The following is a 60,948-nucleotide window of genomic DNA, read 5'->3' as shown; positions in this document are numbered from 1 at the left end:
AAGACAAATTCTTCCTGAACGAGTTTGGGTTAGACTGGGGTGTATAAATCGTATAATGTATTCTGAGAGCCTCGCTGGAGCGATAACGTTTGATGGACGTCAACTAGGGGTTAAATCGCCTTCCGCATTTTCTTCATTGGTTATCGTCGTCATCATCATCATCACAGTCATCACATACCCAGTGGCCCCAGTTTCACATACCCAGTAACACCAGAGTCGCATAACCAATGATACATGCCCAGTAAAATGTTCATTAAGGGGGCACATACCTAGTTTCATATACGCAGCGTCATTGCACACCCACTGTCCCAGTTGCACATACCGAGGGGCACTGAAGTGATGACAATGACGCGATGCGACTGGTAAAATAACCAATATTTCGAATATTTTGACACTTTGGATGCTTTCGGCATCGACAAAAGCCTACTGTATATTTCAGGTGAGGATCTAGCTCAGCACCTGGAAATGTGAATTGATCGTCAGCAGGAAATAAACGTGATCCTATTCAGATACAAAGAGTATGACCTGGCTGTTTTTGGTGAAAGCTTAGGACTGCTAAGTAAGGATTAATCTGTAAAAATTTATTAGGTTGGGTTTTAATTAACTAACGACTGAAGAGCTTTCTGAGAGATTTTTATTAAAAAAAATTATTTCAAGGAAAAAGGATATCAAACATTTTTTCCGAAAGAAAATACAATATGAAGGGTAAAGATGAAGTCTCAGTCTTTCCGTGGAGGCGCATTCTTGTAGATAAGGTTACATGTCACTTGGAATGCTCTTTCACTGACAGTCCTTTAGAAAGGGCTGGCGGTCTCTGTCTGGTGGCAGGGCCGGCGAGGTGTCGCTTTTCTTGAAAGATCCAAACATATCCCTTCTATATTGGTTGGACGGCCTGCACAGTCCTGAAAACCATGTCGCCGTTGAAAAAATATTGCGGCAGATTCAATGCACCTTGTTGCAATCTACACAAAGCGAAGCTTTGTTTAAATATGCGCGAAGAGTACTGAAGCTTCAGTTAGTTTCTGTGTTATTGCAATGTCAGTGCAAAGCCATACCGAAGGCCCTCGCCCAAACCAACATCATCCATGTTACATGCTTTCTCATTGCGAAACGAGGCGACCATCTCAAGGAGCTAGATGGCGTCAGTACAATTTAAACATACGTGTGGTTGTGCCCTGGCGGTTAGAGGAACGGGCTGCTGTGCCGGAGGACCGAGGTTTCATCTCACCATCGGGCGCATAATTCAAATTTTTTTTATAAAGCAAGACAGCAGCTGCACTAAGCAACCATGGTCAGAAAAACCAGGCAGAGTTCGCAAAGAAACCTGCGTTTTAGTACTGTCGCGAAGGTTCGAAATACAAAAAGGAATAAAATTCTAGTTTTGTCCTTCTAACAAGGGTAATAGCACTTATCATCAGGATCGCTGCACTGTGTTTTATTTGCCGCAAACTGCTGCAAGTAGCTCGTACACACACAGTAGCATGCACTGATGTTAGAACATTCTTCAAGGAAACGACACAGTTTAAACAAAGATGTAGTTTGCGTCTCAGTGGGTGCTCGCGTACAGGTCGTACAGCTGATAGCCAAATACCTCTGCTAATTTGTTTTTTGAAGGTTCGAGGGCTGTAACCTGCCTTCTTCTTTGGAGGTCAATTCATTTATATTGTGATGAAGGTTTGCGCATCTGCACAGGGAACAGAATAGCACGTAAATAAAGCATACATAGCTCTAAATTCGTTATATTGGCGCAGTTGCGTGTTTCTTGACGACTACTGTACGTACGCACAATAGGTACGTACTATTGCGCCATAATGAAGCGTGAACGTGACAGCAGTAACTACCCTCTCGACATCGGCCAGTGGGCTCGACTTGGTGCGATTCCTTCACAAACAGTTATCGGCGAAACACCCGGCGGAACGGCGCTCGTGTGTCGCTCCGGTGTGACTATGCCGCAATAGCGGTTGTCAAATTGGTCGAAAATGACGCGGACTTTTATTGAGGCAGTTGCTAAGGCTTGAAAAAGAATGGAGGCACCCGTTGCATTTCAAGCGAACAGGAACTCTAATAATTTAGTTTGCGACTAAAAGTAGAGGGCTCAGCGATTCAAAGACAATAATCGCCCCGGATCGCCGCAAGTGCTTTTTGAAAGCGCCACAGGTAATCGCTGGGTGATCATCGGGGGTACAGGTTCAGTCACAATTAAATATCTCATCCCATACCAATGTAGTGCCCTCCTCCGGCAGCTTAAGAAGGCGCCCAAGACGAAGAGAATGAAGACGCGTAGTTCACAGCTGGCAGATAGACACACGGCTAGCGGATAGGTTTCGGTGAACAAACAATTTTGATGTCTTACCTTGGTGTGTCGTTTGTATGTACACAAGAGCTAAACCGGCCCTCTACTGGAAGGCGAACTCCCAATGATCTCCAGATAATCCGACACCCTTGTCGAGTTGCTTCCCGCCGGCACATCAGCTCGTAAACTTACAAAGCACGTTTTTTTTCCCGTCATATCAAGACGTGTCTCGCTGAAAGGTTTGTGTATAAGCTATTTGCTTTCGCGTAACAGCTGGCTGCATTGAAGTAAAGCAATGCGTCCGTGACACGAAGCTCTAGTCCTTGACGAAAACGACCGACCTAGTGACTCACCAGGACGAAGCTTCAACATTCTGCGTGGCACAATAAGGCTTGTCGAACGTGCTGTGCGGCACGTGATGTTCACGTTGGCACCTCTCAGGTGTGCCATCACGGTGTGTCTTCTGTTTCCAGTAAATTTCGCGAAATATTTAGCATACTTTCCGTCATCCGGATACACGTGAGCGTCGGCAAAATTTTCCCACAGCAACTGTTCAATATACAGAATCTTCAGCCCCATCACAACGTATACAAGATTCTGCATTGTACACAGTAAGACATTTTCTCTGGCTCGACACTATGGTTGTCTGCCAGGTGACCGACATCTAAAATTTATAATTTCGTTTCTTACTCCGTACAGATGGTCTCGCAGTCTATTATAGTCATTAAATACCACCCTATAACTGGCAACTTTATTGCTCAAGTAAAGTTGTTAGAAGGCATGACGCAAAACATTTAAATGGGTTTCACATTTTTAGGACATGAAAAGCATATCACATATATGCCACATCCTTATTTAATAATTTTCTAATAAGGTTCTCTTTTCCTAAGGGCTGAAACACGTCTATTGACGTGCCTGCTTAAATAGAGTCAACATATTTTTTTAGATGAAATCCCGCATTTGATACCGCCACGCAATGTAACCAGTGAGATCTGCGGAATTCCCCATTGCGTATTTTACACGCAGTAATACCGCGGTCGAGTACACCGTATCGTTGAAACTGCTCGTCTGCCTACGAGCCTATTTAAATATTCGAATGCCCTAGGAAGCTACTTGCTTTGTGGCATGCAGTAGGAATATCACCAAAAATTTGGAGGACACTTAAGCTTCACCTTGAAGAGTGCAACGCGACAGCATTCAAAGATACCTGACTGCTGCTCACGCTTCCCGGTAATTGCAGCTTATGTAACCGTAATGTTTTTCTGGAAGCTCTGGCGGCGAGCTTTCTGGTTCTTTCTTTTTGCTTCCCCCTACAGCGGGTGCCGCCGCTGCCACAGATGCAGAGAGGCGAGAGCCCTCTGGATGGTGTTGCAAGGAAGCGAGAGGGGCGCGCCGCTCCTACGAAGACAGGCCTCAAACAGCAGTTGGAAAGTTGGGTTGTGCTTGAATTTCCGCGTAACAGAATTGTGTTTTTTTTCTCGTATAATCAAATTGCAATCCGACGATATTATGTCTGTACGTTGTGTGTAATTCGTACTTTACGAATTTTCCGTCGCACTTTACTTTCAGAAATTCAATTAGTTCAGTAACGCCTCTGCGCCACGCGGAGGGCCTGCGTGGATCGGGATGGGTGGTTCGGGGCAATTTTTTTTTCACAAGGACATCGCCGCCGGGGCCGACGACGGATTTTCTGCGACATAAAATGCCTCAGTGGGCCTTTAGTATTCATCACTGCGGATCATTTCCGTTAGGAAATTTTGTTCCTGAAATGCGATTTTTTTTCGTCTATTCCTCGTTCTGTTGCGGAGGGGCGCGTCGGCCGCCGAGAGACTACGAGACGTGTACATGCTCCGGAATTTCGGCCATATGATCGCAGAACATTACACTGCTTCTTGCGCGATATTAGCAACGGCGGAATTGCGGAGCGCGGCCCCTCCATTCCATTGCCAGTCGATTCCAGAAAGCAGAGCTCCTCAAAATGCAGCTCACTTTACTACCTCTGAATGGCAAGAGTTGGACCATTCGCATTTTTGGAGAGGCTGTGCTGAGTCATTCTAATTCTCCAATTCTAATAAATAAAACGCTTTCTCTATAATAGTTTACTATGCTTCCGTGCCTTAATAACTAAAAAGAACACACACATTTTTGAAGTCGTAACGTTAGAAATGTTTTTGCACACGGTTTGATTTGCGTACGTGCTATTGTTCTGTCACTTTGATGACTAAACACAAAAGCGAAAGCGATTGATGTGTTCGGCAAGACTCTCTTTTTGTCGCTTCACATATACTGGCATAAAAACGGCACCTCACCTCTAACCGCCTTCTTATCGCGCCTTCGGGATGCACGACAGGCTGTGAAAAAAAAACCTGGTATGCGTTTCCAATAACAGTCGATTCAGGCAGGGTGAATCCGTTTGCCACGTTGTTTCCGGCCTCCATCTTTGTGTCGTCGGTCAAGCATAATCTTGCTGAATCGAGTCATTCTTGACAACGGGAGGTTACTGTCTTTTGATGCACTTAAATTTTGTAAGGCAGAAACGTTTCCGGGTCTTCAGAAGTGTTGAATGTGCAAAATATTGTTTTGTTTATAATTACCGCAAAAGATGGGGCTTTGATGCTACGCTAATAGGTGTGAACGCTGTGTTTTACTCTTGTGTTTGCTCTGTTTACCCTTTTCGTGATGTATATGGAGAGGTAGCAGGCCCACAGGCCCAAACTCGCACTAAAGGTTTGCGTTCACCTTTAGTGTATTACCGCTTTGCAAGGCTGTAGGCTCCCCAGATGGAAACTGGTGCTCCGGGGGCGGAATTTCGGAGTTGTGACGGCAATTCAAAAGCAAACAACACTGCTTATGAAGAGCGTAACAGAAGGGACTTCCAAAAATGCATTCCGCAATCGAAGAAGAGGTGGGACCGTGTATTTTGTGTAATGGGGAGTGATTTGAAGTTGACCACATAAATGTGTCCGAAAGTCTCATGGTGCCATTGTCCTCAGTTTTAAGCACAAAGACAATATTTGTCCAAGAGATTGAGAAAATTAGATGATCGTCCTCTGAGTGAACAGACAGTACTAGAGCCCCGTCCCCACCGATCACCGGCTCAGAAGGCAGCGAAGGCACTTCTGTGCTTTCTCAGAACGTCTGGTTCGCGCGAGCGACTTTAACTCAAGTACAGTCCATACACGTCTCTACACCTCCTCTCTCCCTTCTCTCTCTTCCCCTTCTCCCTTCCCCCAGCGTAAGGTGGCCAACCAGACTCGTGACTGGTTAACATCCCTGCCTTCCTATATTCCCCTCTTTCTTTCTTGTGATGTGTTTAGAGAACCCACGTGGGGGCATGAACATTTGGGATTAACCTAGTATTTTTGGCGTTTATAATATTACGCAAGAAATTGAATACACTGTGAACCAAGGCGCGGAGGCATACTGTGATTTGTTTTTGAATGTTTGTAGTGCCCAGTCCCTTCAAAACACGTTTTATTATATTTAGCCTTAATCTGCGTCCACATCGCCTGTTTTGATTGAAGGACTAATATAGCAATATTTGGCAACTTACAAAGGACGTTCGGTTATGTACGGCTTGTAACCGAATTCCAACGACACACTCATGCAAGTTCTGTTATTTCAAAGGGTTGAAAGTTATGCGCTATCACATGCCTTTTGTGTAAGTGCTTGAATTAACGCGCGTACTAAGTTATGGGTTCTTGCTAAATTTTGTAGCTTGCATTTTAGTTAATATATAGCAGATCAACTATTTTATGGCAATGGTAAAATGAAGTATTCCGTAGTTTGTAATATTAGAAACTTATCAAATATTTCGCGGGAGCTCTGTGGAGCGTTCGATAAGTAAAATGTTCGTTCGTTCGTCGCTCGTTCGGGCTATTCACTTACATTTACAATCATCGACTATGGTTTCTGTACGTTTTTTAATTAATTCTTTCATATTTTCTGCGTTATAGAGTTTTTATTTCCTCATGCTTGGCCAATCCCCTTTGTGTGTATAAGCCACCTTTTGAGGCCACAACACCACAAACAGGTGCTCTCGTTTTGTTCCTTTAGTGTGCGATTCTTCTGTGCCTAACCTTTCACATCTCGATACCTAAATATCGAGTGAAGTTTAAAGATGGATATACTTTTAAAGTATCGCGAGTACCATAATGTATAATAAGCGTCAATGCCTTGCTCCCACACTGAGTTTATTCATATATGGCTTCAACATATATGGCCTCAAGTGATGTGAAAGCGAAACAGAAAAGATAGACCGCTGATGGGTGTAGTACAGCCGACCACCACGTCACGCTAATGCACTGAATGTCCACTAAGAAACAGTGACAGATCGTGGGGTTGCCGCCTTGTTAGGCTCGTGATTTGTGAGCGTGGTTGTGACATCCTACCTTCCTTGATATTGATGCGCAATTATCGCCAGCAGCTTCTGGCGTGTCGTGGAAAGAACACACGTGCTGTTATCTTTGCCACACGACACAGCAGCTGATAAACAGCTTGATTTTCCATTGAAAATTATTCAACGGCGTTGTTATTTCTATCGCGCATGCGCAGTCACATGATATTTTTAATATATCGTGGGCTTTCTCTCTCTGTCGGGAAAAATAACGACGCAATGTGTACCTAGCTCAAATCACCGGGTTCTGACTTATCTTGCGGTTCTTTACAACTCCCTAATTGACATCTTCACAAATAGAATAAAAACAACTTGGCTAAGTACTTTTGCCTAATTAATTGGATGTAAGGACTGAAGTACTGGCGATTTCTCGACAGTACTAAGTTCAACATACACTGGGTCTTATTTGCGTAGACTAATTCATGCTTCTTTAAAACTTAGTGCATGATAGCTGGGACAGGCTTCGCACTCATTTTACCAACGACGACGTCCCTCCAACTTTCTTCACACAAATGCGAAGAGGCTTTCTGATGAATGGCCGAGACCCGTCGAGGCACCCTCAATCCCTGCGCAATTTGGATGGGAGTGCACCGTATTTCGTCACAGTAATAAATAATTTTGCTTTCTCCATACAACGTTGTGAGAGACGACTTTGCACGCTATGCACCACCTTTGCAGGACACTCAGCAAAGGCATGCAAGCATTACTAATTGGGGACAAAATGCTATCGCTGCCCTTAAAGCTCTGCGCGCACACACACGCACGCAGACCACGCACACACACATGCACGCCCACACACACATGCACACGCACGCATTCACGCACACATACACACACACGCACACGTGCACACATACACCCACACGCACGCATTCATGCACACACACGCACGCACACTTGAGTGCGTTACGGGACTCCGTCGTTGAAACTTCGTGTGAAAAGAATGCCGTGTCCCCGCACGTCGTGTGCCAGGCATAAAACACGTTTTCGCCTTCGCCTACGCGTCTGATAAAAACACAAGATCTGAGGATTAACGCACCGATAAACGTGCTACAGGCGACAAAATGTGCCTGATTCATGTCAGGGCAGAAACGAAGGCGTATTCGCGCACAGCTTTGTGCCTGCACAGTGATTATAGCTATGCATTGGCTTTGCCTATCCTCTATGGTTATCGTTGCATAGTATATTGTTGTAGCTATACAACGATCGCCGCAGGTGCATTATATATTGCTATAGCTGCACCACAGACAGGTCCATAGCTCCACACTTATTCGGAAAGGTTTATAGGGATACTTCCGCCGTATACGCTAGGTAAACTGCTATTGAGAAACTTCGTTACGGTACCTCAGAGACGGGCTGTTCAAGAAAGAAAGAATAGGGGCGAAACCATTGTGTGGAATCACAGCGCTTCATCACCGCTAAGTACCTCTTGTGAACTGCGCAACATATTTTATAGATTTCTATAGCTTCCCACAGTTTCAAATTTGGCAAGCGTTTAGAACCAAATTCTTGCTATAAAATATTTGAAAAAGAAAAGAAAGCACCGCTTTATGCGCGATGTGTGGCTTGGCACATCAACAGGTCAGGACATAAGCTGGTCCACGGCGTTTGAAGATTCGATATTCGCGATAGACTGACTTTCAGCACTTACCGTAGCGGGAGCTCTAGTTTCGGTTTGGAAGTCATTTCAACAACTGCAATTCGTAATAGTTAATTAGTCAATCCTGTTTTGTGCGCATAGAATTATCTATACTGGCACATTTAAAATGTGTGATAAGACCCGTGAATATGTTATATATACAAGAATATTTAGCGGTTCTTCGTCTTGTACATTTGCCTGTGCATTTACTTGAATTGGCACCCCAGCGGTTGGAACTTACGTCATTTAGACAGCTCCATTTGCCTTGGGTGTTTTGATGCCACCGCTTCAAGGGCTTGCTTAATTTTCTGGATGTTTACTGCCTCCGGAGACGGCCAAGACATTGTCACCATGGTGAAAGTAAGACAACGCAAGAAACGTTCCATGTGGCCGTTGTGTGGCTTTCTGGCAGGTGAACGCTTTCTGTTTCTTGACTTCTCTGTAGACAAAGGGTAAGTAAAATGATAGCCCTGCATTGAGTGTCAGATGTACGGAAGAAAGAAAAAAAGAAAGAAGAAAGCTTAGGAGAGGGGGCATCACATCAAGCTGTCAGCCTTCACAAGGCAAGCTTCTCTGACGCTGTTCACGCCCTGGTTTCACTCGCAAAATGCGCATCTGGCGCTTTGATTCTTGGGAACAGCTGGCCGTGCATTGTTTCCAGACAAATCACGACGCAGGTTGGTTCGTTGTAGGTTTTAGTGCCACTGGCTGCCGGAATCGCAGCCACTTTTTCTAGCCCGTGCCGATCACTTCCCTCTCGCCAATAAAAAAAAAAAAAAAAACTGAGGATAGACCCTGACGTCACTCTTGTTGACGCCACTGTGACTCCGGAAGTAGGCATTACTCTTCCATCTTGTCGGGGCAGGTTCTCCTCTCTTGTTTAGATCTTTCGTCCAAATGATACAGTCGCGGTGTACCATCACGATACCAATGTCAAAGTTATTTCGTCAGAGTATTGTGCTCTAGCGTCGAAATTAGTTCATAATGAACACTGAAAATTCGACCGCGAGGCCGGTCGTTGCTACTTTTGCCTGTTTTATGAAAATAAATGTGTGCATTCTCACGGCGATACAAAAATGTACAGGCGATGGCCGGCCGCACACTTTACGCACATACGACACATCGAACTATGGCTAGCCCATATGTGGTTTATGAGAACGAACACGTATTCTGGTCGTCGCCTTGGCAGACTTACAAAGCGACGCGGGCACTGCAGCGAGCTCTGCGAGTTCAATTATTTTTATGAACACCTAGCTCTTGCTGCTCATATGGCTAGAACTGCAAAGTGATTCAGCCGTCCGCTTGTGAATAATTTCTTGGCACATCCTGCACTGTGTCAAGGCCAGTGCAAACAGTTGCAGAAACCAGTTTGAGCATGGCCGCGTGCGTATTAAGTTCTATACTTTTCACGCACTGAAAATGGGTGCCCAGACGTTTCATCAATGTTAAATATCACGGACACAGTGTATGTTATCCTTTTCATTCAATAAAGGGGGGCAAAGAATGACGAAAAGCTCTTGAACGTGTATGTGTTTTCTATCGCGTTGCATGATGCAGGTTTCCTACAGTCAGCTTCGCCGCAATGCACTATTCCGCAATGCGCGGGTGTTGCGCGGTCAAGCAGACCAAATGTATTGCTGCGGAGCATAGAAAGAGTGGGAAGGGATCACTGTCACGGAATGTCGTGTCATGCTCGCGCGCACCCACCGTCACTTCTCCTGCCACAGTAAAAGCAAGGAGATGCCTAAAAATGCGCTGGAAGGCTTCCAGAGCTTTTTCTGGCGTGGCTGTGGCGATTTGAGCCCTTGTCTCGTCCACCTAGCTCGTCATGTGTGTAAGATCGTAAAGGGGAGTACGTACGCGTTCTTTAATTATGCATGTGCCTTAGAATCACTAGAATTTATGCCACGTAGTCAATCAGTGCTGCTGCACAGCTTTCACAAGGGCTTACGGCTAAGAAATTGCACCAGGACGCTTTTCTTTTTACTGTAACATACAGGGTACTAAATGGGATTTAACTCATCGAGGCCTTCTTATATACATCGGTATGGCGTAATAATTTACCTGTGTTGCTGTACAGCTCTTCCAACGATCTACGGCTATTAAATAACATGACGACATTTCTTACTTCCGCATACAAAGTACAAATAGTTTAATTCATAAACTGTTTGCGTTCCCGCGAATATCCCGAAGGGTGTCGTATGCTCGACTACACTACAGAACAATGCATCGGCAAGAGGTAATGCTTGGCCACTAATGTCGTCCGAGATGGCACATCAGTTCCAATCGTATCCCTCTGCGAGTATTAGATTTTAATATGCTACCGTTGCAATAAAATGCCATGAACTCACCTCAGGCTTGACTTCATCGCCGCGCAAGTCGCGCATTCTGTAGTGCAAGCTCGGCTAGGGACAAACGGAGCAAACAACGTTCTCCTCCGTAGTACCTAGGCGAAGACAGATCTCAAGGTCCAAAAGCCCCTCACATTTCTCTCTCGCAACCACTGCTCCTCATGCATGCGCAGAAAGAGCGGTTAAATTCAATTTCAATGTTCTCGTCAAGCAGGGCATTTCAGCAAGCTTGGGAACAATGGTTAGTACTTTGATTTGATTGGACTTCCTTCTACAATGGCACATACCCACTTCAGCATATTGGCCAAGATTTGAATGGTATTGGGAAGATGCTGTTGATACTAAAATTGGTAAAATTGTCAGGAGGAAAGAAATAAGAACAACGTTTGAAGAATGTGAGAGTATCACCCCGAAACAACTATGAATTCCTGCAGGGCTGAGCAAATATCCCTGCGGTAGTTTGCAAGAGAGGAGGCTCCTAGGGAAAGAATATTCAAAATAGAAACGTTTAAACCAAGTTGTATGAACGTTGATTCTACAATGTTTTTCCTTAAAGAAGAAATACGGTGGCTGAATAAGAAAAAACCGATCTATGGTCTCATCTCCTCTACAAATTGGCACAGTAGGGTGAGTGCAGACTGGCCCCATGACTACAGGAGTTTAATACTGGTGTTCGACAACGTGATCGTATAAAAAATATTTAAGTTTTGCTGGTGTGAAAAATGTTTATGCCAAGGGAATAAGAGGTGTCTATTTTCTCAAAAATAAGCTTTAGCTGAGTTTATAAGTTCTTGAGCAATTGCATGTCTCTTGAATCTAGCAGTAGCTAGGTAAGATGATGTAGGAAGTAATGATAGTACAGGGCCATTGAGGGCCGCTCTCGCGAGACTGTCACCCATTTCTCTCAGGAATAATCTGTTATGACCAGGCAACCAAGGTAACCTAATTAAATTTATGTGGGCATGCACTAGAAAATGAAATGTACGTAAAAGGTTAGTTTCTCTATTTGTTGTGAGCGATGAACATAAAAAATCAATTATTATAACTACCGTGGATAACGATGAATTTAGTTTGCGTAAGGCTAACTCTATAGCTCGAAATTCAGCCAGAAATATGGATAAGTAGTCCGGAATCCTGATTGAGAATGACCAGTCTAGAGCAGGAGCGAAAATTCCAATTCCAGATTTTTCTCCACACTGTGAGGCGTCTATCGGAATGACCGTATTTATAGCTGAACTCAGTAAATGGTCTTGTAATAGTCTATTTAATATAGTATAAGAGAGAAGTCTTGCGTTGTTTGGGTAGATGTCATCATAGCTGATTTATAGACGCTCTCACACGTCACTAATAGGTGGCACCTTACAGATATGCACAATTAAGGGATTAATCAATGTTTGTACAAAGACCACTTGTGGTGCATGAGACGGAGGCCAGTGTACTACGAAGAATAATGCAGGATGGGAAATGGATTCGCGTAAACTTGGTCCTTCTGGCTGTATATGGCATCGTGACTTTGTGAAGTGATCAGTCTTTAAGAAATGACTGCGTTATATATAGTTAAAGAAACGTTATTAAGACTGTCCGACCGCACTGTCCGAGGGTTCGAGCACAGGACCTCTCGCAGAGAACTGCGATGTTGAAACCATTACGCCACGGACGTATGGACAAACTGAACCACTGCAAGTAGCAGCGGCTACACATGCTTGAAGAGTCTTATTACCTTCTGCCTTAAAAGAAGTATTACTTGCTTTGAAGTTTAGTCTGATTTAGGCCCTGATAAAGCGTAATAAACGAAGCCACAAGAACGTCTGAAGCCCCAAACAATGAAATAAGACAAATCTATGTACTACCCATAATTCCCATGGTTGCTCTAGTAATCGTAGTAGGAAACTCCATGGCTCAGTGGTCCAATTTGGACTGGATTGGGTTGGCCCGGATTGCGGTCGGTTGCTCTCTAGCTATGGTTAACTCATAATGTTCTCCTTAGTACTGCACGTTCGCTATGCGTTGCATGTACGCGTCCGCAAAAACGTGTGCATTGAGAAGAACAGCATGACGAGCAGACGAAGTGGTTTGCCGCATGCTTACCCTCAAGGCATATCTGGTTAGTCTTGCATTCACTCCATTCATTGAAAGTTGCACAAGTTTGGCCGCCTAATGATTCTTGTTTTTGTGTCAAAGTATTACTAGTTGTTCCTTAGGTCCACGTATTTTTGTTTTCCTTTGGTGCTTGTTATAAAGACCTTTTTACCGGTCAAATAAACGTTTGTTAAACGTCAAGTACCATGTTTCTTTCTGTTCCTCATATTGTATTGTCCAATCCAAAGGGAAAAGGGACAGGGAGATTGCTGTCTAATTCACTACAACTAGAGTAGCTAGAAGTTTAAGTCATCAAAATAGACAGCTCTGAGATTGCCCGTGTGAGCGTTCCCAACGCAGTGGCGCTGTCGTCAGGGGCAGAACAGCTGACTACAAACGAGGCAACCGAGCACAAATCGCCTGGAAAGGCCAAATGTGCCCAAACTGGCTGAAATAACGGGTCCCGATATAGTCACTGTTTAGAGTACTTCCTTCGGTTTATTATATCTTCTAATTCATTTACTTCTTCACAAAAACTCCCCAAGATTCCCCGAAGCGGTAATTAAATTCTGGGGTTTCACGTGCCGAAACCAAGACATGATTATGAGGCACGCAGTAGCGAGGGCTGCGGATTAATTTTGACTATCTGGGTTTCTTTCGCATATCTTTACCCCCCCCCCCCCCCTTCCTTCCTTAGAAATCCGGGCTCCGCAGCCGCCAAAGCCATTACGCCACCACGGTGGGTGAAGTAATAATTCTTAACCAATAAACTGCGATTTTATTTAAGTTCACCGAGCAGCGAAGCAGTGATGATAGCTATCGAGATTCTTGTTTGCTCCATTTGATAAGGAAATGAAAAGACCCCTGAAAAATCGTAAATTACGTCTTGAAACTGGTGCTACAGGGAGTTGCTGAACAGATAACACAGCGCTACCAGCGGGCAATGCAATGGATTTAGAGCAATTTGCGATTATGAGCTACGATGAGGGGACGTATCTTGGCCGTCACTTTAGCACTAAAACGCAGGAATTTCGGTCTTCAATGAAGAAATAAGCAGTGAATTGCTATCAATTAAACAAAAGATCATAGATAAATGAAAACTATACAGAGTACATCAGCTATGTCGAGACAAATGATAAACAATACATGTGTGGGGTACGAGAATGCAACCAACTTAGTATTGTTCGCTCTCCTCTTGAGCAACTTAAGCTATTTTTTTACTATTAACTTAGGTAAATAAACAACTATAATAATTGGGCAACTTTTAAAGTACTAATTCAAACACAAAATCTTCAATGTAGAAGTTGTACAGTCTATTGAGGAATGTCCAAGTAAAACTTTTTTCCGTGATGATAGCTACTGTGGCTTTTTTTTTTTTGGTGAGGGGAGGGGGGCTGTAAAGAAAATGCTCCAAATTTGAAGAAAAATACTAGGTGGGGAAATACTAGCAGAGCGACTTTAGCGCCCTCAAACATGCAATGAACGAATGACTGATGCCGCATGCCGACCGAAGGCACGAACAGGCCTTGAGCAACAGAGATGGATTGAATACAATGGGTTTGACCTCTACTTTTGCAGAGATACCTTGTCGTTTAATGCGAATGGATATGCAATAACTAACGTATATCAATTCTTGAAGCTATGGCAGTGAATTTGCTACTGACAGGCGGCGCAAATCACGAAGAGATTTTTAGCAGCAGATGGCGATTTATCGGAGATGATGGGTCCGGGTTAGATTTCCCCCCAAACCAAAATTTAACGTATATTCCTTTCAAAGGAAATAATTTAATTTGTTTACAGGGACCTCTCTGAGAAATTTGACGTCAATCCGAGCATGTTTTGGACGTGTTTTTACTTTTCTGCCGTCGACCATATTTTTCCAACTATCGCTTGACCACGCCTGATTTCCTGCCTCATGTGAAATTTAATGCTTCTGCATTTAAATAGGTTGAGTTGCTCAAGAGGATAGCCAACAATATAGAGTTCGTCGCATTATCCGAACTCACATGTGGATTTTTTAATGTTTGGTCCGACATAAGTTGAAACACCCAGTAAGTGTATACTTAAGCGGACAAAAACGCCTACTCAAGCAACCACCAAGAGCACCTCATTATTGAGAGCAACAGGGCCTGGCTGTCATAAAAGATAGAGCACTCTGAGGAATTTCAACAAGAAGTATTAGGCGGAAGAGGACATATTAATTGGCGGGCTGATGCTTACGTGATGTGATAGTGCTGGACAAGGGCCCAACCATAAAGAAGACGCACTGATGCTCGTCACGGGTGCTACTAACAACTTTATTGGAAAGGAGCTAGGGACACACACAGGGTGTTTCACGTAACTTGAAGCAAGGATTTTAAATAAGCGGTTAACCGTAGCTACGTGAAACCAATGACATGTGGTTTGCCGTCATGTGGCGCTCCTTAAGATATTTTTATATTCGGTTTAATCGGTTAATTAACTGAGGTCAATTGTTCAAACCATTTAATATTCACTTTAAGACCAAGTGCGTTTCGCTACGTTGTAGAGGGGGTTCAATGTTTGTGGCAACGTACATGCTGCGAGGTAAATATTGCGGCAATTAAAGTCCTATATATATATATATATATATATATATATATATATATATATATATATATATATATATATATATATATATATATATATATATCGCAGCCAACACTATAATTTGCACGATTACAGCAATCTTTAAAAAAGGCAAGCTCCCCGTTAAATAATTTTACAGAAGTCTGATTCACGCAAGCATCACATTTTTCGTTTCTTTCATGTGAAACGGTTCCAAAAGTTCACGTGCCGTATCGTCTGTGTTATTGCCGAGGATTGCCACATAATGAAATCTCAGTTCACAAGATTAAATGTCACAGTGTTCAGAGAGAGGAGCTGAGCACGAGGTCGCGGGATCGAATCCCGGCCAAGGCGGCCGCATTTCGATGGGGGCGAAATGCGAAAACACCCGTGTACTTAGATTTAGGTGCACGTTAAAGATCCCCAGGTGGTCGAAATTTCCGGAGTCCTCCACTACGGCGTGCCTCATAATCAGAAAGTGGTTTTGGCACGCAAAACCCCATAATGTAATTTTTTTTTTCAGAGAGAGGATTCTGCAGTGAAGCCCGCATAAGACTTACCACGAGCCGCGGGTACTTCTTAAGGTGGCGTACTGCACCTACTTCTTGGCGTACTTCCTTTTGGGCCGCCTATCTTAGAGCTGCCCATGATGGGCTTGAAGGGCAACTCCGGCGTTTTTGTAACCACATTAGGATGCTGTCATATTCAAGATGGAATTGGCAGTCCTGTCACCGGTAGGGCGATTCAGTTTGCTTAGAAACTCATCAATAAGAATAAATAACCAATAAACGAGATACCGAAACCGAAACAAGCAGCTGAATCATGTGACGGCACGATGAGTCGACGACGTCAGATCCTACACTACCATAATATAAACACGCAGAACGTGCGCTAAACACGCAGTACACTTGGCACCAACACCTAAGAAGCGAAGCTGATGATGTCTCCTGACGACGCAGGGAGCTTTTAAAGAGTTTAGCGGCAGTGGTGGTGTAGTCTCTGACGTCGCAAAGAAAATGTGGCCAGTAGAAAGTCATGGGTCGGGAACGCAACCAATCTTTAAAATTCATTTGCAGGGAAACTAAATGACTTGCAGCCACATAGCTTGGTGCAGATACTCAGTATGCAAAACCGAACATATACTCAAAATTTTTTGAAGAGCAGTGGACATCAAAGAAGCGTCGGTGTCGCCCTTTAAACAGTTGGGTCGGCTTCTCTTGGGAGCGGAGAACGCAGGAGGCACTCCGTGCACATATTGGCCACTTTATTTAAATTGTGGCTCATCTTGTGCAGGTGCGGACACAACTTGCACCCTTTCGCGACTCCTATCACAGGTCGAGGGTTCAATACCAGGCAGCAGCGGCTGCATTCCGAAAAGGACGGAACGTAAGAACGCCCATGTACCGTGCATTATGTGCGCGGTAAAGAACCCCACCTGCTCAAATTTATTCCGGAGTTCAACACTACGGCGTGCTTCAAAATCATATCTTGGTTTAGGCATGCATAACACGAGGATTTATATAGTTTTTTATTCGAGCAGAGGCAGAGAGAATTTGGGTGGGAATGGCCGGGAGGTTAAATGGAAGAACTGGCTTGCTAGCGTTCTCTGGGGGAAGTGCAATGAGAAATGAAAGACGGAAAGAATAGCTTTATCTCTCCAGGAAGACATCCTCTTCCCCAGTCGTAATCAGCTACCAGCCTTCCTAATTGTCGTCGAGTACCTCGACTCGTCAGGGCTCTCGGCGAGACTCTAGGAAATTTCTTCAAAGACGAATAGCCTGACGGCTATTCACCACCACAAGAACCACTTCTCTCTTCAAGTAAAGGTGTCTGCAGTTAAAGGCAACCGAAGCGAAATTATTGCCCGCATAAGAAACCTAAATACATATAGTGGAGATACAGAACAGCCTCAGTGCTGCATTTTACGATTGAAAAGCGAGTGGCTACGTCACGAAAGGCTCGCAAAACTGGGCGCTTTTGATAGGGAAACAGAAAAGGCGCCGCCGTTAGCGCTCGCCGGAAGTGACGCATGACTTAGATTGCGCAACTCGTTGGCGTGACCTTCGAAATCAGGCTCTGCCTGCGGCTGCCCGCGGCACGCTGAAAGATCTGAGAGGCGCTGTGCTGGGACTTACGTTATGGCCGCTAACCATCAGGTACACGCGTCGCCTGGTTAGGCATTATTGAATGACTGATAATAAGAAAATTAGAAATTAACCAGCACTGCAGCTCTGACGAGGTTGCTTCGGTAGTATATATAATACTCATTTATACTAAATCTGGCCAGAGCGAAATTTTCTTGCAGTTGACCTCCCATAGAAAGAATGAGCTGGCTGTTGCTGCAACAACAGTTAATGGTCCAGTACTGGAATGCACCAAACGGAAGAAGAAAAAAAAACAGCTTACATGATATACATGACCCACTTATCGCACGAACTTTTTTTCTGTGGTGCCGTTCGTGATAATGAACTTGAGCGCTGCCTGTCTTTCTTGTTCTTCCCACAGTCGCGACACATGGCGATGGTGTGGTCCGACAGTGGGATCCTGGCGGAGGTAAGTGATGTGCAGACGAAAAACCGTATCGCCTACCTCTGCTTCGACTGCGTCAGAAGATGGTGACTCATGCTTGCGAAGCAACCAGGTTCACCTGGAAGCAATTCTGAAGGAACGGTGATCAGACAATTTTCTCACTTTTTTTTTTTTCAGTCTCGTGGAATAGGTGATGCCGAAGCAGGGCAGTCATGACGTCATCGGGCTCCGCAGTCAATTGCGGTGATTGCAACCCGCAGTGACGTAGTCTTCGAGATCTGTTTTTGTTATTCGTATTCAGAGGCAACCGTCTCTGGGTCGAGAATTTGGACACCACCCATGCCACAACTCTGGAGATCTGACATACCCTCCTCGTGCTATTTCCCGCTGTATATGAAGGTCATAGAAAGCTATTAGATTATACATGGTTGAGTAATAGACACCATACCGTCGTTACCTTTGTGCTTGAACAGTAGCTGACCACTGGGATGCCTAGTGATCTTTTGGCCTCACATGTGCCGCGTAGAGCTGCTACAGCAATCCTGAAAGCAGTAGCCCGTGTTACACATAGCCCTTTGAGGCGCTGTGTACACATGTATAATTGGAATTATCTATTTTCATTGTGCAAGAAAGCGCGAACAAACCTGTAGCCTATGGTTAGTCAGATTCTGATAAATGCAGTAGAAGAAAAGCCCCGCATCGAACAAGCACAGATGCTAACTTCCCGCGTCAATTGTATCAAATGGGCACTGAGGCCTAATAGATTCGTGTGCGCTGTTTTTGTTGGTGAGTTTGCCTTCAAGCGAGAGGCAGCACGAAGGTCAATTCACTCGCTGCGGCTGCTACCACACTTTCTCTCTCCAGCGTTTTCACAGCGAGTGTGCGCGGTCATCGAGGGAGATGTGTTCACATTTGCTTGTGCGCGCGTGACACCATTCTTGTTAATTTACTTACTAAGCGAATGTTTCGAAGTTTATACGGCCGATAAAACTACTATCCTTATTTCGTATGGCTGTCTACTCATTTGCTATCGCAGTCGACCCTTCGCATTTCGGAAGAAACTGCGACCTTTTTTTTAAGTGCGCAAGCGCCTATTTTGATACCCTCTGTGCGTTTTGACTACTTCGTAAGTGACATCCCAGGTATTGCAGCAGCTTCAGTGTTACGCCTCTGTAATAAAAGTGAGGAATGTAATTCTGTCGTATATTAACATGTTTGTGTTTCATACAGACATGTTGTGCGCTCACTGGTACTAGTTTGGAGTTTATAATAAGCCTGTTCACAGGGAATGGCATTATTGCCTGGACGTCGGATCGCGAGAAATGTTCGCACGCCAGTGTGTTTAACTTTCTGTTGCAAATATAGGAACTGTACGCCCAGAAACCGGAATGTAGAACCCATTGTTGCCTTCATGCCTGCGCTCAGCTTCTTTCTCATGACCGCTTTATTTTGCGATTACATTCGCTGACTTTCGCCAAGCAGCTCCTGATACAGTGGATTAGGCATCTTGTGTACGGGCGACTTTTTGCAATTGGGTGATCCAAACAAAATAAATTTTGTAAGCGCTTCTTTGGTTGCCCTCTGCGCATTGTGCCGATCATGAGAAATGCTGTCGGAAGTTGTTGTAGGCAGCTTATGTGAGATGTTCTACTGCACCTGCAGAAAAATAACGAGGCGAGTACATTCGCCATGTTCAGCGCTATCTGCAGGTGTTACGTGTTTGTGAGACTGTATTCTTGTGTGCAAGACAAGTTTATAAAGAAGTCACGCAAAAAATTTGTGATACTACAACACCTATGCGGAATGCGTGCAATAAGATTATCTTGCTTTAGAAGATGCGTTCATCATGCTGTAACTGGGAATGTGGTGGTTTCAAATGCATAACCCACATTACACCGCTGCTTAAATCTTAGCGCAACGTGTTCCGTTGCAGTATTGAGTCGTTGACGATCTTTCTATGCATTCTGTTTTGTCGGATTGCGTGCTCGTGTTTCTCTTGCCCGAACTGTGACGGAGCTTGTGTGGCCTCTTGTACTCTTGCAGCTGTGCTTCTTGTTGTGTATAAATGTGACCTTGTTTTCTTACTGTCATTCCCACACATATTGTGATATCAACGTTCTTTATCACCGTTTCCTCTCCCTCCCATGTAGTGCCTCAAGATGACTTTGGGCCTCTCAGAAATAATGTAAACGAGAAAAAGAACTATTAAAAACAAAAACAGACACTAAACCATAAAAGGGACACGAAGTAACGATTAATCGCATCGGAAATCTGCATGCGACAAACGAAGCATCAGGAACGGAAGAAACGCTTCCTTTACAAGAACACTGCAACTATATACAGGTTTAGACAGCGCTTACCCAGAGATACCTATAGATATTTCTAGCTTCCTTGAAAAATACAAGCAATTGATAGTTTTGGTTTGGTTTCCTGTGTTTGTATGTGGGTGCTAGCGTGCTTTTCTTTTCTTTCTTAGTTCTTTGCGCATAAATGTAAGTATACGTGCCACCACCTAGCCCGCTATCAATCCTTCGCTCCAACTCCGACCCCCACCCGGGCTCCACCGATGTGAGGCATATATTCTATACCGGCAGTGGTTGGGAGTGGCATTCAGGAAGGCGTTCACTACTTTGATTGGAATAACCGACAGTGGTGCGTGCAACGTCTGCGGCGGCGAAGAGAACTTAATATGCCAATGTCATCGATTTCAGTCAGAAAGACAAAAATTATCTATCGCATTGCGACGACTGGACGATTGTCCGTTGTCCGTTGTCCGTGCAGGCGATACTTGAATACCGTCTCCGTCGCTCGTCGACCCACAAAGCTGTAAAAGCACTGTTATCTTTCTTCAGGGCGACTGGCCTGTGAGAATGCTTTTGATTTGCCCAGGCCCTCCGCGTGCGTGCGCTACCTCACCGCGTCTTTTCTTTCACCCCCCCTTCCTCATCCTTCTCTCTATCTCATCTTTATATTCCCTCTTTCCCGTCCCCCAGAGTAAGGTAGCCAACCAGACGCATTTCTGGTTAAGGCATTTCTGCCTTCTGTCTTTCTTTCATCCTCCTCCTCCTACACTACACTATATGGTAGCCGTGAATCCACCCCTGACGCGTGACGCCCATGCCGTGTATATCTTTTTAAAGAATTAAACGAGCCAAAGGACGAAGGACAGAGGAGAGACGTGGCACACACAACGCCCGTGTACTATAATGTGGGTTATATATGCTTAAGCTTGCTTTCCATGCTGTAATACTGTGATGCCAAACAATCGGACGAGCCTTTTTTCTGTAACATTTCCGACTTCGAACTTTCGCTGACGCAGAGACAGCCACGATAACGCTAGCGAGAAAGCGGTCCCGCTTTCACGTGAACGCGTCCATCACATTCTGCTATCAGGAGGCCATCGGCCACTATCGACAGCGCTGCTATAATTGATTGATTGATTGATTGATTGATTGATTGATTGATTGATTGATTGATTGATTGATTGATTGATTGATTGATTGATTGATTGATTGATATGAGATGCACATGGAGCGCTGAGCATTGATTTCGACCACCTAGGGTTGTTTAACTTAAATCTAACCACGCGAGCGTTTTCGCATTTTGCCCCCATCGAAAAGCGGCTTCGCTGGTCGGGAATCGAACCCACCACCTAGCGCTCAGCAGCAGAACTCTACAGCATGTGCTAAACGCAAGTGGGTTGCTCGGAAAATCATAAAAGAAGAAACATGCCGATCCCACTCACGATGGGAATCTATGTAAGCGAAGCTTTCTGTGCTGTTTGCTTTGATTGACGATAATTAGCGGTGATGTGGGCAGCGAATGTGTCATTTCTTCAACGTTTAGTCCAATACGAGAGTAGTGAGTTGATGTTAAACGTTACCTTGCGCGCATCCATGCACAGAACACACAGGGAGACGTGTTTACTTGAGGCGTTGTTGTGCGCCATTGTTCAAAATTTCTGAGAGTGTTGAGCATTATCACATGGCATTATCACAACCTCACATGGCATATCGCGTCGTGGCAGAAGTATTATACTCGAATTGAATTATGGGGTTCTACGTGCCAAAACCACGATTATATTATGAGGCACGCCATAGTGGGGGACTGCATTAATTTTAACACCCTGGTGCTCTTTGACGTGCACCTAAACCTGTACGCACTAACGCTTTTCTATTTCGCTCCCGTCAGAATGCGGCTGCCATGGTCGCGATTGAACTCGTGACCTCAAGCAATGCCATAGCTGTCAAGGTACCGCGGCGGGCACAAAAGGGTTGATTTAACGTGCGACCGCTTCCGTAGTGTTGCCTAGACCCCACGGTGTTTCTAATGCGGCCTTGCATACGCCCTGCGTCAGTTGTCCGCTTGACAAATTTGCGTGGTGTTTATTTTTCCGAAATAGCAGAACCGTACCTTCAGTTTGTCCGCAACCGTTGTTTCCTTGCCTTCTCACGTCAGATTTTCCCTGTGCCGCCCTTTGCCCCGGTATGGGAACGGTGAGAGTGGCATGGCTGTTTTTCACTCGTTTCGCGACTGCGTCGATTCTATCCATTCTCTGCCTCCTCTCCCCCCCTCCTCTCTACAGCTCTACCTACGTCCCCTCTGGACTTGCGCGTTAGTAGAAAGGTAAGCGCTGCAGTTTCTGCAATGATTTTGATGGGTTTCAAGGATAATTACAGCTGTCGAGAGGCTGATGCGGCGACGCCCAGGGATCTCCAGAGGGCACTGCACACATGCCATGCGATGGAAAGGTCCAAGTGAGTTTCTCGCTTAGTATTTCCTCTCTGTTAGGCTCCTGCCATGTGTATACACGCTATGAACTACCCTCCAACGTGGCGTGCCAGACAGTAGCAGCAGCGCAAAAGTCGAGGGAAGGGGCAAAGAAAGCTTCGCTTAAAAGAAAGACAACGATTCCCCTCTGTGAAGATGGAATGGCGCGAAAGCTGACGACAGTCAAAGCTCTCAAACGAGAAGCAAGGTGCTTTCGCTGCCATTCCATCTTCACAGAGTGGAATCGTTGTCATTTTCTTGCGTTGCCAGTCTGGCGTCGTTGCTCGTTCGGAGGTGCCCGGGCTCGCGGTTGTCGTTTTCGTTGAGCATCGCGGGAACGTTCCTCGTCGCTGGTCGTTTCGCGCCGTCGCCGTTTACATTCTCGCTGCTGTTTCCTCCGGCGCCTCGTACTCATGTTGTCTTTCGGGTGTACGAACTATACGTGTCCCGCCCATCGACAACGCAGCTGTTTTTAGCGTCGATACCTCTCCTGCTTATAGACTGCGATAACCTTGACATCACGCTATTGTTGACGGCGAGCGTTCTAATCTGTTCCGCATTTTGGCATCTGCGCCACCGCACTGCACCCACATGGGTTTGTTATAAATCGCTAAGTACGTTTCTGTAGCCGGACGCCAAAAAAACTACGGCAGGTTAGTCATATACAGTTTTCGCTGTAAAAGGAAGATAGTTTGTCTGTTAACACGGAACAATGGCGCTATAGATGGCGAAATACAATGCTCAGTAAGGTATATACTGTTTCCTGCAGTGTTGGAATGAACATTCGCAAGTAGTGTGTCTGTGACGTGCACTGTGCATTATTTATTTGTCCTCATACTAACCTGGAGTACCATGCTACACATGCCACTGGGCATACATCTCCAGAATCCATTAAAGAACCCTGTTTTTTCTCTCCCAGTGACAGGTGCAAGCAAGCAATCGTTTTTCGGGAAAAAGTGCGAATCGTATTCGTTTGTGGATGCTGCGCCTCCCCGTGGTGAAGTGGAAAGACTCGGCACTATTCTTACCTGTCCGGGCTTTGCCGCTGGTCAATACTAAAGCAAACCTTTAGCGTCTTACTGCTGGCTGAATTTAGCATTTCTCAAATCTATTTTTGGGCTACTCCATTAAGATGCCTCCCGCCAATTCTCAAACAACACAAAACGGCCGCAGTGCTATCCAGTCTCGTCTATTGAGCAATATCACAAGGATGCTTGCTCAGCCATTGAAGCATTTGTAATTATTCCAAAGCAATTTAGTAGTTATATTGCGAGTACTTTACCTTGTATTTCAATCCCTTGATTCTTCCCCAAATGTTTTAGTTGTTTTCTAGGTAGTACTAAACGCCTTCCTCTAATTACACTCGAATCTTGGCCAGTCTCCCGTAGTTAGTATGAGCCGTCTACAAAGGATGGCTGGGCGAGCGAGTGGGTGGGCAAGCAAAGCGAAGTAAACGTGGTTATTACATGTAGAAGGACAAAACTTAATTTAAGATTGCTTCCTGAACTGGGAATGCGACGTGCGAGATCCCAAAGGAGGTGAGGACGCCATCTTTATCTAGTACAGAGATGTTAAGTGGATGTGGTAAGCCATGGCAGCGCTGATGGGATCGCGCTCTCTAGGAGTAGTGTTCTCCACTGCTGTAGCATCGGTAGAGCGGCTGATAATTTTTCCGGGATTGCTAGCCGGTACTGCCAAGCACACCGGGCGCGTACTGTCTCTCCTCATCGCCCCCCTCCCCCCTCCCCTGCATGAAATGTCTGTGTACCATGATACCTAGCCGAAAACGACATTGCTTACGCAGGTTTAATAAAGTGCTGCAGTTAGTCCGATTAACAAATCGTATATTCGCGATGAATATGCCCATGAAGGATTTATTTGCTAGTGTTGTGGAGTTGTCTCTCGATATGTATGACCACTTTCGTCGCATCTAGTGCCTCGGTTACCACGACGTAAATAGAATATGGCGTAGCGTCTGTGGCTAGGCGTTGCATTTACGAACTCGTATGCCTTCCTTACTGCAACGGCCAACAGCCCCACATGCGACACATGCAGCAGCGATGAGACGCTCGCACAGATTGTTTGTGTCCGCCCGCGAGATAGTTCCCAGAGACAAGTGATGTGCTGAGTGCTGGACAGGTTAAACAATCGTGCACTATCAGAACTAAATGATTTAGGTCAGTGCTCCAAAAGAGCATCCGCGCTGAAGGCCTTACTCGCGTTACTAAGGTTTCTGCGGTCTAGGGACCTTCACGATAGACATTAAGAACGCCGCCCCCTATACCGCTCTATAGTGTATGCGGTTTGTTTGTGCTCGTCTCTTTCTTTCTCCCCCTTCCGCTCTCTTTCTCCTTTTCCCCTACTCCTTCCCCCTGTGCAGGGTAGCCAACCGGAACTACCTCTGGTTAACCTCCCTGCCTTTCTGTGCATCCTTTTCTCTCTCTCTTCATCGACGGTATGATCACGGACTAGCTAGGGAACGTGTGTGGTCCTCACTACGAACCACACGCGGGAGCTCGCGGCCGGCTTGTGTATGAAAGCATTCTGCTCATTAGTTGTTGATGTGGACGGAGTTCCTGGCAAAAATTGATCTAAATGGCCAGATTTAGTCGAAAAGAGAAAAAGGAAAGAAAGATCCATGCATTTAATTGTTATTTTGGTTCTAAAATCGCCTGTTAGCTTAATTGTCTCCTGAGTTTTCTTGTCTTTCTTCTTCTTGTTTTTCTGTGTTTTCTTTCTTTTCTTTTTTGTGACACGCACCCATATAATGCATACGCGGTACGCTTGAGAACTTCAACGGACAAGCTACTTAGTAAGGCGCTTATTTTTTCTCGGTCATCGCTTATTCTGGAGGTATATGCTTATAACCGTCAGAATGCGCATGGTTTCAGAGTGGTCACAATGCAGCATTTGTAATTTATGAAGCTTGTTTAGCAGTCGAATTGGTTCCTACATATAGCATGACAATTTTCTTGTCCCTGGACTACCGTGAGTGAGTACTTTTGAGCCTGTTATTCTGAACTATATGTGAACAAGTCGTATTTTTTACCTGTAGATGTTAATACTGTTTCCAGTCAAGCTAACTCTCTCCATTTTTCATGCCCATCTCTATCATCACTCCCACTATGCATCTCTCTCGCGTTCCGGTTTCTCCAACGCACATTGAATAAAAATTTCCGTGTGGGGTCAGTCTTGCCATACTCCGCCTCACCGACTCCATACAGTTCAATCAAAGCTAAAAGCTTTTTCATTCAATCAGTAGAGTGAACATTAAACCACATGGTAAGCTTCCGGGGCATGTTCAACCGAGGCTGCGACGTCTTCTGGTGAGATCACACGACGTATACATACAGTTTCGAAGCCAGCTCGAAAGTGCACTGTTTAAAGAATGACCAGCGAGTAATTCCCTTTCTAGGGAGGGCATTCGCGTTGTATTTTCAAGTTTCACAGAATGGTTAAGTGCAACGTCACTGACAACCCTCTCTGGAGAAAACGTCACTCGGAGAACAGCGCGGCTTGACAACTCTACCGGATTGCTTCCTGAAGCCAACGTGTCAGACGAGTTTCTTCTGCTGGAGCGAGTTAATCGCCTTCACCCGCGCGACGGCCCCAGCGCTTCCGTTCCCAGTGGCGGCCATCCCACATGCCGGCGACTAAAATATTCAGCAAGACTATCTTTGTCTACCTTACCTTCGGTGCGGGGTAATTAGATCAACCATATCCCAGAACTTCCGTTTCCAGGGTGGTGAGCCAACTTACCGGAAATGCTTTCTGTGCATCTGCGACTGGCGTCATGACAATTGCTTTGCATTCCTTTTGTGCCGGACAACAGCCCCAACCGTAAGCTGAACGCGGCACTTGTGTTTTCAGTAGTGGGGAGAGAGAGAGAGAGAGAGAGAGAGAGAGAGTCAGTGTGAAGAGAAAGTGCCACACACCGAGAACGTCGCAGCGAGCTTAAGAACTCGGAGAAAATGTTTCCTCCAAGCATTGTTTTGTCTGGAATGAAGCGTCAATCACCAACCGGAGGCGAAGAATCTGGACGAAGTAGCCGGCGATCGATTATTCAAGACCCTCCCACAGGAACTCGCCCGTTTAATGGCCCCTGCCCTTCCTGGGACCGTGTTTTGGGTTCGTTTAGGCTTACCAATCAAATGGAACCCTGAAAATAAACTCCATAAACGAACAACTTGTTAATTATGGTCTAAACACATTCCTCCCCCCCCCCCCCCTTCTTTTTCTCCTCGGGTGAAGGTCGCCTTGTCCAGTCGAGGTCGCGTCAGTGGCAACCGCTTTTTACAAACCGCTTTACGTAGCGTTTGCCTGCTCATCTCGTCATAATCGTCGCCCTCTGCTTTAATGGCATGGAACGCAGCTTCACGGCTATCGAGAGTTCTGTTTTCATTTCTACAATGCGTGATGAAGCAACTACGAAGTAACTACCAGCACGAGCGAACGTGGCGCTCACTTTTGTTCGCAGGACGTGAATCTGTGCGTAGTGTACCGTATGGCTAGCCCTCCGACATATTTGTACAAATGAGATTAAGAAAAATGAGAAAAAGTAGATTAAGAAGTTTGCAGGTACGACATGGCCACAATTAGTACATAACCGGGGTAGTTGGAGAAGTATGGGAGAGGCCTTTGCCCTGCAGTGGGCGTAACCAGGCTGATTAGGCTGATTTTATATATATATATATATCCGCCCTCCCCCACAAACTATATATATATATATATATATATATCCCCCTCCCCCACAAGCTATATATATATATATATATATATATATATATATATATATATATATATAGTTTGTGGGGGAGGGGGGGACGTGCAACTCAAACACATCCAACCAACTATCGCCCTAACCTTCACCCATGTTTACTGCAAACCGGTGTGCGCGAAGCTTGGTCGTAGCCAAGTAGATGCAGTTCAGAAAATGCGAGCAGGTTTTGGAGGTGACGCTATGGACGTGACGCATACAATGGAGTGGCGCAAAGGCTTCAAGAAAGGCAGGGCATTTGTGTACGGTGAGCGATCCTTTCAAAGGCCTTAAACAAACCATAATGATCTTATTAGGAAGTGGACATCGTTGGTTAATGCCGGAGAAATTGGTGAGCTGGAGGATAGGAAAAAGTGTGCTATAGACGCCCTTATGAATAGATTAAGGGTAAACAGCGTATGTCTGTAAAGCTTGTGCCTGCCGGATTTTGACAGAGGAATTCCAAGATTTAGATCACCATAGATCACGCTGCTGTTCGTGCGACATTTTTCAGTATTTTTTACACAGCCTATTATTTCGCTGGTTTGTCAAGCTTTTAGCTCTCCGCGCATGACCTCGTGCGACTTCTGACTGCTGCGAAAAATTTAAACGCAATCAACCTAAAACGAATGCATTTTCAAACCCGACAGGGAACCGACTGCAAAGCGACGGCTGCAGAGTGGTTGCAAGACTGTTTCGTGAAGCAGAAGAACCGCGTGGCTCGCGATGCAGAAGCAGGAGGGAACTACTGACGACGCATACACCGGGCGAAGCTTTATTTTTTCCATGTGCCTGGTTGCATATTAAGGCACCAGCGCAGTAAGGATAAGAACACAGGAAACGTAAAACTGGCGCCAGCGTATTTCCAATTGCTAGTAGGTACTGCGGCGCGTGGCACTTGCGGAGATGACGGACGTTTGCGCGCATGCGCGAATAAGAGCGGGCGCGAGAGAGGAAATGTGGGGACTTTTGCTCCTTGAGTATACGACTCCGCCTAGACACTACGGAGGAGTTTGTTAGCGCGTGTTGCATGCGCTTGTCCCTAGGCGCGCCGGCAGAAGTCGCGGGGTGCGGTAGTGCTGAACCTAGCATCGCAAGCATCGCCTGCGCGTGCCAGTGGTGTATAAGACCGGCGGTCCGCTATCACGGACAGCCAATTTTTATGCGAACACCCCCTGGCACATTTCGGCCTCCGCGGCCCCAACCCATGAGCCGCGCTGCTTCCAGCTTTGAGCCCCCCGCTACCGCTTGGGTGCCCCGGAGATCCTGCGCCGCCTCCTTTATTATAACCTCAGGTGCTCTCCTGAGGCCTCAGTTTGCCGGTTACATGTGCCCTCCTGGAGCAGTGCTTGTAAAAAATACAATCTATCGTCGTGACTAACCAATGACCCGCGACTTATTCAACACCAGTCAGAACCTTGCCCTTCAGAGACAGTGATTACCACATGGGCCGTCCGTGCCCACTGCGTCACCGCGTGGGCAGTCAGCGGCGGAGCGTAAAAAAAAAACTCGACCCTCCTCCGCCATGCCGGCACGCCTAGGGACAAACGCACGTTACATGCGCAAAAAGCTTTTCCACCGTAGTGCCTAGGCAGAGTCACATATTCAAGGAGCAAAGGCCCCCAGATGTTCTCCTCGCACCCGCTCTTGCTCGCGCCTGGGCAGAAACGTCGAGCGCCGTCAAAAGCGCCATGCCCCGCTGTACCTACTAGCAATTGTAAAAACGCGGCCCCCGGCCACGCGGGCTAGATTTTGAAAGCGATCTGCGTTGTAGACAGAGTGCGCCGAGTGCTGATAGCTTCGTATGCGCTGTATTATCGCCGCTTACTTCGCGTTGAAGTGACAGGCAGCACGAAGGTCACTTAGCGCGCTGCTGCTGGCCCGCTTTCTCACTCCAGCGTTTTAACAGCGAGTGTGCGCGGTCATCGAGTGAGGTGTGTTCATGTTCACTTCTCCGCGCGTGACACCATGCTTGTTAATTTAGTTAGTAAGCGAATGTTTACAAGTCTATATGGCCGATAAAGCTACTATCCTTACTTTGTGTAGCTGTCTACTAATCTTCTATCGCAATAGATGCTTCGCCTTTCGGGCAAAATTGCGCCTTTCTCTTTCCTCTTTTCCTTTATTGAAGACCACACAGAATTTAAAAAAGATGCCTCTGGCATGTAGCACAGTTCTAGTCTTTTAGCTCGAATACTCGAAGAGGCATACACTACTTGCGCGGGAAATCGTAATCCATAATTAACTAATTATGAAGAATTTGTTAATTGCATCTTGAATTGAATACTTTACGGCGCATATTACAATATGCGAATTGTAGCCGATGATCCTGAGAATGGCACTAATTTCTAGATATTCATTGCCAAAGCGGGCGGCAACATGCACTGGTGGTCCAATTACTTTCGTGTTTCAAGACATAAAACGATGTTTTCTTTTTCTTCTTCTTAATGGGGCCCTGAACCACATCTCAGCCTTTGTAAAGAAACATAGTCCGCTTATAGCACACGCTGCTGTGAACATCTCAGCCAAATTTTCTAGTCAAATGCTCTTTTCAACAGAGGCATGAGTCTTTCATACGCAAAGACAGCCGTACTTCCTTTCACTAGACGGCAGCTGAATAATTTCCAACTTACGCTTAATGGGCAAACTTTGATGTTTGTGAAAGAGCATAAATTTCTTGGAGTTATTCTTGACCGCCAGCTAACATGGGCTTCACACATCCGCGCAATTGAAAAGCAGACCAATGCAGTAATAAACGTACTTCGGTGACTCGCAGGTACAACGTGGGGGTTATCAGTCTCTTCGCTACTACAAGTTCATGACGCACTCATAAAACAAAAAATTGCTTACTCGGCACCTATTCTCCATGGTTTATCGCAAACTTCTTAGGAACGTCTTCAACGTTTACTTGCAAGAGGGCTGCGAGTGTGTCTTGGGGTTCCGCAGGCTACCTCGAGTTCTTTAGTAATTGCCGAAGCTCGTCACCCACCATTTCCAGTCATACGAACGGTTGAAACATGCCGACACATTTATCGCATCTTAACCCAACACGAGAATCATCCGTTAAACCTCGCGCTTACCGAAAGAAACAAAAGCAAAATTCACGATGTTGTTCGAGAACATAAAGCATTATTACCAAGATTTGAATTATGCAAAGTGGATGTTTGTTACCCTCCCTGGATGTTAACATGTCCTAAAATAGAATTATAGATTGACGGGATTATATCTAAGAGAGACATGTTCATAGTAGCCGCACAACAACTGGCCCTCTTCCAAATTTACTCCTTATATCCCCAGTACATCCACATTTATACAGATGGTTCGTGTCATAAAAATTCCTCGACTTCAGCATTCGTCATTCCACATTTAGCGCTAGAGCAAACATTTAAATTATCCCGAGAGACATCTTCCACCGTGGCAGAACTGTTTTCAATCCTGTGTGCTTTGCGTTTCATAACATCAAAAGAACATTCGGAAAAATGGGTTATCTTTAGCGATTCGCAAGCCGCTCTCACATTACTACAGAGCAATAAGAAAAATTCTTTGAACACTTTGCTACTATATGAGACACTCAAAGAACTTACAAAAGCAAGCGCAATGAACCACGTAATTGCATTCCAGTGGATACCTGGGCACTGCAATATTCCTGGTAATACTGCAGCGGACGCAGCCGCGAATCGGGCGCACAATAACGCGGAGACAACCAATCTTCCTCTGTTGCGTAGTGAAGTCCGTCTGCTCCTGAGACAGATTTCTTGTCGCCTCAGCGAAACTACCTGGTTTGATCAGCAAACTAAAAACTCTGAGTTATACTTTATAAACCCATGTATAAACTTATCAATGCCGGAAAACCTAAGAGACAACAGAAAATTTGAAACATTGGTACACCGCCTGCGTCTTGGTACTGCATTCCCTAAACACTTCTTGTACAGCATAAAACGTGTCCCTAGTCCACAGTGTTCTTGTGGCCATCCAGACGAAGATGTGCATCATCTTCTCCTCGAGTGCACAAAATACGATCCACAAAGAAGGGTACTGCAAGCAAATTTGTTGATGTTAGACAGAAGACCGTTCACTCAAAAAAAAGATACTTGGCCCATGACCAACTGCGGGCCTTCAAAAAAGAGCGCTTCTTGCTCTGAAAAAGTTTTTAGAGGAGACCAACATTTTGGGAAAATATTAGGTATCAGATGATCGGAATACGCTAAATGAGTAACACAAACGTTGTTTGTGGTTCATAATTGGTTTATGTGGTGATCACAACTTTTGCCCAATATGTATAATTCTGTTCTGTACTTGCAGTGCATTACATGTGTTGTGTGTTTTGGCTGTTCGAAATATCTGACTTTATGTATGCGTGCGTGGACTGAACTAATGCACAGAACTTTGCGACTCATGTACTGTTGGACTGTACATATTTTATTCATCCAGTGTTCTACTGAGTGCCATATTTCGTGTCGCTATTCTCCCTTTTTACGCAAATTCGTTTCCTTTGCCAAGTGACAAGGAGTAGCCGGTGCCACCATAAAGGCGCCAACCTCTCCTAATAATCATTTCAATAAAAAAAAAGAAGAGGCCTGCTCTTCACTCTTTTCGGTCTGCTATATTTCGTCCTATAGCTGATTCCCATACGCAGCTGATATGGGCCAATAGGTGACATAAATCGACACGGGTGTTTGGATCAGTGCGCTTCTTCATACTGTTACTGTATATATTTATTGACGCAGTTTAATTAACAGGCTGAAGTAAGCGAAAATCTGCGTTTCGAATTTCCATAGGAATTACGTACTTCCGGAAGCCGACTATAGCCTCCTCCCTCTTGGCAGCGGCCGGCCGAGTAGACATTGAACTTTAGCCACCCTACTTATCTGTGTTGTAGCCGTTGGTTCTCGCTAATTTCGACTACTATTCAACAAGTCTCGAACCACGTGAAACGTAAGGTTAGACGACACGCACACTCACCAGTGCGTGCTCGATCCTGCTAGCTCCTTGCTAGACGCCTAGGCAGACATCGCTTCCTGTTGAGTTAGTGACAGCGCTTCAAAACGCGCAATTTGGATGTGGCTACTATTCGTCGGTCAATCTGGTGCAGGACAAAGTGGGTCCGCATTCAGCTAACCCGGCCAGACGAGTATCTGAGCGCGAACGCGAATAATAATAATAATAATAATAATAATAATAATAATAATAATAATAATAATAATAATAGTAATAATATGATTATTATGATGATGATGATGATGATCGCTATACGCCGGTCAACCTGGTGCTGGACTCAACCCCTGTCTTGCACAAAGCGAAGGCAGCGCATACGCACCACAGTTTCATCGAGTCTGCTAGGTAGCGTGTATATCGCGGCCGGCTCGGAGTTGCCCCGACGCGCACGCCCGCTGAGCCCACGGTGGCTCACTGAGGACCACTGAGTTTGGCCAAAACCCCTCTACTTGGAAAGTAGCACTACACTTGGGTATTTCCCGCCACACTATTTCTTCGTTCTCTTTCTTTCTTCGTTAACTCTTTCTTCGTTCAAATAGCGAAAGACTGGAATCACCTACCTGCTGATGTGGTGCACCACTCCAGTAATTCATCGTTCAAGGTATTCATTGAAAATATAACCTACCAGATATGCCCACCCCTCACGTAAACTCCCAAATGGGGTATTTGGGATATCAATAAATAACAAACAAAAAATGGAAATAGGGTAACCGCGCCGTTCGTACCATCACTACCGCCACTGCTTGTGGTATAATATGCCTACATTTTGCAGCCGAATCTGGCCAATATGACCGTCGTTTTATGCTCAGTGGCGCGGCCAAGTCAATCTTTGTGCTTCTCTGCCACAATATGAACGCACCACATGCGTTAGGTTTTATTTGGTGCCATAAGTTGTTGCGGTAGGACTCACAATGTATGTCACTATGTCATTGTTTCTCATTCGCAAGTGGCGTACTCCTGGGGTGAAGCTCGTGGGAGAAAATAAATTCAGTACACGTTTTGGCGCGTTCCCAATTTCGTGGGCAAGATTTGAGGAAATACTGTAGATTTTATGTTCTTGTTAATGAATTTCGACTACAGTTCAGCGCAAAAGCGCGTAAACACTACAACCAGTTGAAGCAGGCCCGTGTTAGTTGTTAGTGACCACCTGTCTCGTTCGTTCCCTCTTTTTCGTCGACGTGTGTGTTTGCCCTGAAGTATAGCATGTATATCATTAACATGCAAGAGCTCACCTACCACTGTGTTCTGAACTTACTGGCACACTTTTCTTTTACTAGCGCCACCTTTCGATCTCATTCTTACATCACATTATGGATGTGACAAAAATACTTTTAAAATTCAATTTGAGAAGGAAATGACAGTAAAGTGTCCTAGAGCTTGCAATGTGCCAGCAACACCAATAAGTGAATCGTTCCACGTCCTAAAAGTAATTATGTTATCGAAGGGGTTCCAGGCATGAATGAAACAGAGCATGGATAAACACATGAAGCATTTTAAATTTGTCCGAGTTTTGTTATAGCGCAATGGTTGAACGAATGCATTGACGTTTCGTAATTTCAATTTGCGAGAACAGACTTGTGAAAGCACTTACAGCGTTCTGGCTGCTTTCTAGAATTTTGAGGCATATTGAGAATGGTTACAACGTTCTCTGCGTTCGCTCTCTTAACAACATTCTTTACTGGCTGCTTTCCAGAACGTTGCATTTTTTGAATGCGTAAATCTAAAGATGTAAATGTAAGGATGTAAGTAAATGTAAGGATGTAAGTGCCAGACAGTATTAGCTCTATTTCTTATTTCGAAAAATTTAGCGATCACGTGCTGCTTCATTTCATAATTTCCATGGCATTATGCATACGTGCACTAACGCATAAACGTATTTTTCACTATAACCGTGCTGACTTCAATGCGATTAATCTCGGCTTGCAATGTTTTCGTGACTCATACCTTCGTACGTTTTCCCAGCGTTCCGTCAAAGCCAACTTGCTTTTGTTTAAACACTGTTTGCAGGAATTAATGCATTTTCATATACCGACACTCATTTCGTGTGAACTCGTCTAAACCATGGTTTAACCGGATGTTGCATGTAATAAAAAACAAGAAAAAGCGACTTTTCAAAGCTGCCAAACGCCTTGGCACACCTGCTTCATGGCAGAAACACACAAAACCGCCGATAAAGAATATTACAGTGCCATCCGCAAAGCTAAATTTAAACACTGTTCTCATGACCTTCAATCTTTTATGACGCACAACCCCAGTAGATTCTGGAAAGAAATATCGCCTACTCATACTACGGTTCTTATTTCCTTGTTCGGTGACACTGGAGCTGCAATTGATTTTTTGCAAAAACTTTTTGCTTCAGTGTTCGCGAAGAAAGACCATTCCGCTATTCCATCATTACCTCATATAGATTACCAATACTTGAGCCCCATAGAAATTAGTGTCACCAGAATTGAAGCACTGATTAACAATCGCTAGATATCAACTTCTGCTGATTGATGATGTCAGTTCAAAAATGCTCAAAAACACTGTTATACTTCAAGCAATATTCTCTTTCATATACTTCGTCAGTCGCTAACAACTGGAGATATTCCAGAGGACTGGAAAACTGGAAAAATAATCCCCCTCTTCAAATCAGAGGATAAAATATACCCCTGTAATTATCGCCCAATAACATTGACATCCGTCACAGGTAGGATTCTGCAACACATCATCGTATCAGGCGTTGCGAAGCATCTATATATTATTAATTTCTTTTTTTTTTTTGCTAACTAGCGTAGGTTTAGGAAAGGATTGTCGCGTGACACTCAACTACTGGAATTTACTAAGGAAATAATATAAAATATGGACAAGAACTTTCAAACAGACTGCATATTCATCCTCATCAGCCTGTTTTATGTCCACTGCAGGACGAAGGCCTCTCCATGCGGTCTCCAACTGCCCCTGTCCTGCGCCAACCGATTCCAACTAGCGCCCGCGAATGCAATCATTTCATGGCTCCACCTAGTCTTCTGCCGTCCTCGACTGCGCTTCCCTTCTCTTGGCGCCCATTCTGTAACCCTAATGGTCAGGAGCTGACGATGTCTGCCGTATGCGATCCAACCCATTTTTATTCTCCTATGAATTTCCTTCTCATGATCAGGGTTCCCTGTGATTAATTGACCTTGGTAAGCGTACTCCTTCACAGACTCTAGAGGCTGACTGGCAATCTTGAACTCTTGCTCCTTTGCCCGGCTATTCATCATTATCTTGGTCTTCAGCATATTATTCTTCAACCCCACTCTCACACTCTCTCTGTTAAGGTCCTCAATCATTTGTTGTAATTCGTCTGCATTGTTGCTGAATAGAACAATGTCATCGCCAAACCGAAGGTTGCTGAGATAGTCGCCGTCGATCCTTACTCCTAAGCCTTCCCAGTTTAATAGCTTGAACACTTCTTCCAAGCACGCAGTCAATAGCATTGGAGAGATTGTCTCCCTGTCTGACCCCTTTCTTTATAGGTATCTTGCTGATTTTCTCGCGTAGGATTAAGGTAGCTGTGGCACCTCCGTAGATATTTTCCAAGGTATTTACGTAAGCGGTCTGTGGTCCTTGATTACGTAATACCTCTATGACTGCTGGTATCCCTACTGAATCAAATGCCTTTTCGTAGTCTATGAAAGACATATACAGAGGCTTACTGTACTCTGCGGATTTCTCGACAACCTGATTCATGACACGTGGTCCATTGTAGAGTATCCCTTCCTGAAGCCAGCCTGTTCCCTTGGTTGACTAAAGTCAATCAAGGGAACAGGCTATTCATAGACTTCTCAAAAGCATTTGATCGCGTCGCGCATTCACGGTTAATAACTAAAATGACTTTCCTTAACCTTGACTCGATAACAACCTCATGAATAAGGAATATTTTGTCATCTCGCAAGCAGTTCACAGTTGTTAACGTCACTCGTCTCCACTTAGCGATGGACTCTCTGGTGTACCTCAAGGTTGCGTCCTGGGCCTGTTGCTGTTCCTCATTTACATAAATTATCTGCCATCTAACACTAAATCAACAATTCGCTTGTTCGCAGACGACTGCATTATTTACCGCAAAATACGTTTATCTGCAGATCACGCAGCACTTAAAAGTGACCTCGATGACGTAACCGCTTGGTGCACATCATGGAAAATGTCACTTAACATCGATAAATGCAACTTAATGACATTCAGTCGGAAAAAATGTAACTCTTGCTCAACAATTCTTTATTGTCTCGTGCGTGCTCATACAAATACCTTGGTGTTCATTTCACGAGTAAACTGTGCTGGTCCACTCACATACAGAAAGTAACAGCTAAAGCATCACGCACGTCTAAAACGCAATCCCCATTGAACTCCAGCCACAAGCAGTAAGCTCGCCTATGAAACATTCGCTCGTCCGCAACTCGAATACGCATCACCCATCTCGTCCCCCATCAGGCTTATCTAATTCACTTGACATGGTTCAATATCGTACAGCCCGTTTAATTTCCAGAAACTACGACCATCATTCGAGTGTATCAAACATTAAATCATCGCTCTCTTCCTACATTGCAATCACGGAAAATAATCGCACTATGGCCTGCATATTTCACAAGATAGTCTCTAATGCAAGGACTGAAGAAGGGCACAAACGACAGGATAGTCCTGGTCTTTTGTGCCTTGCCTTTACTCATTCAAGCATGAACCAACTAGCCCAAGCGAGAGCTTTACTTACTCTAATGCCAGTCATTCAACGCTGCCTTTTGTACAGCCTTAACCACTCATCACGTCGTTTAAACAACCATTTAAGCTTCCTACGAATTTCTGGTAGAACCGTAGCATATAATTCATCCGCCTTGCCGCAGGCTATCATCCACTGGAATGGTCTTCCGCAACACGTCGTCAACATTCGTGATTCTGCTCGTTTTAGGGCCGAAGTAACCGCCGTGTTTTCTAGTTACCAACGCGTCATTAACTATTGTGTCAAGATGTTCTTGCGTTTTACCGATCGATACTAACAGTCAATAAGCGTTGTATAATCATGTTACTCAAGTTCCTGACCTTGCCCCTATCTTTGTAATCCCACCCTCACACAGTGCTCCGATGCTTGTAGCCTGTGAGGTGACTTAAATAAATAAATAAATAAATAAATAAATAAATAAATAAATAAATAAATAAATAAATGAAAGTGTCAAAGCTTAGTTCACGGAAAGGACTTTGGAACTCAAAACAAAGAAAATTAGAAGCCCTCAGTGGGGACACACACCCGCGACGTAGGAGTAAGTCGGTTTCACCGAGAGCCGAGTACGGCAGAAATCAGTGAACTTATTAACACTCAGTTCCTTACAAGCTCAAAGTCTGCGAGGCTGTTCCTGATCACCGGATTGGGACATTCTAATGAGTGGAGTGGCACGATTGTGAGCTTCCCCCTTTCCTTCATTCTGCCCATTATTGTAACGATTCCGGTGTCAATTGCGTCCGTAGATGTCTTGTGACCTTGTGGCAATGAGATAAAATATATGAAAGAAGTTCCGAGGAAGAAACAAAAAAGAAAAGTTAAGGAGATGTATATAAAAATACTAGAACGAGAAACATGTACAGCATACCAAATTTAATCAAGCAGGCTAAGTGTTTATTTGTTACCACCCCGTTTTAAAGAAGATGCCAAGAAATCATCAACAGCAGCAGCAAGCGCTCCCGTGGTCCGCATACTTTGGCTCCCGCGTGCACGCGTGTATGTGTGTATTGCTGATCGCCAGGCGGGAGACCCGTACATTTTGGTGGCGAAGGCTTTGAATCTTTAAAGAAGAGGACTTCATTCGCTGGCAGTAAGCTGTGTCTCACCTCGTCGAGAGGGCGCCGTGCTTCTGTTATTGCCACACAAAAGGCCAGAGCGAAAATGCAGTCGAATCTATAAAGCCGCGGTTGGGGCTGTTTTTTTTTTCTCATTATGATTTTAATAGGAAATGCCACACTACAAACTTACAGGGCTTTAGAGGAAGCTTTAGCTCGGGTGCTCCTATCTAAATACATGTAAAAGGAGAATTCGTTTTTCTCGGCAGCCACTGCCCCAAATTTGACGAGGTTTGTTGCATTTAAAAGAAAAGCGTAAGATCTAGTGACGGTTTGTTTCGAATGTTTGAATTAGGTCGTTAATTTTTTATTAAAAATTGGCAAAAATCAAAAAATTTCAAGAGACGAAACGATCAAGTTTACAACTCTGTAACTTTGTAACTCAACAACAAAATATGATATAGCAATTCTGTGAATTGCACCTAATAGTACATCCAAAGCAGACAAAATTGATATGTCACACATGCATATAAAAAACTTTAGTAATATGTAAATACAGCTTTTGCAGAACCCTTGTAACCAACGTAACAAATTCACGTAAGATGTAAAATGACATACCGAATTTGTCCGCTTGTAATGATTGAATGGGTCCCGTTTACAGAACCGCGATATCTGTTCTTGATGCAGAGCTAGGAATTTGTAAACGTCGTGCTTCTATTTTTTTTTTTCAAGCGGTAGAATATTTAAAAATCCTTTTATCAAAATGCAAGCCCTAAATCGAAATTTCGCTTCCAACAGTCACTAGAATTTAACTTTATCTCTCAAATGCAACAAATTTCATTAAAACGGTCTAGGGGTTATCTCAGAAAAACGTTTTTGCATTTTACATGTATTTGAATAGGCCGCGTCGGAGTTGGGCCCGAGCTAAAGCTTCCTCTTAAGCTACTTTTGGATGGTGCAGCGGCACAGGTAATTAAAGGAAAACTCTAGAGCTGCAGAACCTGCCATTGGACATTTTGTCGAGAGGATACTTTAACAAAAGAAAATCGAATAGCGGGGTAAAGACAGCCAGTTACAGCAGGTAGTTGGGGAAATGTCGACAAAAATTGCCATTTAGAGATATTTGGTCACATTAAACGTTGCTGCTAAACAAATAAATTACAAACACACGAAACGATTGCGGTTGCATCGTTCTGTCTGCGTGCGAAATTCCTGAGGGTGAACGCAAACGCCAGGGAGACGCAAATGCACAAGTTACCGACGAGCCCTGCCGGGAAATGTGCATTTGCCGCAGAAGCATCTTTGTGTCCGGCATTCTAAAGGCGTCGGCATTATACCAGAACTGGCCAGGCTCAGTCACAGTAGTAACGCTATAGCGGTTTATTTGTTCTTTTATGAATTGGTTAAATCATTGTTCAGGGGGCTACAGCTGTGAATTGATGCGGGTTAAGGGAATAGACACACACTCCAACAGCCAGCCGTTTCTGCTTGACATCGTGTGACTTGAGCGTTAGATACTCGGCAGCGATGAAAAACTGTGTTCGCGACTTCTCATACGAAGTATGCGAATTCGGCACGGCAGTTTAGTCCTTTCTCGACGGAAGGCATGCTACCTCCCGAGAAGCCTCCCATGCCAAAATCCAAAAAAGTCAAAAAGTCCCCCATGCACAAAATTCTCAAGAATTCCCACCGCGGAGCAGCTCTGACGAACATTATACGGGACAATCATTGTTAAGTTTTACGCGATTAGAAAAAATGTCCCCTGCTGCAGCTAACATAATTCTAATCCTTGAGCTGGATAATTCTGTGAGTTGTACATTACTTGCGCGAGAAATTGAAGCACACATTCAAATAATTAACAAAAGTCCATTAATTAGCTTCTTTCTTACTTTATGACATATGTGACAATTTATCAGTTGTAACCAGTGAGTCTTCACTGCGTATCCACAAGAAATAAATTTCTAAAATGACGCCATTTTCGAGACATGCGCTGTCAAACTCGCTGTAAGAAGTGCTGAATTATTCGTTACTTTTTCAACAAAACGCTCTTTTGTGTATTGAAGCACAAAAGTAAATGGAGCACCCATGTATTTCGTCCAACATTTTCGGAAATAATATCTCGAAACTGGTGTGATCCTGGGAATTCATTTCAAGTGGATACATCTTGCAAACTCGCTGGCTACATTTCGTGAATTTCAATATGCACCGTAACGCAACTAAGTAAAAAAAATAGTGATTTTTCGTTAACTAGTTGAATACGTGTTTCGATTTCTCGTGATAGTAATGTCCACCTGCTTGAATAATCCAGCTCAAGGACAATAATTATGCTATTTACAACGCCTGCTTTTTTTTTTTTAATTCCGCAAAACTTAAAAGTGCATGATCACCGCGGCGCCTTGCATTCACCAGCAGGGCCTCGCGGTTTGTACAGCCGAAACCGGTGAACCCGGCATAAGGGCGCTCTTGACCAGTGCTTACCCCGCGCCGGCTTGTCAGCGCATCACGCCCACTGACAGATCGAGGAGCGAGAGCCCACGCAAAGCTTGTGCGCCCCGGTCGACCCCACGGTGGCGCTTTTTCTAACTACGAAGAGCTGCAGCCATTTGTCCATTGTTAGGTCATCTTGTGTTTCAACGAACCTCTGTAAAGCGACCGAGCTCGTTCCTGTGCCCGTGACGTCGATGAATGTCTGTTTTCATTAATTTTTGCTTGTTGTCGTGAATTGATTCTGCAAGTTTTTGTGAAGAAAGAAGGCAAACGGCGTCTCACGGACGTGGACACCAGGCGTCAGTTGTCATCTTCCTCGCATTCCAACAAAGAAACCGTCACATGGATATTTACTTTTTAGATACTTCTTGATGGATCACTTGCAGCTACCGTACCTTATGACGAAAAATACCTTAGATACATAACTTACATACAGACTGCCTTCGACGAAAGGAATAACGGAACAATCTATGAAATGCACGAACTTCGAGATGGATACTCCTCGTTTATGTCAACGGTACGTTGAGTATGCCAGGCAGCCTTTCTGTCCTGAAACGTATTTATCTATTTCAGTACTCTCAGGGCCAGAGGCATTACAGAAAACATTGTCATTCTCCAGAACATTATGCCCGTCGTTCAAGTAAGCAGATATATGCAAAGTTCTGTCTAGGCCAGTTCAACCTTTCTGCACATATTTTACTTGCGGGGCTTTAGTAGTCCTTCGTTACTTTGTTAGTTTTGGTAGCCGCCGTAGCTCATTGGTAGATCATCGCCTGCACCATGTGGAGGCTGTGATTTTGGCTCGCACTGGCGGCAAATTCGCTTTCTTTTTTTTTTTTTTGCGCCTTCAATTTTCTTTTGGATGACGTGAAACCTCTTTCAGTTGGATAAGCATACATGTACTTGCTAAAAGCACAAGTAAAGGAAATGTTAAACTCTGACTGCTTACATCTTTGCAATCGTGCGAACTACGCGCCTTACTTTAGTGTCGCTGTGTAGAGAAAAGAAGCCATACACTGGATCACGCTCGCGTTGCGAGCGCAAATGGCGCCGTGGTCGCGTCACGCAATCGTCACGCATGACGCAATCGGAATTAAATTTGACGTCGCGTGTGGTATTGAGAAAGGCGTAGCTCGGCATACGTTTTGTTGATCCGAGCAGAAGTGGTCGCGTTTGAGAAACCTAGCATGGGACCGCGGTAAGTTCAATTCTTCGAGCTCAAACCGGCGCTATCTGAGGAGTTATGAGACCTACAACTGTGCAATTTGTTGCAGAAGTTTCACGCTCGCTGGGCTATGGCGCCTCAACGTTTGACACGTGGGGTCCAGAAACGACGCGAAGAGACTCCAGGCAGCAAGTCAGAGGGATACCCAACCCCTCTGACCACGGCAGAACGTGCCCGTCTCCTATAGGGAGCGTAGACTCGGGAGCCCCAAACATTTACGAGGGCAGCGACCTCGAGCAGCGCAGAGCAACCTCGGACGCTTCCAGTAGGCGGCTCATTCTTGTCCCAGTGGCCGAACACCTCCTGCTACATAAACGGGCTCACTCCTAATAGGGCGCGAGCAATATTACAAAATTAGACCGTAAGACACCCACTAGCTCTCACGTAATTTAGGAACGTAAGATTTCTAATGCGTGAATAAATGTAACTTGCGCGTTTGGTTGCGTCATACTTATTTATTTATTTATTTAAAGATACTTTACAGGCCCCTAGATGCTTTGTGTAAGTGGGGAGAGCACACTCAAAGATTATAGAATGATTAGAATGCATATGTGAATACATGTACAAAAAATACAGTGTAACAAATGCGCTAACATACAGTAATGTGGTGTTAAAATTGTACAATGGACAAACCGAATGCTTTTGAACTCGAAAGGTCACTGAGCAAGAAACTTTCGCACAGTAAAATATAACCAAGAGATTATCTGTACCCCAGTGCCCAAACACCGTTTGTATGACGCACAAGATGTTTGATGTAACCCATTGCGGCTGCATCCCCTGATACAATTTTTTATTACTTTTCCTACATGTTAGAAGAAAAATAGTTATTTTTTACACTTCTTCTTTTTACTTTGTTGGTTGCCTTTCTATGCACCTTATTAAAAAAATTAAGCCTTGCCGTTGCCGTACTTCGTTCGCTCATTTTGCAGTTGTTTTCTAGCAGCAGCATTCCACGGACCGTCTGAGGGCTTCAAGCGGCGGGTTATCCTGCATTAATTTATTCGCTATTGGAAAAATCTAGCGTGGGCACCTCGGCGAGCAGAGGGAAGTGGAAGAGACAAAGGAAGAACACCGGTGCCGTAGTCGCCATGCCATCGCTGTGGTCGTCAACGTGCTCCATCACCATCGTCGTTGTGTTGGTGTAGTTGTCCAGTCATCATTGTCCCGTCATCGTAGGTGCTACGTCGTTGTATTCATGCCATCTTCGTATTCGTAGTCCTTTTTACAACTCCACCACACTTCTCGTGCTGTCGTCGACTTCAGTCGGCGTTGCCATCGTTCTTGCCATCGGCATTGTGTTGCCGCCGTCGATGTCATCTCTACCGTGGCTGAGTGCAATCGTTGTCATTGCTGTCATGCCACCGTCGTCTTCACGCCTCCATCGCCTTCGTGATGCTGTCTTAGTCGTGATGATTTCAGAACCGTTACGTCAAGCCGTTTTAGGCCGGATTCACACAGCCGTCAAACGCCCCGTCCCGTAGTCAAGGCACCGGCGTTCGTCATGAAACAGTGTTTTCTTGCCAATTTATCCTCAAAAATAGCACACCGCTCAGCTTGGTTGGTGCTCCTAATGTCGCCGGTGTCCTGGTTTCATGACGGACGCCGGTGCCGTGACCGTGAGGGGACGTTTGGCGGTTGTGTGAGTCCGGCCTTAGTGTTCACGTCGGTGCCGTCGTAGGGGTCATCGTCCTCGAACGCCGTCGTCCTCTTCGTGCAGTCACCGTGTCGTCGTCCCCGAAAGATGTAACCACAAGGGCGAGGCAGCTAGAAGCTCCTCACGCGTTCCGAAGCAACTAGGGCAGCGAAGCATCGACGCAAAAGAGAACGTTGTATACCATTGAAGAATGAGGCCGGTTTCGGTGTACAGGTGCGGACGGTATAGGTGACGGCGCCAGGAGAACTAAGCACATCGGGGCAGCACCATGAAGGTAAAGAGCGCGCAGGACCACCCATGCTACCACACACACCTCGCTCAAGTTGTCCTCCTGAACTTTCTTCTCCTTGCTTCTCTCTAGGACGTTCTTCCGAAAATATACTACTATATTTATTGTGATTTCCGCAGAAGAGTGCCCAATAACTGGTTCGGCGCAAGATGTTCTTGATTTGATAGTTTGTGCATTTGTCGTATGACCTTCGCTTGTTTCTTGAATTCAGTGAGGTTGAGAGAAGTGTATGAATGCTTGAAATTACGGATAAATATCGAGCTTGCACTTGGAATTCTTTCGATGGCACGAAAGACAAGAAGGTGGTAATTTTTCCCTCCAGAGGCAAGGCGGTAACCATGAGACGAAATCGTCTGTCAAGATCGAGGAATATTGCAATAGTTGAAAGTATAAAAGCGCTCAGTGCTCATTTCTCGTCACTGTTACAACGGGATGATCCCATAAACTATATCGCAGGGAAGCTAAGTTACATACAACAGGTTTACGCAGTCGAAACCATTGCTTCTTGCAAGAGTCCATGGAATTCAGTGTTTATGTAATGCGCTATTTACTTCACATATAAATTACTCGCATTTGGTTTGCGGTAAAACAATTGAAACAAAATCTTACACGCCTGCTGAGCTAAAAACAAGTTTTGCTACTTTTTGGGAATTTGCCAGCTTCCTCACCTATGCCCAATGCTGTAAAATCTTTAGTCCTAGTAAATAGACTATATTGGCACAAACTTGCCCGTGAGTAGTCCCTTATGATTAAAAAATAGAATACTGTTTTCTCTGACATTTCAAGCTTACAACGACAAATTTCACCTATTACCCTAGAAATACTATCAGAGGAAAATCCCACATAATGGAACTAACGGTATGCAAATGCTTTGAAATTAGATGCCTTGAAGTATCCCGTAATATATATATATATATATATATATATATATATATATATATATATATATATATATATATATATATATATATTGTTACAAGCATAGGGAAAAAGGGTTTATTTAGGCGTGCGAGAGCAGGAACGGCAGGCTACGAACAACAGGAATGGCCGCTGCACAGTCTTCGTTCTCCTCTTCCCTTCTCTTCTTGATCCCCACGTCCCTTTTACGCGCTTGCACGTAATGTATATATATATATATTAACGACATTCCTTTAACGGTACTTAATGATCCAAGCAATCTCGGAACAGTCTGGATTAAAACTAACTTTAATGACCGTAATTTGCTAATCGGTGGTGTGTACCGGCCTCGCAACTCCCCTGTAGAAGTACTAGAAAACTTGGATACCTTTATGAGCTTGCACATGCATCCATATTACAACATATGCCTTGCTGGCTATATTAATTTGGCTGGAATTGATTGGGCGTCGAATGATTCAGGAGGAACCGAAGTACGGAGTTGTGATCAGTCATTAAATATCGCATTTAATTATAACCTGACTCAAATTGTGTCTGGCTTCACAAGAGTGGGCGCGGAAACTTCGACGCTTTTAGATCTTGTTTTCGTTTCAAATCGCCCATGTTCTTTTATTATGAGCTGTGACATCGAGGATGGTATTTGGGACCATAAAATGACAGTGACGTCTTTAAATTTGTCTGTGCGCAAAGTCTTCCATGCATCAAAATTACCGTCCTTGAGTTTTACATTAGCCGATGACGTATCTATTTTAGATTACCTCGAAGTCTCGTTAGATAAGTTCCTAGGTCTTGTCCGCTCTGGCGGAAGCGTGGACGAGCTATGGAACTTCTTTTCAAACATGGTCGAGCACTGTGTGGAAAGCTTTGTCCCAAAACGTTTAAAAACAACTAAACGAAAAGATCCCTGAATAACCAGAGAAATAATTCATGCAAAAAGAAAGCTGAAACAAAAGCGAAAGGCGTCTTCAAAGAATGGCCGGCCAATTGACAAAAGCTGCATTTCTAGTATGAGTCGCTAATTAAAAGGGCTAATCAAAGAATCTAAAAATAGGTTCTCTAATGTCACATTGCAATCTTTTCTGAAAAACGCGCCCGGAAAATTTTGGGAGTATAGTAACCCCCCAGCTGCTTCTCGTTCGGATGAAACTGGAGATAGCGCTCTAAAGAAGGCACATGGCATTGCATGGCAAGAACTTTATTTGGGTCCAGAGAAACTAGGGCCCGAGCGCAAAAGCCCTCAGGCTACGTCGGTGGCTCCGCCCACGTAGGCACCGGTAGACCAAAGGCACATGATTTCAACTCTTTCTTCTCGTCAGTCTTCACCCGCGATAACGGCTTCCTGCCCGATTTTACAGATGAATCTGAAAGGCCGCCTTTTCAAGATATAAAAGTTGACGAACAGTGTGTATTTAACCTCTTACTCCATATGAATACTAAAAAAAGTATGGGGCCTGATGGAATTCCTAATGAATTTTTACAAAGGTACGCAGAGTGGGTTTCTAAATTTCTAACTGTAACTTTTCAGACATCTGTTAACCAATCTTCCCTTCCCAGCGCATGGAAGCGTGCTAAAGTTATCCCAATTCATAAAAGTGGCAGCAAATCAGACGTTAAAAATTATAGGCCGATCTCCCTCACTAGCACTTGTTCGAAACTACTTGAACATATAATATCTAAGCAACTATTTGTCTACCTTGACAACTACCATATCCTAAACAAATACCAACCCGGGTTCCGTCAGGGACTCTCTACAGTGACTCAACTAATAGAGATTGTTCATGATCTCACATATACAATAAATAACCGAGGCCAAACAGACATAATATTCATTCTTAGACCTGGCCAAGGCTTTTGATAAGGTGCCGCACCCAAAGTTGCTATAAAAAATTAAAATTATATTCAAGAACCCTCTCTTACCTGAATGGTTTTCGCCCTACCTAAGCCATAGAGACCAATCTGTCGCATCTGAGGGATACCGGTCTTTCGCCTGTAGAGTCTGGAGTGCCCCAGGGAAGTGTATTGGGCCCCCTGTTATTTTTATTATTTATTAGTGACATGCCGCACGACATTACAGTTCCCATCAGACTCTTCGCAGATGATTGCGTATCAGAAGGATCAGACGGATCTAAATTCAAGTTTGCAAAAGGTAAAATATTGGTGTGACGGCTGGCAAATGGTTTTGAACTCTGACAAAACGGTTTACATGTCTATCACTAGAAAACGAAGTATTACTGATTACGCGTATTCCATTGAAGGTGTTGCGTTAAAAATTGTCAACATTTAAATACTTGGGTTTAAAGCTTACCTCGTATTTGCGTTGGAATGAACACGTCGATTACGTATCTACCAAGGCCCAGAAAGCCTTGTGGTCGCTTAGAAGAAATCTGTATAATGGTACCCTTGAAGTAGAATGCCTGGCATATAAAACTTTGATTCGACCAGTTATGGAGTATGCAAAAATTGTGTGGGACCCATACACTTCATCTAATCAGTCTAAGCTGGACAAAATTCAGCGGCTTGTTGCACGGTTTATTTTTAACAAATATTGTCGTTCCCACTCTTCTACCCAGTTATGTGAACTTGCTGAACTTCCCTCTCTAGAGTCTAGAACTGAGTATGACCATTCGAAGTTTCTTTTTCTTATTATTCATGGCCATGTTAAAACTGATAAAGATGACCATTTTCACTCCTCTCCTAACAACCATTTTCGTCACCGCCGCAGTATGTATATCGCTGCTCCAACTACTTGCAATGATTGTTTTAAATACAGATTCTTTCCGAGAGCAATAAATCAATCGAATCTGTTATCAGACTTAATAGTAAGGACGACTTTCCTGAACATGTCAAAAGCACATTGTGTACGCATACCATAACTCGGCCAAATGGTTATACTGTACACCTGGGTATTGCATTACATGATGTATGTGTCATGGTGCTACTATCAGTTCATTCCCAAAAATGTACTTTATTTTCTTTATCGTGTAAATATATTTTTCCTTGAATTGCGACCTACCACTCCTGTAATTGCCCGAAGTTGGGCTGACAGTATCAAAGTTCTAGTAGAAAAACATAAATACCCAGGAAAGTGGATGGGTAAACGGCGCCGCGGTAGCTCAATTGGTAGTGCATCGCACGCGAAATGCGAAGGTTGTGGGCTCGGTCCCCACCTGCGGCATGTTGTTTTTTTCATCCACTTTAATTTCCTATAACTTATGATTTCTTTATTTCACTTATTAAGCACAAGTTTTTCCCCTATGTTGTCCTTGGTGCCAGTGTTTGTTTGCTTCTTATAAGACTAATACATATATGTATACATATATATACCTGATTGTTTATGAGGTAGTGTAATAGGTATTAGAGATTTGAGAATGATGTTACTGTGCAGTAGCGCACCTTGCGGTAAGGAAATTTTTTAGTCAGATAAAATTGCAGCAGCTGAAAAGCAGTGATCTATCCTATTACAGTACCGCTATAGCTTCGCTCCGCACGATATTGTATTTTCATGAATATACACTCCATTAACGCTTATTGATCCCTTATTCCCTGAGTAGCTAACCGTTTCCTTTTTCAGGTTCGCATAATAATATGCAAAGTTTTATAATATTTTTCACCAGCCAAGTCATTATAGGGCAGCGCAATGTTGTATCACACGTATGAATATTTTGAAGCTGGTACCTATTTTAGTGCTCGCTTAGAGAAGCCAGGTTTAAAGGAGTAAGTCACGTGAGCTTCGAAATCAATGACGGTGATTGGATATGTTGGCACTATCTCAATATTTGAACAAATTCGTGCATATCCCTAAATATTTCTCGCGCTGAAGGGGCGCACGATGAAGCGGTGCAATTGGAAATTGTTTTCCGCCGGTGTGCGCCTGTTTCTGAACGACTTTCCTGCCGCTTTCCTTTCTTTTCTTTTTTCAAATTGGCCCGTTGTCATCCCTTCCGACGTGTGCAGGGCGCCAGCGATTGTGTGCCCCGTCGCGCGCTTTTAACCCACACCGTTGTCGCTCAGCCACGCGTCCCTTAGTCTCGGCACTCGGACAAAAACGACGATAACACAATCAACTCTCTGGTTCACTGCCTGTCAGTCACACGTTTCTTTGTAGACAAAGGTGCAAACACCTTCGTCATTTTTCTTTCATATGAGGCCATCTGATGCGCTAGAAAATGTCCGCGCACCTTCAAACACGCAACGCTTTTGAGTTACACACATGCAGGGCGAAGTACTTTGCTTCCCAGAAGATTGGTGCCGGTATCAATTCAAAATATATATAGCGATTTAAATCAGCTAAATTACATAAAACTAATTTGTGCAAACAATATTTATGAAAAAGAAAATTACCTGTAACGTATTCGCCTAATGTAAACAAATTTAAACCAAATTGCTTGGATCGTAATAAATATGCTGGCTGACAAGTTAACCCCCTCATCTCTTTTCGAAATGAAGAATGAATGCACCCTATAGGCACATCGAGTGACAAATTGCGCACCTTGCTTAGGCGTAGATTGTGGCAGGTGCGAAATGAGACTCGATAGGGCAACTGTTGTTACGTCTCAGTACGGCGATAAGCATTCCTTAGACGTTTACCACGAGGCAACCCCCCCCCCCCTCTCCTCCTCCCCCATTCATTAGCGCCTATCCAGAAGTCGACACAGCGTTGACGCCGAGTGTTGACGGGTCAACAAAAGACCTCCCTACCTGAACCTGACAACCTGAACTAATTGATGAAAAGGGCCAACGTCTAATGCTACCATGGGAATGGCTTCGGCCTCGGATTCGCAGACTGCTACGCGCCTGCGCCATGTGCGGGGGCGAAGGTGGCACATAGGAGGCGGAGCTCGGCGGTGTGGTGCGATATCATGGGTAGGATATTGCGACTCATTCAACGACTGTGATTGGCAGCGACGCAGTCATCAGATTCCCTAGTGCAGTCTCCTAGGGAAGACGACGGCATTAAAAGCGGAGACCTTTGGTGCATTGAGAGATGGACTGACGTATCCTGATGTGAACTCAGACGTTTAATATGCTCCTACACGGAGTGAGTTTATGTATCCGGAGCAAGTTAAAATGATCTAAATTAGCCCTTTTTCCTTCGTTCCTACAAATGGACGAATTCGTCAATGGGCTTTGTGGATTCCTGGCCTAAACGCCACCTCGAGCCGCAACGCAGTGTTTATTTACCACGCTGTCCACTCGACAAAGTCATTGTGCTTCTGTCAACCGTCCGGGTCAATACTTCGAGTCAATATCTTGTTCCTCTGGCTAACACATACCAGTTCCTTTATTTTAGTTGGAGAATTTTACTAACAAATGTGGCATATAACAAATTTGGTCCATTCGGCCTGCTTACCCCAAAGGACTGACATTACTTTCCCGACAAATCGCGATCTCCAGTTGAGAAGATTTGCTCATTACCTCTCTAATTATTTACTCTCAGGTACGTCTTGAGATCGCACAAGTAACGCCGGAAGAAGTAAAGATAGCCTTGGGAGCTATGCAAAGGGGGAAGGCAGCTGTGGAGGATCAGGTAACAGCAGATTTGTTGAAGGATGGTGGGCAGATTGTTCTAGAGAAACTGACCACCCTGTATACGGAATGCCTCATGACTTCGAGCGTACCGGAATCTTGGAAAAACGCTAACATAATCCTAATCCATAAGAAAGGGGACGCCAAAGACTTGAAAAATTATAGACCGATCAGCTTACTGTCCGTTGCCTACAAAGTATTTACTAAGGTAATTGCAAATAGAATCAGGGACACCTTAGACTTCCGTCAACCAAAGGACCAGGCAGGATTCCGTAAAGGCTACTCAACAATAGACCATATTCACACTATCAATCAGGTGATAGAGAAATGTGCGGAATATAACCAACCGTTATATATAGCTTTCATTGATTACGAGAAAGCGTTTGATTCAGTCGAAACCTCAGCAGTCATGGAAGCATTGCGGAATCAAGGTGTAGACGAGCCGTACGTAAAAATACTGAAAGATATCTATAGCGGCTCCACAGCCACCGTAGTCCTCCATAAAGAAAGCAACAAAATCACAATAAAGAAAGGCGTCAGGCAGGGAGATACGATCTCTCCAATGCTATTCACAGCGTGTTTACAGGAGGTATTCAGAGACCTGGATTGGGAAGAATTGGGGATAAGAGTTAACGTAGAATACCTTAGTAACTTGAGATTCGCTGATGATATTGCCTTGCTTAGTAACTCAGGGGACCAACTGCAACGCATGCTCACTGATCTGGAGAGGCAAAGTTGAAGGGTGGGTCTAAAAAGTAATCTGCAGAAAACTAAAGTAATGTTTAACAGTCTCGGAAGTGAACATGTAGCAGTTTACGATAGGTATAAAGGCACTGGAAGTGGTAAGGGAATACATCTACTTAGGACAGGTAGTGACCGCGGATCCGGATCATGAGACTGAAATAATCAGAAGAATAAGAATGGGCTGGGGTGCGTTTGGCAGGCATTCTCAGATCATGAACAGCAGGTTGCCATAATCTCTCAATAGAAAAGGATATAACAGCTGTGTCTTACCAGTACCCACGTACGGGGCAGAAACCTGGAGGCTTACGAAAAGGGTTCTACTTAAATTGAGGACAACGCAACGAGCTATGGAAAGGAGAATGATAGGTGTAACGTTAAGAGATAAGAAAAGAGCAGATTGGGTGAGGGAACAAACGCGAGTTAATGATATCTTAGTTGAACTCAAGAAAAAGAAATGGGCATGGGCAGGACAAGTACCGAGGAGGGAAGATAACCGATGGTCATTAAGGGTTACGGACTGGATTCCGAGGGAAGGGAAGCTTAGCAGGGGGCGGCAGAAAGTAATGTGGGCGGATGAGATTAAGAAGTTTGCAGGGACAACATGGCCACAATTAGTACATGATAGGAGTAGTTGGAGAAGTATGGGAGAGGCCTTTGACCTGCAGTGGGCGTAACAAGGCTGATGCTGCTGCTGCTGCTGCTGCTGCTGCTGCTGCTGCTGCTGCTGCTGCTGCTGCTGCTGCTGCTGCTGCTGCTGCTGCTGATGATGATGATGATGATGATGATGATAATAATGACGCCTTGAGATTGTGAAAGTGTCGCCGCGCAGGCAGTGAATTGGTCCCTTCTCTATAATCATAAGACTAGAGCCTTTTTCAAGATTTCCACAAATAGGATAAAAAACGAACTATAGCTTCAGTTAAGAACGTTCCGCATTGGTTGACGCATGCTTTTACTGTCGACGAGAGCGCCGATATGTTTCTCATCTAGTGGTTCAGGTGTTTAGATTTCTGCTAAGCAAACGTCACCTCAGCACAGTACGGCTCTAATTTCGCAATTACAACAGGCGACCTAAAACGACAAATTAGAAAGAGCTTACGAATTTCCGAAATGTTGAACATGAATGGAATAATCTTTGGAATTCGATTCGAGAATTCATTATTCCGAGATGTCGAATATTTTTTACGTTTGGATAAAATAAGGAACAACATTTCTTACAGTCTACAGAGAGAAAGACATGCAAATGGAGACTCGTCTAAATTACTTTGGTTCAGGAGAGCCGCGGTTGGGACGTAGACGACCTAGTTCCTGAACAAACACACGGAGTAGATCACTTATGCACGATAGTTACCAGCTATTGAACAGGCATGTCTCGTCTTAGGCAGCCTACCGATTCGCGGCCTCTATCTGGAGACGACGAAACCATTTATTATTTGACCAATCTTACCATTTTTGGATTCCGTCAATACTATGCCCGGTGTCATAGCACTTCTCTTAGCTCCTTAAAAAGGCACCAGACTTTGCTACATAAATATGAGACGGGCTGTTCTTTTTATTAATTGATGTCATTGTCATCGAAAAGCAAATAGGACTGTACTCTTCTTTGTTGCCCATTTACAAGTCTCTCGGGTCAAGTGACAAGCAGTTGTAAACGGCATTACACGCATCAAAGAACGTAAACAAGTATTTTGTTGCCAAACAAATTACACGGAACCTTTCATTTCGCTTGTTTAATAATGGGGCATTTTCCGTAATCGAAGGTTGTTTTCCTCGACTGCTTTTGCTCAACTGGACAATTTTGCTATTCGAAGACGCCTAATAATTAAAAAGGTAATTATTGAATCTTCTTAATTGGGCACCTGAGCCTTACGATTGCGTGTGTTGTTCATTTGGAGTTCTTACACGCATGTACCTGAAGAAGCGGTACAGCGCTGGCAAAGGCAATTTTGATAGAAGCTTTTCGTACTAAAATAAACAATAAAGCAAAAAAAAAGAAATCGCTCTGCGTTTAGGTGGCCTTGGTGAAATGAGGACTTCTAGAAAAAAAAGAAAACCCTGAAATCGCTCACGTAAATGTAATGCGCGCGGAAATGTCTCAACAAATTACTTTTTAGCATGCTACTATACTTCGGCGATAAATTATTATATAAAGGGCCCTATACATATTGCAATGTTGCTTTTTATCGTGCTATGTGCCATCTGCACGATCTTAATGACCAACGCTTGCACGTAGCAGTGTCTGCTCAGCTTCCCGAGCACGCAACGGCTTTACTGGTCGTGGGGGATCCGTACCACATTTATGACGTCAACGTGGTGAATCTCATTTCATTTCATTGTCTTAAAATGCTGCCTCTGGAGATATCGACTGTGTCATTGACGTTTCCGATAGTTCGCAATCTGCTAGGTCATTTTCTTTGTTTCGTAAAACTACAGCTTGTACCAGAAGTGTTCTTGTTTAAGTATGTTTATTTAAATACTTCAACTCTTGTCGGAAGGCATCATTCATGGCGATAAAAAAGAGGAAGGGGGGATGTGGGAGGTAGAAATTGGAGAGGGGGCAAGCAAGGCACTTTAGATGTATTCCTGTAGCTGGGCCTCATGTATAAATCGGAGGAGCGAACCCAGTATTGCCTTGCGCTGTCGCGTGTGTCCTTCAGAGTGGATTCACGCCTCATAACGGCAGGGCTCAGCACTGCCTGATGGAAGCAGCGCAAGAACTTCCTCCGGACTCGATTCACTCGTTGGATGCAGGTGCGTGTTAACCTGGGTTTTGAGTAAGCTTGTGGCGACGATATCTCTGTATTATATTCTCAGTTTTGTTTCCCATGTATTAAATAGGAGCAAAGGCAGAGCGGCTGAGAGGACTCCGACTTGCACTGTGCGGCACCGGATTTCTAATCCGCTCGAGGTGCTCCGAACTATCTTTTTTTAATATCTGAAGACTTGTCGCAAAGCACTTTAGAATTCCTTCAACGGAGACCGACGGACATCAGAACGACTAAAGGAGTGAGCTAGAAGCAGCTATCACTGTAAAGGAAAAGAACGCCTAGCATTCGGCCTACAAACGTGTCGTAGCGCCCAAGTGTGCATTGTGACGGTGCTAGCGTTGCTTACATGACATTATGCAAGCAAAACAAACACTCGCCAAGAGAATAGCAATAATGCAAGAACTTGACATTTTCGGGCACGTACGGGTTCCTTGTTGACAAAGACCGGCAACGCAGTGACTCTTGTTTAAGTATATATGTGAGATGGCGCATGACGCATGCGGAGGTTTCAGGCAGATAACCACGAGTCCTGTTAATCGCCTGGCGCGTCGTCTGAAATGCCATGACATGCGCACTTCGCCTAAAAACCACGGTAAGGTTTAATATAAATTTGGAAATTATGCAAATTCCGGGATTTTACATGTAAGAGAGAGAGAAAGAGAGAAAACAAGGATAGGAAAGGCAGGGATGTCAACTAGAACAGCATCCGGTTTGCTACCGTACACTGGGAGTGGGGGAAAGGGGAATAGAAAGAGGAAGAAAGGGAGAGAGTAAGCACTGAGTACGTGTGGGAGGGACACCGTACACAAGGACACTATAAACGGTCTCTTAAGCCCGTGCACTTCAAGTACTGCACTAGTGCACGAATCGCTTTTCGAGCCAGTGACGGGTGTGGCCGTCACGGTCCGAGGATCTTTGACTCGGTGAACGGTCTCGGGTCCAGTCGGCGTAAACATGCAAGAACCGCGATATGGTTTTGAAGCACGCCGTATAGTGGATAGTGCGGAACTTCGGATTAATTTTGACCCCCTGGAGTTCTTTTCATGTGAACCCAGTGCACGATACACGAGCGCTTTTGCATTTCGCCCCCATGGAAATGCGCCCGCCGCGGCCGGGATTTGATCCCGCGACCTCGGTCCTAGCAACGCAACGCCAAATCCACTGCACCAACACGGCATACCTCATTGTTAGAGTGTCCGGATAGAATGTGCGTGATCGAGTTCTCGATCCCAGGGTACGGCCCTTTGGCCTCCAATGAGTTTGTCAAAGATGGTGATTGCGGCAGTACATAAAATGTGTCATTATTTTCTCTTCCGTGCGCGGCCATTTGCAATGTGCTACTTGTAAACCTCCTCAGGCAGCGGTGGCACTTTACTTGTGTGCTTGCACACTGCGCACGTTTGTAAAATGTTGAAATTAAAAAAAAATATATAGTGTTTTTTGCTTGTAAAGCTCCATTTATGAGCATATTTGTAACTTTCTAACACTTTTTGTATTGGCCGCCTGCTAGGCTTTCAATTCAGGGGGAGGGGGGGGGGCGACGTTATAAATAAATAAATAAATAAATAAGTAAATAAATAAATAAATAAATGGAAAATAAGATACCGCAGCAAGCGTCCACAGGCGCCTTCCGCTTCGTCGAAGAAAAACGCCATTAGGCCTAAGTGGTTACAAATGTCGTGGTCTAATTCTCGAACCGAACAGGTGTGCACCGTTTCTATTTGTTCTGTTTTTGCTTTATCTTTTTTTATTCGCTTGGACCGGGAAAATGCGTCTCCTGCTGCTGTAATTCAGTGTTCGCTTCCATAACGCAGTCTCCTAACCCTTATTGTAAACTGAGTGTCCCAATTAGGGCGCATATAATATTAGGCGATTGTATACGCTAGAAGAGATTTACACTTCGCTTTCCTGTAAACCGTGTTATTCGGCATTGACAGTTGTTTCATGTTTAAGTCAGCTGGCTCTTGCCATGTTCACCGGCATTGATAATCATGAGGAAGGACCGTCTGTTATCAGCTTACGCAATCTTTCGAAGCGACAAGAAATCACCTGATGCCTGCAAGCAGCCTATAGGTATGGGAAGATACAGCAACGGACGCCGTTCCGTTAAAGCGCACAGATAGTAGATGTCGAGGACACCGCGTGCTGTGAACGCTATGATACAGGGCAGTGATACGTCATTGCACTCTAACAATCACTGTGGCGATGTACTCTATGCGGAGCACACCGGGCACATCTTCACAGCCAGAATGCGATACGCTGAACTCTAATGGCGAATTCAAGGCACTTCCTCTGCGAAATGTTCGGCTGTTTCTGAAGCAAGCCTGTTTTGACGAAGGAAATTAAGGAATGAGTGAGTGAATGAATATCTTTTGAAATACTTATTCATGGTAGGACTCCTTAGTGCCTAAATAAATTGCTCGAGGAAGTCGAATTGCGCTATGAATTTCTGTTTCCTGTTGGTGTTACCTCAGCCAGTGTAACTTCAGAAAACACGTAAAAGTACAATCTTTGTTCATACCCTTAGTTTTTTTTCCCCCGCTGTGGGTACGCATCTTGCTTATGGAGGAGAAGAAGTTGATTCCAGTGGCCCGCTTCGGTGCATACTGGCGATGCGGGAATATGTACCTGCATCTCCAGATGTTACTCTAAATTAGACGACTAGCGACCAGTCTGCTTCGTCACGCAGGGACCCCGGAGCAGCCAGCCCTATGTGCGAACAGCAAATACTGCGTCGCAGGCCAGTCGAAGTCGAAGAGCCGCAAGCACTGACGTGTAGCTTCCATCAGGGCGGCCAACATGGCTGGAGTGTGCTTCGCTTGTGACCCTTCGGCGCAGGAAAGCGCTCGGAAAAGCAAAGCAAGTCGCAAAGCTACGTCGAAGGCGCCTTCTAGCCCCGAAGAGCATGCTGAGGAAGAACCTTCGAGCCAAGGTGAGACTAGTAGAGGCCGAAAGAAGGGGCGAGAGAGGTCACCGAGCGCATCAGCAAGCGGTAGCAGCCGTAGCAAGCGCAAAGCGAAGAAGGGCCGGCGACAGAGTCAGTCTTCAAGCAGAGTAGCAAGGGGCAAGCGTACGGCTAAGAAAGTGCAGCGTGGACGAAGCGGGTCATCTGGCAGCAGCGGAAGTGGGACAAGGCGCAAGACCAGACTAAGGCAAGCTTCTGTGGACAAGTTAGCAAGACGCACCAGAAACATAGGCAAGGCAAGCAGGCAGCGCGAACGAAGACACAAATCATCTATCAAGGGCAGTGTGCGAAAGGCTAAGGCTAGAAAGGCTGAGCGTTCAAGAATCAAGTCACGAAGTGCGCTTAGTGCGCTTAGTGTGGGCGCGGCAACACCCAGGAGAACTCGCAGGTCAAGGAGCATATCGTCTGGCAGCAGCCGAAGCAAGAAACAGCGTAACCACAAGAGCAGCCAGAAATCCAAACGTACGTCCTCCAGACGCATAAAAGACGCGAGCGCGTTTAAGAGGCATCGTGGGTCAAGAACAAGGTCATTGAGCCGAGTCAGCGGACAAAATAGCAGGATCAGAAAAGCTTACCGCGCTAGCAGCTCATTGAGCTTGAGCTCAGTAGACAAGCATGTGGCTAAGCCGACTCGGAGGCCGAGGAGAAAGTCGTCGGGCAGCAGCAGAAACGTGAGAACGTGCAAGACTACACGAAGGCACACATCTGGGAAAGCGTCTTCGAGGAGCAGCACAGGAACAAGCACAGCTACGAGGCGGAGCATATCAATTCCTACGTCCTCGAGCAGAAGAAGCGGGCAGAGGACTAGGTTTATTAAGGCAGAAGCAAAGCGCAAGTCAAGAACCAGGTCATCGAGCTTGACCACAGGGCATAAGAGCTCAACTAAGAACGCTCGGTCATCAAGAAGCAAATTGTCTGGCAGCAGTCGGAGTGAGAAAAAGCGCAAGGCAAGAATGAGACATGCATCAGAAAACTTATCCTCGAGGAGCAGCAGCAGACTCGCACGCAAGACAAGGAGACGTAGCGCATCAACACAAAGAGCATCGAGCGGTGGCCGCAGTGCCAAGCCTAGCGCTATAAGAGTTGGGCCATCAAAGAGCAGATCGTCAGGCATTGCTAGTGGGAGGAAGCACTCTGCTAAACGGATTCAGCGATCAGCCTTGTCGTCAAAAAGCAGTCGTATTCGGACGACGCTGGGGACAGAAATGCGTGGCGTCAAGAGAACCAGGAAAAGAAGCAAGGAAAGTGGACGCGAACCCAGTGCCAAGAAAGCTCGGCGATCAGAAAGCACGTCGTCGACACGCAAAAACAGTCGGATAAAGCTCAAGGCTAAAGTACAGCACTCGTCCGTCAGCAAGTCTCCGAATAGAAGTGTGAGCGCGCGTCGGGTCAAGAAAAGCCCAAGTGCGAGCTCGTCTTCCGTAAGGTCGGGTCGGCAAAACAGCGCAGCTCAGAGGGTTCGGCGGTCAAGCACTGCTTCGGCGAGAGGTGAAAGCAGCCGTTCAAACCTCCGGACAAAAAAGCGACGCAAGTCTGCTAGCAGGTCTATGAGTAGCAGTGTTGGAAAAAAGGTCGGCATTAAGAGTAACCGAAAGTCTAGGAGCGTGTCATCAAGTATAGCCAGCGGGCACAGTCGCACTGCTAAGAAGGCTCGGCGGTCAAGGAGCTCCTCGAAAGGTAGCAACAGTCGTCCAAAGCTGAAGGCCAAAAAGCAACGCACGGTAAGAAGTAGATCTCTCAGCAGCAGTGCTAAAGGGAAACGGCGAAGGGCAGCAAGCGCGCCTTCAACCAGCTCCGCTTCCCACAAAGGCAGGGCCACGAAGGCACGTCGACCATTGACCTTGTCGTCAACCAGCTCGAGCGGCAAGGCGAAGAACCAAAGGTCCGTAAATATCTCAAGCGCTAATGGAGTGTGTTTAGCGTGCGTGGCATCGGAGAATACTACCGACAAGGAGAGCAGCAGCATTGAGTCGCTTATATCGACAAAGCCATCCCGTATCAAAGCGGTCAAGGGTGGAAAGAGTAGCACCACCAAGAAACGATCAAGGTCGTCAAGCCCAGTCACCCGCCACAAACAAGGTGCCAAGAAGGTCAACCGTTCAACACGTAGTATTTTGTCGAGTAGCACGGGAGGAACAGCCTCGAGGGCTAAAAAGCAACACCGCTCAAGAAGCGCTACGTCAAACCGAACCAAGGCCACAAAACCCAGAGCCGACAGTCAGCTCAAGTCAAGGCGCAGCACACCGAGCATCAGTAGTGACCTACAGGCAAATAAAAGGAACAAGAGTCGACGGTCTAGAAACTCCTCGAGCGCGAACAGCAAGTCCAAGACGAAAAGGAATACCCGGCCAAGAAACCGCTCGCCATTAACGGACCGGAAGCCGAAAGTTAACGCCGTGCACGGTGGAAAGAGAAAGGCAGCTAAAGAAGGACCTGCTACTCGGAAAGTCATTGTAGAAGAGACCACGGCCGTCACTGTAACTGAGGATGAACTCGTGACAACTTCTCCCGAAAACAAATCGAGCCATGTATCTGCTACTAGGACGATGTCCGAGACGTCCGAGCACCAAGCCGAAGAGTGAGACAGCTAGTGAAAAGGCTAAGTCTACGATAAAAACAGCAAAAACATTGAAGCACAAAGCAAGCCAACAAGTTCAAATGCAAAGTACACCGTTGCAAGTGAAGTAAGAACGGAATGTGTAGAAGCAGATGCTGAAAACTGAGAACTATTGAAAGCTGAGAAGTAACATTGTTGAAAGCCAGCCATGTTGTGACTTTAATAAGCTGGGGCCCTTGGCAGGCGTTCTCCCGGGGCTAGTTGACGAGTATAGGCTAGACGAAGTAATTTATTTCTGGAAGCCGAACGCTGCGGATAACTGGAGCTTCCATGATCGGCCGTTTGGTTAGTGCTTTCGCCAAGTTCATGTTATTGAACTGAAATTGAAAGCCCTACGTGGCTCCTACTATGAAAAATTGGTATGCGCGCCATTGGAAACTTATAGTACCACTTTGCTATTAAAGTATTTTTCCTTGTTGAGTAGTTCGATGTCAAGGTTATGATAGAACGTGAAAACTTCCCCGTCCTTTTAGTCCTTTGTACCGTTTAATTTTCCATGAATTTACTGTCGCTGGCGTCGATAGCAGTGTCGTCGCTCTATGTCCTGTTTTGTAGATTTAACTGCTGGCATTGTCGCTGATGCAAAGGTTACATTTGTCCTCCTGCCCAAGACGTCAGACCGTCTTTCGAAGGTACGTGACAGTGGTTTAAGCCAACCTGCAATACGGTCTGTGGCGCATCTAAATAACTTGCGCTGATAGGTGAATGAAAAATGCGGTTGTCAAAAGAGGTGAAATATCTCCATATCATCAACACGAGGAAGCCTACGTGTAGCGGCAGATTAGCGTGCCTATACTAGCAACTTTTGAGCAAGCTACGTCGTCTGTGGGAACGCTTCTCTCAGTATGGCCGGGCAGGGCCGTCCGGGTGCATATATATATATATATATATATATATATATATATCACTACACGGCGCACATTGCAGTGAGAGCCGCTCGCTATCGCAATATTAAATTCATTGCGATGTCCGTAGTTTGCCGTGAAGTTCCCAATACCACCGCTCTTGACGGCGACGGGTAGGTAAGCTTTTTTTTTTCTTTTTTCTCTTTTCTTTTTAACCCCCGCGGTAGCACAGTGGCAGTGGCGTTGCGCATCTGAGCTCGAAGTCGAGGGTTTGAATCCAGCCGCGGCCGCCTCGTTTTTATGGGGGCGAATTGCAAGAGCGCCCCTGTACTTTGACTTAGGAGCGAATCCCAAGTTGACAAAATCAATCGTGAGTCCTTCACTACAGCATACGTAATAACTAGATCGTGGTTTTCGCAGGGAAAGCCCAAGAACTTAATTTAGATTTATCAGAAGAAAATATATCAAGATTCACGTGTTTTCCCTACTTCCCATGTCCGAGCACTGGCAAATCGGCGCTTCTTTTGAGGGCAGTAGTTTGCACTCTGCAGCTAATTTTCTTTTTACTTATGTGTCGCTCTTTTCTCGAAAATCAAGACAAGGCTGGGACTAAATTAGAAGGTCTGACAGCCGCCTCTAATCTACTTGAGCCTTCTTGAGTCTAATCCACCCAGCACAGTTGACACGCAAGAGGTATTCATAAAAGTGATTTTCATTTTGTCAGAGGTTATCCGA

The 60,948-nt window shown here is 45.0% G+C and overlaps 1 protein-coding gene and 2 long non-coding RNA genes across 3 annotated transcripts; 2 read left to right on the top strand and 1 right to left on the bottom strand.

The window, feature by feature from the left end:
- Positions 1–616: 616 nt before the first annotated feature.
- Positions 617–9,820, bottom strand: LOC129383702 (uncharacterized). The gene is made up of 2 exons (XR_008611572.1): positions 8,570–9,820; positions 617–902 (listed from the first exon to the last, which is right to left on the bottom strand). It is a non-coding gene; the product is annotated as an uncharacterized lncRNA (long non-coding RNA).
- Positions 9,821–40,890: 31,070 nt separating this feature from the next.
- LOC129383701 (uncharacterized) lies at positions 40,891–53,388 on the top strand. The gene is made up of 3 exons (XR_008611571.2): positions 40,891–41,182; positions 48,377–48,462; positions 53,133–53,388. It is a non-coding gene; the product is annotated as an uncharacterized lncRNA (long non-coding RNA).
- A 2,980-nt stretch (positions 53,389–56,368) lies between these two features.
- On the top strand, positions 56,369–59,791 carry LOC129383700 (uncharacterized). The gene has a single exon (XM_055068370.1). The coding sequence runs from the start codon at positions 56,586–56,588 to the stop codon at positions 59,331–59,333; it is 2,748 nt and encodes a 915-aa protein (XP_054924345.1). The 5' UTR covers positions 56,369–56,585; the 3' UTR covers positions 59,334–59,791.
- Positions 59,792–60,948: the final 1,157 nt, after the last annotated feature.

Source organism: Dermacentor andersoni, chromosome 9 (genome assembly GCF_023375885.2).
Source record: "Dermacentor andersoni chromosome 9, qqDerAnde1_hic_scaffold, whole genome shotgun sequence".
In the NCBI taxonomy this organism is placed as follows: Eukaryota; Metazoa; Arthropoda; class Arachnida; order Ixodida; family Ixodidae; genus Dermacentor; species Dermacentor andersoni.
The sequence above is the reverse complement of the archived record's forward strand: the minus strand, read 5'-3'. Positions and strand labels throughout refer to the sequence as shown.

Coding starts and splice junctions, on each gene's coding strand:
- LOC129383700 (XM_055068370.1), top strand. CDS start 56,586: ATGGCTGGAGTGTGCTTCGCTTGTGACCCTTCGGCGCAGGAAAGCGCT.